General features: G+C 43.4%; 3 protein-coding genes and 1 pseudogene across 3 annotated transcripts in view; 1 reads left to right on the forward strand and 3 right to left on the reverse strand.

Annotated features, from left to right (window-relative positions):
* The window catches only part of RNASE6 (ribonuclease A family member k6), a 1,415-nt gene extending 528 nt beyond the window's left edge, over positions 1–887 (reverse strand). Inside the window, exons 1-2 of the mRNA XM_050796620.1 lie at positions 605–887; positions 1–241 (exon numbers count right to left, since the gene is read on the reverse strand). The exon at positions 1–241 is cut by the window's left edge and continues 528 nt beyond it. Of these exons, the coding sequence (XP_050652577.1) occupies positions 1–236 (236 nt within the window). The 5' untranslated portion in view covers positions 237–241; positions 605–887. The remainder of the gene's footprint in view (positions 242–604) is intronic.
* Positions 888–10,705: 9,818 nt separating this feature from the next.
* Positions 10,706–11,497, reverse strand: EDDM3B (epididymal protein 3B). The gene has a single exon (XM_050796628.1). The coding sequence runs from the start codon at positions 11,495–11,497 to the stop codon at positions 11,054–11,056; it is 444 nt and encodes a 147-aa protein (XP_050652585.1). The 3' UTR covers positions 10,706–11,053.
* A 16,487-nt stretch (positions 11,498–27,984) lies between these two features.
* On the reverse strand, positions 27,985–28,802 carry EDDM3A (epididymal protein 3A). Its single transcript, XM_050796627.1, has one exon. The coding sequence runs from the start codon at positions 28,779–28,781 to the stop codon at positions 28,338–28,340; it is 444 nt and encodes a 147-aa protein (XP_050652584.1). The 5' UTR covers positions 28,782–28,802; the 3' UTR covers positions 27,985–28,337.
* A 24,231-nt stretch (positions 28,803–53,033) lies between these two features.
* On the forward strand, positions 53,034–54,797 carry LOC126958275 (exportin-6-like; annotated as a pseudogene).
* Positions 54,798–62,721: the final 7,924 nt, after the last annotated feature.

Genomic DNA, 62,721 nt, shown 5'->3' on the forward strand with positions numbered 1-62,721 from the left:
TCACAGACAGCAGCCACATTCTGGAAAGAGTCATGCAGAAAGGTATTTTGATGCTTACAGTGCTGGGTGTAATTGTTGATGCCACTCATTGCCCTGTTGCATTGGAGAGGACTTGGCTGTATATGCTGAATTTCAAACCAATGAGCCCTGGTGAGATGCTTAGGCCAAGCATGAAGTAGACACACCGGTCCCCATAGAACCAGCAGCAATAAAAGAAGAGGAAAGCGTAGCACCATCTTTTCTGTGTAGAAAGAGAGAAGATAATTATAGTAGGAGAAACAATAAGAGCAAACATTTTAATCATAACTATTTAGATTTTTATTTTGCCTTTTGAGATGTTATAGCTCCCTTTTAAAAACCATCTTCTTTCTCACAGAGTCTCACAATTCTATAAAGAACCTGAAGCCCAGGAAACAGAAATATGACCTCTCCTTTGATTGACCTATCCCATTTTCTTTCACCTGTACTCATGCATTTGATGACTGTCATATCAGAAACAGTTTCTTCCGTCTTCCCTCCTGAAATATTTACCCTCTATCTGACCACTACCTCCCAGCCGTCTTTACTGCTCTTCTCGCTCCAGCCCTGAGGCCTTCTTTCTTACCTGCTCTCAGTGTTGGGGCTCCTACTGAGAACCGAGGCTGTGATTAGTTCAAAGCTCAGAAGCTGTTGTCTGCCTTTCTTCTCTAACCCTTCAAGTCCTGTGTGTGTAGGGAAGGGGAAGAAATATTCTGAGCTTTCAGAAAGAGAATCCTAGGGCTTGGCAGATTAACTTCTTGTGCAGAGTTTAGATTAAACTCTTAGACTTTCACGCCTATTCTTTAAAACAGTATCATTATCACGCGTATACAGGAAGGCTAAGCCGACTTAAAGAAACAACATGACTAAAAACTCACAGTTTTGAGGAACTGATCACTTCCTGATATGGGTTGAGCGCTTCCTGCCTCATCTGAGGCTTCAGTGTTTTTTTTTTTTGAAGCTTTATGATTTCTGTTTCTTAAGAGAAAATATGTCACATAAATATGATATAATACCTGCCACATACTTGGTAATATTGTAAGTTCCTACAACAGATGTGAATAAATTATTCATTTATGCAAATACTTATTGGGCCAGGTACTGGGCTACACAAATTCAGGAGCTCATGATTTAATGAAAGATATTAGAGACAGGCAGGTAAGTATATAGACAAGTAGATTATATTAATATAAGTAGCACTTACAGTGTGATGGAGGACACTACAGGAGGCTACAGGAAGATAGTAGAGGGGAAGGATTGTTGGAGGGCACAACACCTGAACTGAATTTTGAGGAATAATTACAAGTTAGGTGAAGAGAGTGTTAAGGGCCTCCCAAAGACGGAACTGTGTATGAAAAGACCTGTAAGCCTGAAGAAGGCGGCTGAATTTAGGATATTTTCCTCTTGAATCTGTTCTTACCTTTTCACTGGTACTGCAACACCCTTATCAGAAACTCATTGTCTCATGGAGGGCTCACATAAAAGCCTCCCACGTGGACTCCTTGCCTTGCTTTTTTCTCCTTCCAATCCATTCTACACATTACTTCCAGATTCGTCTTTTTTTGAGCAAGATATAATAGTACAACACTCATGCTTTTATGGCTCCAAATATCTGCAGAATAAACATAATGTCTGTTTATAGCAAGGTTGCAGGATACAAGGTTAATACACAAAAGTCAGTTGCTTTCTTATATACCAGCAATGAACAATTGCAATTTGAAATTTAAAACACAATACCATTTATATTGTACCAAAAAAAGTGAAATACTTAGGTATAAATCTAATACATTATGTAAAAATTGGCATGAGGAAAAATTTTAAACTCTAATGAAATAAATTGAGGAAGCATAGATACTCCATGTACATGAGTAGGAAGACTCAATATGTGAAGATGTCATTTCCTCTCAACTTGATCTCAATAGATTCAGCACAATCCCAATCAATGTCCCAGCACATTATTTTGTGGATAGTGACAAACTGACTCTGAAGTTTATATAAAGGTAAAAGATTCAGGTCAGGCGTGGTGGCTCACGCCTGTAATCCCAGCACTTTGGGAGGCTGAGGCAGGGGGATTATGAGGTCAGGAGATTGAGACCATCCTGGCTAACACAGTGAAACCCTGTCTCTACTAAAAATACTAAAAATACAAAAAATTAGCTGGGCGTGTTGGTGGCAGGCACCTGTAGTCCCAGCTACTTGGGAGGCTGAGACAGGAGAATGGCATGAACCCAGGAGGCGGAGCTTGCAGTGAGCCAAGATCCCACCACTGCATTCCAGCCTGGGAAACAAAGTGAGACTCTGTCTCAAAAAAAAAAAAAAAAGTTCAGAATAGTTAACACAATGCAGAAAAAGAAGAACAAAGTCAGAAGACTGACATAACCCAACTTCAAAACTTACTATAAACCTACAGTAATTAAGATAGTGTGGTATTGGTGAAAAATAGACAAATAGGTCAATGGAACCAAGTAGAAAGCCCAGAGGTAGACCTACACAAATATAGTGAACTAATCTGTGACAAAGGATCAATTTTCAATTGAGAAAACGTAGTCTTTTCAACAAATGGTAGAATTGAATGTCCACATGCAAAAAATAAATATTTTCATAGATTAGATTTCATACCTTTTCATAGACCTGGACTTTACACCTTTCACAATTTTTTTTTGAGATGGAGTTTCACTTTTGTTGCCTAGGCTGGAGTGCAATGGTATGATCTTAGTTCACCGCAACCTCCGCCTCCTGGGTTCAAGTGATTCTCATGCCTCAGCCTCCCTAGTAGTTGGGATTACAGGCATGTGCCACCACGCCCAGCTAATTTTGTATTTTTAGTAGAGACAGGGTTTCACTATATTGGTCAGGCTGGTCTCGAACTCCTGACCTCAGGTGATCCACCCACCTCGGCCTCCCAAAGTGCTGGGATTACAGGTGTGAGCCATCGTGCCTGGTCACACAAATGTTAATTCAAAATGGACCATAGACCTAATGCAAAATGCAAAACCATAAAAATTCTGGAAAATAATATAGGAGAAAATCTAGGCAACCTCAAGTTTGGCAATGATTTTTTAGATATAATAGCAAAAGCACAATCCGTGAAAGAAAAATATTGATAAGTGGAACTTAATTAAAATTAAAAACTTCTCCTCTGCAACAGATACTATTAAGAGAATAAAAAGACAAGCCAGAGACTAAGAGAAGATATTTGCAAAAGATACATCTGATAAAAGAACATTATCCAAAAAGAACTCAGAAAACCTCAACCATAAGAAAACCAACAACCTAGCTGAAAAATGGCGAAACATCTGAATGGTATGGGGCAAAAACAATTTTTCCTCTGCCTCTGAAGGTTCAAAACTTCTGAAAAGAACTGACAATAGACAGATTAATGGGAGAAAAAGGCATACAAATTTATTATTGTGCATAATCATGAGAACCATACAAATTATGAGACTCAAAAAAGACTAAATAGTTGAAATTCATATACCCTCTTCCTAGGGGAGGGGAACATGGGGAAAATGTAGGCAATTTTGAGGAGTTTTAAATGTTTTTGGGGCAATTGGCCCCAAAGAGCAGACAATAGTTTGTAAATGAGTCTCTTTGGAAGCTGAATGGAAGGGTGACGACTTACAGGAAGGTGAAGGGTGGAACTGCACTATGAACAAAGGTTGTCTCATTATACAGATAAAGTCTCTTAGGTACTCTTTTGGAACTGCTCTTGGAAGAATAGATGAAAGGTCTACCTGAGTGTAGTGTGAAGAGACTTTTAGTCTCTTCTCTTTTCAAGTGGCTAATATTTCCTGTTTATCTGATGAGATTTTTAGAAAGGGGGGTCTTAAGACAACTGCATTGCTTGGAAGAAGTTTTCCTTATCCAGACAAGGGAACTCCCAGAGAGAGCTCCTCTCTGCCTTTGAGAGCTAGGGAGAGGAAAAAGAGCAGATTAGAATATCTTTGGTCCTGAGGCAGCTTCTAAGAACTTTTGATTTCTTTAATTCTTTAATTCTAGGTAAATTTAATTCACTTTCTTTAATTCAAAAGTGTTCAGAATGCCAATGCATCATAGTTTGTAGTATGATTCTCTGCACCCCGACACTTCACCAAACAAGATACACAGACGGCAGATGAGCAGTGAAAAGATGTTCAGCGTCACATTATTTGCAGAGAAACTTTTCCTCTATCATTTTAGGTTTCAAAGGTGGTGGCAAAGGAGCTTGTGAATTAGAAAACGATTAACAGGAGAAAAATTCAAAGTTTATTTACACATGCACACAGGAGTATTACGTAATGAGTAACTTGCTGAATAGCCAGAGGTAAAGTTATATACCAACTTTTAAAAAGTGTTTCTGGCCAAGTGTAGTGGCTTATGCCTGTAATCCCAACATTTTGGGAGACTGAGGCAGGAGGATCACTTGAGGTATAGAGTTTGAAACCAGCAACATAGCAAGATTCCCATCTCTATTTTTAACAAAAAGATTTGGCCAGGTGCGGTGGCTCATGCCTGTGATCCCAGCACTTTGGGAGGCCAAGGTGGGCAGATCACCTGAGGTCAGGAGTTTGAAGCCAACCTGGCCAACATGGTGAAACCCCGTCTCTACTAAAAATACAAAATTTAGCCGGGCATGGTGTGGGCGCCTGTAATCCCAGCTACTCGGGAGGCTAAGGCAGGAGAATCTCTTGAACCCAGGAGGCGGAGATTGCAGTGAGACAACTCCTGGGCAACAAGAGTGAAAGTCTGTCTCTAAACTAAAATAAAAAATAAAAAAAGATTTTTGTTGGGGCTTCAAAAGGAAAATGTGGAAGGTTCTAGTAAGCTTTCTGATGCTAATAGAAATGGGTAGATTGGTTTCTTCCTGGCTGGAAGTTTCCTTGTATGGGGGTTTATGGCAGCAAATGTACACATCCCAGTGCTAAGAGGCTGTCTCCTTTCAAACAGGAAAATACCTTTGAAGGGGATCAATGGCAGCTGAATTTTCAGGAGGCTTCAGTTAAGTTTAGACAGTGTTTCTTTCTGCAGCTTCTGTCTTTTCAGACATTTTCAGTTTAAAATAATTTTCATGCCACTATAATAATAACAGATTTGTTACTTGATGCACAACAAATGGATATAGTAACACAACAGAGACTGAAAAAGAGAAAGAGTTTAATTTTCGTAGGGCAGCCAAATGAGTACATGGGAGGTAACCTAAAATTTGGTTTTGGGTTTAGGGATAGGGTTTTTAAGGAGTCTGGAAAAGGGCCAAAGTGTGGGGATTTCCGATTCATCAAGAAGTGAGGGGTGAAGTCGTGGGACAGGGACATGAAGAAATTCAGCATTCTTGTGCCAAGCCAGTTCCTTGGTAGAGGTCTTCAGACTGGTTAGCATTAGCTGTTGCACTGGAATTCAGGATCAGAAAAACACCTTAAGCAATTCTTAAGCAAAAAGGTCTCATGATTCTGGTATCAGAAATTCTACCTATAGGAACAATTGGGGAATAGGTGGTCAGCATGCTACTTGCAAAGTTAGAAGCTACAGGTAAGTGGGTTGAAGTGTACCAGCATGCTATGATTAATGTGCAATTCTGCCTAGAGCCTGGTTTGTAACACTCCATAACTCTGCAAGGGCAGTATTGCCATACTGGTGGGCTGTGAATCCCTTCAATCTATCATTAGAAAATTGCACATCAAAACAATGGGATAATACTACACACCTACATGAATGACTAAAATGCAGTGAAAGCTGACATCATCAAAGCTGGTAAGGATGCAGATCAGCAAAAATGCTGATTGACAGGACTTTGAACCTGGAGGCATATTTTGGGGTGACATATTCTTGCTTCCTATGAGAGTTCAGTTAGGCTAACTTGCATCTCACAACCATCCCTTGGCTCAATAGAGGGGACTGCAGACCTTAGTGGCCAGCCTCACTAATACTGCACACAAAAGAGGAAGGGTAGATACCTAAGGGGAGTCAATATGCAGCTATCCAAATAAGGGGTGGACCACCAGGAAAGCCAGAGAAACAACACAAAGCTATTACTAATTGCCCTTAAATCTACTTTCCTCCTGTACTATTTTGAACAACCATCTGCTAACCCTTTAATAAAAGCAAGTTTTAAAGAGTTACTTAAATGAGGTATTTGTGAGAACCTACTATAGGAGACCAGAATATGCCACCCCAAAATTTGCTTCTGTAGTATAAATACTATTTTGAACTGCTTATTTTGAGAAGCAGTATACACAAGACAAGCTCTGAAAATAGAGTGCACGTTGCCTTTTTGTAAGGAAATTTGCGTTTATAAGGGAAACCCTCATTTGTAAGGATGTCTCCCTCTCTGTACCAGAATGAGAAAGGTGACTCTAAATCAAAAGAAACCCTTATCAGTGGAGAAGGTACTGACTTAAATCTGCATGAGTAAGCTTTCCCTTGTGTACTATACTTTTCTTGGTCATCTCCCTGTAAGTTGCCCCCCGACACGCTTCTTCCTTTGCTTTAACTGAAGGCATTTAAGTCTAAGTTCTAGCCACCTCTCTGAGTTGCTTTCTGAGCTTCTCTCATGTATACATGAGATACACATGTTACTACATTTCTATTTTTCTCTTGTTAATCTGACTTTTGCTACAGTGGCCCCAGCCAAGAACCAAATGGGTAGAAGGAAAATATTTTTCCTTTTCTACATATATTTTGAAGAGCATTTGTCAACTGAGAAAAACAAACAGTATTGTTTCTTCTCATATGTATATTGATCCTACAGGCAGAGCTACTGGTTTAATACTAGTCTCTTCTGAGTTTGGTTGGTAGAGATTGTCATCCCCAGGTGTCTGCTCCTCCCCAGGTGCACTCAAAAATTGCAAAGTTGAGGAACTGCCTTTGGAACATGATGACCAATCTAGATACACTGACTACTCATTGAGACCAGAGTTATAGGAAAGTATGCAGTCACTTAATAAATAATGTGACACTTTGGCCTTTTTTTAAATTGTTTCAAGGCCAGAGTCATTCCACATTGTAGGAGTCTGAAGAACACAAGGTACTTTAACATTTAGCATTTTCCCTGCCCAAACTGCTCTAGGGAAAATTGTATGATGTAAACATTTCTTACTTTGCATCTCACTCCTGCAATTAGCAAACAGAATTTCTCATGGACTCAACTTGCTTGTGAACCCAACATTTTTGTTTTGTTTTGCTTTTGTTTTATTTGAGGCTGGCTGGAGTGCAGTGGCGCAATCTTGGTCCACTGCAATCTGCGCCTCTGGGTTCAAGCGATTCCCCTGCCTCAGCCTCCTGAATAGCTGGGACTACAAGTGCGTGCCACCACACCTGGCTAATTTTTTTTGTTGTTGTTGTTAGTAGAGAGGGGGTTGCACCATGTTGGCCGGGATGGTCTCAATCTCCTGACCTCGTGATCCACCTGCCTCAGCCTCCCAAAGTGCTGGAATTACAGGCATGAGCCACTGCACCTGGCCTTCCCAACACTTTTTTATCCCATTTATTTCCTCTTTTCTACACAAAATTTAAGTCTTAAGCTCCATTCTTGATCAATATTGCAGTTTAAAGTCTTTCAACCCCTGCCCTGTCTCTACCAAGTAAAAATGGTTATTTTCAGATAAAATTATTTGTGCTAATATATTCTACTTGACGTGTTGTCCTTAGGAAATGTAATGCTTTAGTCCATCTTTTTTTCGAGATAGAGTCTCACTTTGTCACCAGGGCTAGAGTACAGTGGCGTGATCTCAGCTTACTGTAACCTCTGCCTCCTCGGTTCAAGGGATTCTCGTGCCTCAGCCTCCCAAGTAGCTGGAATTACAAGCATGGGCCACCATGATTTTCTTATTTTTAGTAGAAATGGGGTATCACCATGTTGGCCAGGCTGGTCTCAAACTCCTGACCTCAAGTGATCTGCCTGCCTCAATCTCCCAATGTGCTGGGATTACAGGCATGAGCCACCTCATCTGGCCCTTAGAAACATTCTTTTTTGGGGTTTTTTTTTTTTTTTTTTGGAGACAGAGTCTCTCACTGTCACCCAGGCTGGAGTGCAATGGCACGATCTCAACTCACTGCAACCTCCACCTCCTAGGTTCAAGTGAGTCTCCTGCCTCAGCCTCCCAAGTAGCTGGGATTACAGGCACCTGCCACCATGACTGGCTAATTTTTTGTATTTTTAGTAGAGATGGGGTTTCACTATGTTGGCTAGGCTGGTCTCGAACTCCTGACTTCATGATCCTCCCACCTTGGCCTCCCAAAGTGCTGGGATTACAGGTATGAGCCACCACGCCCGGCAGAAACATTCGTAATGAATTGAGTCCAGTGGGGACATCTGTAGGTCTGTGGTTGATAAAAGAGGAGTTCCTTTTTTTTAAATCCTAGGAATGTATAGCTCCCATACAAATGTCAACAAAAAAAGTCAAACTCCATAAAACATTTAAAAAGGTTTACTATGAGCCAAATATGTGTGACCATGGCCCCGAGGCATAGTCTCAGGAGGACCTGAGAACATGTGCCCAAGGTGATTGGTTTACAGTTTGGTTGTGTAGCTTTTAGGGAGATATATCAGTCAATATAGGTGATATATACATTGGTTCAGTCCAGAAAGGCAGGACAACTTGAAGCAAGGGCTTACAGGAATTAGTTGAATTCAAAGATGTTTTGATAGGCAATTGCTTGAAATAATTGTTATCATTGAAAAACCTAGACTCAATAGATAGGAGTGTCTGGGTTAAAATAAAGGATGGTGGAGACCAAGGTTCTTATTATGTAGATGAAGTCTCATAGGTGGCTACCCTTAGAGACAATAGATGGCAAATGTTTCCTATTCAGACCTTTAAAAGGTGCTAGACTCTCAGTTAATCTCTTCAGGATTGGGAGGGCCTGGAAGGGGAAAGATCTGATTAGGTTAATAGAGATTCCTTACAGATGCAACTTTTCCCTACAGAAGATGGCTTTGCAGGGCCATTTTTCAAAATAAGGCAAAAAAATATTTTGGGATAAAATATTTTGATTTCTTTATCTGTCATGTGATGTTATGGCAGAGTCAGGTTGGAAAGTAAGCCACATTAAATTACTTATTTTCACACTAGTGATATGCTTTAGTTCCACTCAGATTTGGGGGTATTGGCAGAACTGACTGGGTATTAACATGAATTATATAGAGTTAAATAAAACCCACTTAATAATATTTTATGGTTTTCAGGGTGTGATTCTCCAAGGCCCTTAGATAGGAATTTGAGCAAGAGAGAAAAAAAAGGTCAGAATTCAGTCCTCACAGATGATGGCCTGCTGTATTTTTTGTTTGCTTATTTGTTTTTATTTTTTGAGATGCTTTGGTTCTGTCACCCAGGCTGGAGTGCAGTGGCACCATCTCAACTTACTGTAGCCTCCACCTCCCGGGTTCACGTGATTCTCTTGCCTCAGCCTCCTGAGTAGCTAAGATTACAGATATGTGCCACCACACTTGGCTCATTTTTTGTATTTTTAGTAGAGACAGGGTTTCACCATGTTGGTCAAGCTGTTCTCAAACTCCTGACGTCAAATGGCAAACTCTTGACCTCAAACGGCAAACTCTTGACCTCAAACTCCTGACCACCCGCCTCAGCCTCTCAAAGTGCTGGGATTACAGGTGTGAGCCAACATATCCAGCATGTATTTTTATTGTGTAAATCCCCATCTCTAGAGTTAGGGAGAGCAAATGATTGATGAGCACTTGTTATGTTTGTTTATCAAAGTCAAAATGAAAGTACTAAGCCAAAGAATGAGTTGAGAAACGAAGCAATTTTCACTGAGCACCTACTATAAGCAAGAAACCATGCTACGTGTTTTACACCCAGTGAGCTCTGCCAGTGCCCCAAAATCTGAATGGAACTAAAACATGTCACCACTGTGAAAATAAGTAATTTAACAACTCAGTTGTTGGAACTCTAAATTATTTTTAACCTTAAAGAAATGTGATTTTGGGGCCTCAGCCACATGCCAGGCCACTGTAACCAAGGCAGCTGTAACCGTGGTTTCTCTGTTTATAGATTAAACCTTCTTTCTTGCCTGCATTGTTTGGTGAAATGTTGTAATTTACCGAAGGGTACAGGAGAAGACTCCTTTCCTCTCCACTGTTGGTCTTCATTATAGAGTAACTTCCCTCTCCTCTTAGAAAGACTTCATCACTATCACATTAAGATGGAATGTTAAAAACACTCTTTTAAATTGAAAAGGAGGTGAAAACAAGCTATAAAGAAAAGAAAAGAAGACTTGAAGTCAGGGACAAACTGTAACGAATTAATTTGTTGTAACTCTTAAACCAGCTGGTATAGAAATTGTTGTAATTCTGTTGAATTCTTTTGTCTTTTTCCTACATAAGCAAGAACTTAATTTCCAGCTTTGGAGCACTGAACCCATTTCTGTGGAGTCTGTGTGTCACTGAATGGCCACTCCTAGCCTTTTGCTTGAATCAACTCTTTAAAACTGGATTCTGACACTTTTGATTATTTCAAATTGATGCTGCAATCAATGCCTACATCACAACTTGTATTGAACTAAGCACACAATCATTTACACCCTCATCATATACACAAACATATTACATACATTAGACATACACCCATAAAATATACCTTAAATCCCTTGCACAGCATCAATCACATGCATAGTCTAGATCACACACACCCATATCAATCACACAATACTTACTCCGTGCACATAACATATATGAATGTCACACACATTGGAACCATATGATTTATTTAGGGAAGGGAAGATTGTTCAGCTTGGGTATGTATCAAGAGAGGGAATATCAGGAAGTCTTGGGTTAGTCAAGAACAGACGCCATATGAGCTGAATGTTGACAAAAGTGCAAGAGTAAATTAGGTAAATGAAGACAGAAGTGTATTCCAGTCAGAGAAACAACACAGGCAAGGTTATGGTATCAAGAAATTATGCTATTCATAACTCTAAGTATTTGGAAAACATTGACAAATAAATGCAAGTGGGGAGTGGTAGGGGCTATTGATGGAGGCAGGGGCCGCTACTTAGAAAGCACTGAATACTCTACCAATACCTGAGGATGTGCATAGACTTTCTAGTTGCTGATAGGTTCTATCATCTTTAGGTCTTCTATCCTATCAACATACCCATCCATGTTACAATGGAATTCAATGTAGTTGAAGCTCCTGCTCTCTGTGTAGCTATTTTTGGAGTTCTCCTGGTGACACTTGAGTACTTTGAGAGGATTCTGGACCCATACATATGCATTTCGGAAGCGATCCATCCAGTTGTCACTAGTGCATATATGCTCGATTTTGTGCCACGAGATATAGATAAACATGTGAGAGCTCTTGTCTTTCAGAGCTTCATTTTCTCTCATGAGGACATCACATTTGTACTCTTTGAATTCTCTACTTGGACTTAAGTAGTGCAGTTTCATGAATTCTCTCCAAGAAACTTCCTTGCTCTGTACAAGCAGTGTGGATAGGATGCAAAGCAGGGCCAAGGGTGTGCCCCAGATCTTTAGAGACGATGCCATCTCAGTCACCAGGGCCACCTGTGTGTCCACAGAGAAGAGAAAGAAAAGCGTTATCCAGACAATGCCCAGAGAGCTGAGCTCCACCTTAAAATTCCTTCCCCACCAGGCAGGTACTTGGGTGCAATTTTACTATTTGGTTCCCCAGTGAGAAGATGATAATTCTCATTAGAGAATAGAGTTTCTAAGAACTAAAAACATGCTTCAGCCTGTGTGAGCAAATCACAAAATTAGAAAAAATAGATGAAGTTCATTTTGAGAATTCCAAGCATCTCCTGTCGTCCCTCTCTTACTCCCAACCTGAGGAGCCGATCACCCTCCAGCTGGCTCATTTTTGCCAGACCAACTCTCAGGAGATCATGTGTCCAAAAGAGATGACATTTTAAGGTTTATGTCCTTGAAGTGGAAAGGGTTGTCAGATTTTAGGGAAATGTAAAAGATGAGTAACTACTTGGGAGGTGGTTCCTAGGCAAGGCTTCGATTTCCTGAAATGATAGCCCAGCCTGCAATTACACTGACTCTGCAAAATGATGCTTCTCCAATTTTGACTTCCTTATAACACTTTCTCCAAAGCCTGAGTGGAACATACGTTCATTACTAACTACCCATATTCCTTCTCAGGGGTCATTCCCCTAATTATCACTATTACAAATGATCTTGGTTTGTCGGAGCTGCTCCTTGAAAATATCATCATAAAAGAACTCCAGTTTTGAGGTTTTTGTTTTTGTTTGTTTATTTTTGAGACAGAGTCTCACTGTATCACCCAGGTTGGAGTGCAGTGGCACAGTCTTGGCTCATTGCAACCTCTGCCTCCAGGGTTCAACAGATTTTCTGTCTCAGCTTCCCACGCAGCTGAGATTACAAGGTGCCCACCACCACACCCAGCTAATTTTTGTATTTTTTTAGTAAAGACAGTTTCACCATGTTGGCCAGGCTAGTCTCGAAATCCTGGCCTCAAGTGATCTACCTGCCTCGGTTTTTCAACCAGAATTCCAGATTTGAAATATTCCTGTAATCAATCAAGTACCAAAACTAAAAGGGCCCCCACAGTGGCTTCTCTGGTGATAGCATGGAGTGTGGGGGTCTTTTTGAAAGAGTCTGCCCTTTAAACCAGTGCTCTGTCCTCATTTATCATGAGAAGTGTTCCTGCCCTCACTGAGTCTCTAAGCTGATTCACAACTCTAAGCGTTGATGTCCTCAGATGGATTTAATAATAGCTCCCTACAGAGCTGCGAGAGTCTAATGAGACGCATGTATTTGAGAGCACTTCTAATGATGTCAAATGTCCACATCTGACACAGAACAAAGGGTCGGTACTTCCTATCTGTGGAACCCTGTCCTGATGATAAAGACCTGAAGAGGATAGAAGAGCAGAATGCAAGTGGTTTTAATGCATTGTGTTTGAGAAGACTGGGGGTGAAGGGAGGGAGGGGCAGGGAAAAGCTTGTATCAGTGGGACTGAGGCTGACCAGAATTCAGGCCTTTGTTTTCCATGATTTGGATCCTTCTCCATTTTTTGCTATCTAAAAGTTCAATCAGCCTCCTTCCAGTGCTCCTGGCTGTTTCCCGAGCACCCTCAGCAGAGCCCTTCTTACCCTACTCAGACTCCAAGTTCAGGTCACTGGTTGTAGTGGGGATCAGCGCGTGGATCTGAAAAGCAGAATCTGGGTCCTCCTCCTTTTCTCAGAGCCCTGGAAATCTGCAGCAGTGGAGAAAGAAATAGCATGGGGAGCTGCAGCGCTCCAGCTGATTGGTAGTGGAGGGGGTGATGGAGAACAGCCTTATTATGTAAACCTGTACCTGTATCTTCTCATCTGGAACATCTGAATTCATTCAGACAGTGGCCTCAAGCAAAGGCTGCAAACATCAAAGACTGACTCCGGGGCACAAAAGAAGTGCAAGACCCTAGAGTGAGGTGACCCCAGAAAGGGGTTATCTGGTGCTATCAGTAGACACCAAGAGACCTGGCTTCTGCTCTGAATTTTTGACAAAGTTCTGGGAAGTCCCTGGAGGGTTATGTTATGTTATGCAGAAACTTCTCTGAGGAAAGCCACTTATAACATTGTGAACTGTGGGACTTTCATTGAGAGGTGAAAGAGTATCTAGTGAAACTGATGGCCAGATAGTTATGATTAGGTAGCCAGTATCTGAAGTTTTACTAGGCAGTTTGTTATTGTTGATGAAAAGAATCGGCTGGGTGTGGTGGCTCACGCCTGTAATCCCAGCACTTTGGGAGGCCAAAGCAGGAGGATCACTTGAGGTCAGGAGTTCAAGACCAGCCTGGCTGACGTGGTGAAACCCCATCTCTACTAAAAATACAAAAATTAGCTGGGCGTGGTGGTGGGCACCTGAAATCCCAGCTACTTGGGAGGCTGAGGCAGGAGAATCGCTTGAACCTGGGAGGCAGAGGTTGCAGTGAGCCGAGATCACGCCATTGCACTCCAGCCTGGGCAACAGGAGCAAAACACTGTCTGAAAAAAACAAAACAAAAAAAAGAGTCAAACTCTGTAAAATATTTGAAGAAATTTATTCTGAGCCAAATATGAGTGACCATGGCCTATAACACAGTTCTCAGGAGGTCCTGAGAACACGTGCCAAGGTGGTTGGAGCGCAGCTGGTTTTATACATTTTAGAGAGGCGTGAAGCATCATATGCATTTAAGAAATACATTGGTTTGGTCCAGCAAGGCAGGACAACTCAAAGCTGGTGGGGAGTTGGGGGGGGGGTGCTTCAGGCTATAGGTGAATTTAAACATTTTCTGATTGACAACTAGTTTTGTCTAAAGACCTGGGATTGATAGAAAGGGAATGTTCAGGTTAAAATAAAGATTGTGGAGACCAATTCTTTTGAAGTCTTATAGTGGCTGCACTTAGAGACAATAGATGACAAATGTTTCCCTTTCAGATCTTAGTTAATCTCTTTAGGACTGGAAAGGTCTGGAAGAAAAAGATCTACCTATGTTAATAGAGATTCTTTACAGATGCAAATTTCCCCCCACAAAGAACAGCTTTGCAGGGCAATTTCAAAATGTGGCAAAGAAACATGTTTTGGGGCAAAATACTTTTTCTTTTTTGTCTGGTAATGTTATGCCCGAGTCAGGTTGTAACGTAAAACATGATATATAGGGTTAAATAAAACTCATCTGATGAGAATTTATGATTTGTAGGGCGTGACTCCCCAGACACATTAGATAGGAATTTGGGCAAGATAAAAAAATCAGAGTTTAGTCCTTATTAACAATAACCTTTGCTGACGCTATAGTGCTTACTACCTTAGTAAAATGTCAGGTAGCCTAGCCATAGTTTCTACAATGTTCCTACACATCACATCTGACTCTGAAGTATGGTTCACAAGGTGTTGACCTCGTTGTTTTTCAGGAACTCAAGACTCAGCCCTAAACTCAGCTCAAGCTGGTCAAGACCACCAGCCCTTAAACTGAGTTTGTGTGAGCATCCCATGGGTGACCCTTCCATATCACATCTGGAATTTCCACCATGTTTCATACCAACTCCCCCTAAATTGGTACGTGCAACCAATATTGTTTCAGTAACAGTAACCTATGGTGTAACTTATGGATAATGTAAGATACTTGAATATATTTTATTTATTTATTTATTTATTTATTTATTTATTCATTCATTTTGGAGACAGAATCTCCCTCTGTCACCCAGGCTGGAGTACAGTGGTGCCATCTTGGCTCACTGCAACCTTCATTTCCCAGGCTCAAGCAAGTCTCCTGCCTCAGCCTCCCAAGCAGCTGGGACTACAGGCGGGCACCCCCATGCCCAGCTAGTTTTTTGTATTTTTGGTAGAGGTGAGGTTTCATCATGTTGGCCAGGCTGGTCTCGAACTTCTGACCTTAAGTGATCCGCCCATCTCGGCCTCACAAACTGCTGGGATTACAGGCGTGAGCCATTCATTGCACCTGGCCTTGAATGTATTTTATATCAACATTCACAGGGCCACTCCTACCTGAGCCACCTTGGTTGAGTTTGTCACTGGACCACCTACTATTAGAATGTCAGAATATTCCGTTTATATCCAGAACTTTTCTTCAAACTTCAGCTCATGTCAAGCAATCATTGAATAATAGGGAATCATGTGCTGATAGATTCTGTGGGGCACGGGGGAGATTGTTCCTATGGAACTGAACTGGGGTCTGATCGTCCGGCACAGTAAGATCAAACATTCACACCAAGGTCTGTAGCAGGAGAAAGGAGGGAGTTTATTTGCAAGGCAACAAGCAAAGCGAAGCTTGTGGCTCACACCGAAGACCTGACCTCTCTGATGACTTCAGGTAAGGGTTTTTAAAGGCAGGAATAAATTTCAGGAAAGCAAAAGTTACAGGCAAAATAGTAAATTAGTATGTGGAGATTATACATTAGTTTGGCTGAGTAAGGCGAGATCTTGAAGCACGGGCTCACAGGTCATAGGTAGATTCAAAGATCATCTGATTTGCAATTGGTTAAGAAGATGAAAGTTTGTTTAAGAATAGGGCGTCAGCAGAACAGAACATAAGTTTTGGATCATGGGTATGACTTTCTCCAGGCCACTCGAAATAATTTAGAAGAACGGTGGTCAGAGTTTAGTCTTCAGTTTCCCCCTTATCTGAGGTCTACGGGCCAGCAGATCTCTTTGGTGGGGGTCTGAGTTTCTGAAGAACTCAGAGACATATGTTAAGATGTTATTTTTCGTTTCTATAGGGAACCAAACATCCCCTGATTCTAACATCCCTGGCTATTGTTTTAAGCTAGTATTACCTTCTTGCTTATCTAGTTCTTCCTCTTTTTTCTTTTCAAGGCTAGCTAAGAAATTGAAGATTTTTCTTTATTTCCATGCTGGGTCGGGGAGGGTGCCCTGCTAGCCTCTAAGATAGATCCCTGCTCTGTCTCATTGCCTCAGAGCAGGTTCTGTGCATCCTCCTGCTCTCTAGGTGTTTTGATGATAGGGAAGAGATAAAGGATAAAGGAAACAATTCTGGGCATCTGGATTTGGATGGCTTGAGAAGCGATTCTGAGGGAAAGTCAGCTATTTGTCGTGTGCCCACACATCCAGAGCTCTTTCCAACAAGTGTGCATTATCTATTGAAGACTTAAATTCAAGCAGTGACTCAAGAAATGTAGAGAGAGGTGGGAGAGAGAAGCCACCTGAGCCAATGTTTGAAGAAGCAAGCTAAGAAAGAGCTCTATAGCTTCTGAAGGCATCATATCTTATGATATATTCTAGGACATCAGTGAGTCATTTTGAGAAGTTTTAAAAGTAATGCATTTGAAAGTAGTTTTTAAACAATCAAATATAACAAAATGCAGGCTTGGCTGCTTGCGAAACCAATAACAAGGACAAGATGCCGTGAAAAGAAAGTAACTTTACTCCAGAGCTAGCACTGGGGAAGTGGCCCTGGCTTGTGCCTTAAAGGAACCATTTCAAACTTTAGCCTGGGGAGAGGGGCTTACAAAGGGAACTTATAGTGGGTGGCATGCAGGGAGTGGTGCTGGGTGCAGGTCTGCGCGTCTTGTTCTGGTGGCTATCTTGAGTCATGGTCCACCTGGAGCATGAGCTGGCATCATCGCCACAATGGCCAGGTTGTTGACTAGCTGCTTTGAGGTAATCTCTGGAATTTTGCAGCTGGGTTTTCATGCCTAGGTCTTAGTCCCTAGAACTTCTAAGTAAGCACATATTTAGATGCCAGCATACAGTCAGATAAATGTATGCGAAGTAAGGGAGTGTACAGTGGGAAAGGGGGGAGAAGCAAAGACTTAGTATGTTTCAAAGCTATGTATTAAGACTGAGGAGGGGAAAAAATTTCTGCAGTTTGCTTCAAGGTTATGTCTTGAGATTAAAAAAAGAGAGAAAAAAGAAAAAGGTTTTAAAATGCATTCTTCTTCTTCTTTTTTTTTTTTTTTTTTTGAGATGGAGTTTTTGCTCTGTTGCCCAGGTTGGAGTGCAGTGGCGTGATCTTGGCTCACTACAACCTCCACCTCCTGGATTCAAGTAATTCTCCTGCCTCAGCCTACCAAGTAGCTGGGATTATAGGTGCCCTGCCACCACACCCAGCTAATTTTTATACTTTTACTAGAGATGAGGCTTCACATGTTGGTCAGGCTGGTCTCAAACTCTTGATCTCAGGTGATCCACCTGCCTAGGCCTTTCAAAGTGCTAGGATTACAGGCCTGAGCACCGCGCCCGGCCTAAAATGCATTTTTGAAGTTAAGTTACTTGGTTACGGCTCCCCACTGTCAAATCCCATCCATTTCTATGGAAAGTGGTCAATGCAGTCAATCTGGCTACTTCCTGCTAAAAAGAGGCATAATTATGAGGTAGTAGGATGGAATCTGCATACCTGGAGTTGGAAATATTCTTGAATCCCAGATTGACAGTGGGAACTTGCTGGAGTATTTTGGTGTGGGGAACTAAGAGCTGCTGAGAACGTCTGTCTTGCATCCCCATACAGAGTGCACAACAGCAATAAAATCCACAGTAGCTGAAGAAGACACTGAGTAGAATGCCAATTATACTATAGATGAGTCTTCCACGCACTAGGGAGTTGACTAAAGCATGCTATCACAAGGCCTTGGGATGAGGCATCTATGGCGGAAATATAGTTATTTAAGGCCTTCATAGCTAGGGTTACACTGTGGGAATAATCTGGTGTATATGTGTGTGTATACACACACACACACACACACACACACACACACACACACACACACAAGACTCAGTCTTAGTTAATGCACATGTGCCGCCTTGGGCTGCAGGCAGGATATCTAAGGCCATGCAGTTCTTTTTTTTTTTTTTTTTTTTGAGATGGTGTCTGGCTCTGTTGCCCAGGCTGGAGTGCAGTGGCCGGATCTCAGCTCACTGCAAGCTCCACCTCCCGGGTTTACGCCATTCTCCTGCCTCAGCCTCCCGAGTAGCTGGGACTATAGGCGCCCACCACCTCGCCCGGCTAGTTTTTTGTATTTTTTAGTAGAGACGGGGTTTCACCGTGTTAGCCAGGATGGTCTCGATCTCCTAACCTCGTGATCCGCCCGTCTCGGCCTCCCAAAGTGCTGGGATTACAGGCTTGAGCCACCGCGCCCGGCGGCCATGCAGTTCTTTAAGACTCTGTCTAATCTGTAAGGTTTCTTGAGAGAGAAAGATGATGGCAGAGTGAGTGTTATTAAAGGCAGCAGCCATATGCTTAGCTACGGCCTCTACTTGTAATTTTACATCTATGGCCGCCTCCTGGAGGGTAAAACCACAAGTGTGTCCATTTCTGAAGACAATATCTGGCTTTTATGCTTTCCTGATTGGCAGGGAGAGGATCCAGATGGGACAGGATGTCCTGGTAAGTAAGGGTGCCCCCAGTTGCATCTCCTGGTTCCATTATAAGGTAAGTAAGGCAACCATGAGTGCCGCAGGCCCATAGCCAACCCCAGGTGGAGGGATGGGCCCCAGTATGAACGTGGGCATTATTCTGCTATCCTAGCCAGTTAACTGGAGAGATTGGCTACATTGAGGACGTAACCATCCCATATGGTGGGCTATGGTGTGCTTGACCCGTTACTTGTATTTGTACCGCAGTCAGACATCCCATGCCATCATGTACAGCAAATCCCAAGGTGGGGGTACTGTTAATCTATTCATAGAATAGGTAAATAAGGTGTCTCTGAGTTTCCTTATAGGAGGGGAACCCACTGTGAGAGGTGCTATGATCATAGAAGGGGAATGGGTATGAACTCTTACACCAGGTATAGAAATGGCTCCAACTGCTTAGGTGAGCAGCTTGTATGCACCATGGCAAGCACGCAGTGCAGGAAAGGAGTAGTTCCCACAGACCCAGCAGTCTGTTTTATTTTGAAGAGAAGCCACTGTTTGTACCCATTCAGCAAAAAGGTTAGTCTTAGCAAAGATCAAGAATGTACTTCGGATTATAAAATTCATTCAGAACTTCATGTTAACAGAAGAGTGGTATTACTCATCCATATGATTCTTGTATCAGTAACTTCAGATCTTCCTTTGGCTCACATGTCCAAGACAAGCAAGGCTGGTTGTCTGAGGTATCAGGTTGAGGAGGAGCTGCTTTCACCCAAGTGTGATGCATCCATAGCTCCATCCCAGCTAGTCTGACCGAGGAATGAATGTCCAGCAGCATTTCAGGGGATCCCGTCTACTTTTCAGCTAGCTGCTGAGCTGGTCCTCAGTTTTCCCAAGACTGTAGCAGCACCTTGTCTCCTGGGTGGAAAGGGTGAAGGGGCTTATCCGAGCAGTAAGCAGACCTGCAGAGAGCAAGCCGGTGCCCAGTTAGCAATGTTTGTCCTAACTGTTGTATGTATTGCTTCATTGCCGGCTCTTTTAAGAGATCCAAAGGTGGGACTCTTGGCAAGGGGCTCTGGAAAAGTCTCCCATAAACAAGTTCAGAAGGGCTTAATTCAACCCACTTCTGGGTACTACCTGATCTGGACCAAGGCAACAGACAAAACCCTATCCCAGCTAAGATTTGTTTCCTGACAGAGTCCGGCTATTGTCCTCTTTAAAGTAAGGTTCATCTTTTCCGTTTTCCTGTCAACTGTGTGTGCAGGTCCCCACAATAAGTGCAATTTCCATTTGATTTATGGTGCCTGACTTACCTTTCAAGTGACATCTGAAATAAAGGATCATTGTCGCTCTGTATGAAACATGAAATTCCCAGTCCAGATCTGGGAATTATTTCCTTTAATAATGGCTTGATTACTTCTGTGGCCCTTTAGACTACTAAGTGGGGTACACCTTGATGCACCCTGAAAGGTGTCCATGAACACCAGGAGGAGTCTGTAATTTCTGCTGGCCGTGGGCATCTGAGTGAAGTCTACCTGCCAGTCCTCAAAAGGGCGTAGTCCTTTGTATCACACCCCTCTAGTGGGAGGATTGCGTTCAGTCTTCCTGTTTTCATTGCATGAGACCCATCCTTGCGTAGTCTTTTGAATAGTCTTCCGGAGGTGTGGCCTCTGAAGATGCTACTGCACTAGGTCAGCGAGAGCCTCTCTCCCATAGTGTGTCCCTTCGTGCAGATGCTTAAAATTGGGTAAACTAAGGCCTCAGGGAGTAATATCATCCTGTAAGTGTTAGTTTCCCAGAGAGAATTAGAATCTGTTTTATAAAACCCCAGGCCCTGGTGCATTTTTTATGTTACTCAGTGTAATGAGGTTTGAAGTCTGATAAGTTCAAATGAGATATTAAGGCCTCCAATGTTTTTGCTTCCCAAGCAGCCTGTTTTGCAGTCTTATTGGCTGCCTGATGGCCTTTGGTTGTTTGCAATTTTTTTTTTTTTTAAGACAGTTTTACTCTTGTCACCCAGGCTGGAGTGCAATGGTTCGATCTTGGCTCACTGCAACCTCTGCCTCCCAGGTTCAAGCGATTCTCCTGCCTCAGCCTCCTGAGTAGTTGGGATTACAGGCACCTGCCACCATGCCTGGATAATTTTTTTGGTATTTTTTAGTAGAGATGGGGTTTTGCCATGTTAGCCAGGCTTGTCTCGAATTCCTGACCTCAGGTGATCCACTCACCTCAGTCTTCCAAAATACTGGGATTACAGGCATGAGCCACCCGCGCCTAGCCGGTTGTTTGCAGATTATCTTTCTGGTGTCTGGGGCAGCACATAACAGAGGTGTGGGCAGGCAAGGCAACTGCTTCTAATAGGGCCAGAATTTCCACTGGGTGCTTAACGTCCTTGTCTCCTGATGTCAAGAGGCCTCTTTCTTCTCAGATGGCTCCATGAGCATGTCCTTTCATGAAGGTGTAGCTGGAATCAGTGTAAATGTTTTCTTGCTTCCCCTGGGACAGTTTAAAGCTCTGGTAAGAGCAATTAACTCAGCCCTTTGTGTGGAGGTACCCGCAGGAAGGGCGTGGGCTTCTATTACCCTGTTGGTGGTCACCATGATGTACCCTGCTCTGTGTTGTCCATCTTCCATGAAACCATGAAACTGCTCCCCTAGTTACAGTTCTCAATCTGGAGCATCCAATGGCTGAACTGACAGGTCCTGCCTGCTAGAATAGACTGCATGAACAATTTCTAAAATGTCATACTCTAACCTGGAATCAGGTTCAGTAGCTGGGAGCAGTGAGGAAGAGTTTAGAGCCATGGAGGTTTGCAAGGTGATATTTGGGTCATCCAAGAGGATGGCTTGGTAGTTGCCCATTCACCCCACAGTGAGCCGATAATCTCCCTTTTGTTCTAGCAAAGTCAACACCTGATGGGGCACAAAGACAGTGACCTGCTGCCCCAGGGTAAACTTTTCTGCTTTCTGTAGGACTTCACAGGTGACTGCCAATGCTTGAAGGCAGGGATCCAACCTTTAATCGTTGGATTCAATTGTTTAGAAAAATAGACTATTGGCTGTGCGGTGTCTCCTGGCATCTGGATTAGCACACCTAGACTGACCTATGCCTTGTTTCTTATAAATGTAGAGTTTGAACGGCCTTTGGGAATCTGGCAGTGCCAACACTGGGGCTGATACTAATTTTTCCTTGGTGATATTAAATCTGTGTTGGCACTTGTCCGTCCAAGGCGGGGGCTCAGAGTCTAATCCCTTTAGAGTTTCATGAAGGGGCTTAGTCATCAGTCCAAAACTAGGACTCCAAATCCAACAGAAGTCAGCCATGCCTAAGAATCCTTGCAGTTGTCTACTATTTTCAGGAGTTTTAGTGACTCCTCTTGCCTTTCTTTAACCTGAATCTGAGATAAGTTTACTTTTTGTTTACAGATTTGTAAACAGACACTTTGTATCCACCCTGGGCCAGGTGGTTTAGAACTAGGATGGTGTTAGACAAACATTTTTCCTGCTTGAAGCTATCTATAAGTGAGTCATCTACATCGTATAGCAGGACTCCATCAAGTTTTGTTTTAAGATGGAGTCTCACTCTGTCCCAGGCTGGAGTGCAGTGGCGCAATCTCGGCTCACCGCAACCTCTGCCTCGTGGATTCAAGCGATTTTCTTGTCTCAGCCTCCCAAGTAGCTGGGATTACAGGCACACACCACCACTCCCGGCTTATTTTTGTATTTTTAGTAGAGACGGGTTTCACCATGTTGGCCAGGCTGGTCTTGAACTCCTGACTTCGAGTGATCTACCTGCCTTGGCCTCCTAAAGTGCTGGGATTACAGGTGTGAGGCACCATGCCTGGTCATTCTTGTTGTTTTTTGAGATAGGGTCTTGCTCTGTCACCCAGGCTGGAGTACAGTGGTGTGATCATGGGTCACTGCAGCTTCAAACTCCTGGGCTCACATGATCCTCCCATCCCATCTCCCAAGTAGTTGGGACTACAGGCATGTTCCACCATGCCAGGCTAATTTTTTGTTGTTGTTTTGAGACAGAGTTTCACTCTTGTTGCCCAGGCTGGAGTGTAATGGCACAATCTCGGCTCACTGCAACCTCTGCCTCCCAGGTTCAAGTGATTCTCCTGCCTGAGCCTCCCAAGTAGCTGGGATTACAAACATGTGCCACCACACCCAGCTAATTTTTAGTAGAGACGGGGTTTCTCCATATTGGTCAGGCTGGTCTCGAACTCCCAACCTCAGGTGATTTTCCTGCCTTGGCCTCCCAAAGTGCTGGGATTACAGGCATGAGCCACCGCTCCTGGCCCAAGGCTAATTTTTAAATTATTTGTAGAGATAGGGTCTCACTGTGTTGTCCAGTCAGGTCTTGAACTCCTGGGCTCAAGCAATCCTAGTGCTTCAGCCTCCCGAAGTGCTGGGATTATAGGCATAAACTGCTATGGCCATCAAGGAAGGTCACTTTGGTCTTTAGGTCATGCGATTCAAAAGTAAACAATTGTTGGGATGCAGAAAAATGCATCCTTTACATCCAACGCTGAAAACCATCTGTAGTTTCCAGGTATAGCAGTAAAATATATGGGTTAGGTACCGTTGGATGAATATCCTGGACTATTTCATTAATAGCTCTCAGGTCTTAAATCGATATTCATTGGAATGTGGCTTTCCTACAGGCAGGATGGGAGTGTTATATAGGAACCTATAAGGACAGGCCAGTCCATTTTTCAGAAATTTTTGTAAGATAGATTTTATCTCTTCTGAGGCTTCCTTTTTTAATGGGTAATGTTTTTTCCAGGGCACTCCAGCCCCCTCTTTTATCTCCATGTGCCCTGGCTGCATGTTTCTTGCTTTTCCTGAGACCCCCATCTGCCCAAATGCAATTATTCACTCTTTTGCAGACTTCTGGGGAAAGCTTTTCCTTTTTCATCTCAGGGTGAGTGGGTATCATCTATAGTCACAGTGCCTGTTCTGGTGGGACCTGCAGGTGTAGTTGCTGTTTTTCTAGGGAAAAAGTTACTTGAGCACTTAATTTGCATAGTATGTCTTGTCCTAGCAGGAGAATCAGCCATTCTGGCATATAGAGAAGGCTGTGCCTTAGTTCCAAGTTTTCCAGTTTGCATTCTGAAGGTTGTAAGAAAGCCTTTTGTTGCACTCCTTGTGCAACCCCTGCCACAGGCACAGTCATTTCGGTGCTCTTTGCCTCTAGGGTGTTAGGAACTGAGTAGGTCACTCCCTTTTTGACAATAAATTAATTAGTTTGTTCCCCACTGTCAACTGTACCCACGGTTTCTGTGAGGAAATTCCTCATTCTCTATCAGAGCTGTAGTCCTGGTTCCACCATCTGCTGGTGGGTCTTTTCCTTCGTACTTTCCCCCTTTTTGTGGTCCTTGGCTCCCTTCATTTTGGGGCAGTTAACCTTCCAGTGGCCCTCTTCCTTATGATAGGTGCGCTGGTTGTGGCCCAAAGGCTTACCCTGACTTTTCTGGCATGGAGCTTTCTCTGCTTGTTCCACATATATAGTGCCTGACTTTTATTTCTTTGCCATTGTACGCTGTGAAAGCAATGTCAACTAGCTGAGAAGGGGTAATTCCAGTGCAGCCTCTTTTCTTCTCTGCTGAATGAAAGTCAGGGGCACTCTGCTGAATGAAAGTCATATGTACCAACTTCGAATTCTCAGGGTCTTCTGGTTTTGTATCAGTATATCGGCAGAAAGGTTGGTAAATGCATTCTAAGAGTTCAGAGGGGTCCTTATCTGCCTTTTGAATGACTGGCTGAACTTTATTTAAGCTCTTTTGTTTTGGCGCCCCCTCCTGATTCTGACGCCCCCTCCTGATTCTGCCCTGAATGCATGTTTGGTAGTGTTCCAGATGGGTCATGTCCCCATCTCAGCTGGGGTCCCAATTAGGGTTTGTACCTGGAATTGCTCCTGCAGGATCGGGGATATTGTTTGTCTCATGGAGGTGATGGGCCTCTTCATTTGCCTTCTCTATTGCTAGCCTTCTTTCATCTGTGGTCAGAAGCATAATAAAAAAGACCAAACATCTGCCCAGGGAGGCTGGTGGCTAGCAAAGATGGATTCAAAGGGATTAGTCATTTTCTGGGGGTCTTCTCCATAAGGTGGTTTGGAGCTTTTCCAATTTAGCAAGTTGGATGTTGAAAATAGGCTGTAAGTCCAGTAATGTCCGACAGATTGCGCTTCTATGTGTGAACCACCCACAGGCATCTGACTAAGTGGGAATTGCCCTGCTCCAGGCACAGTATTGCCCTGTCCAAATAGAATGCCCTGTTGGGTCTTGGAGGGACAGACCATTCCAACTCCCTCATCATATTGAGGTGGGGCAGTAGCCCCTTCCTCCAAATTTGGAGCGTCATGTGGTGATGGTGAGGCAGCCAAGCAGCAGTGGAGAAGGTGGTGCAGCAGCCATGGTGGCAGGAGCTGCTGGGGCAGCTGGGTTTAAAGCATGTAAAAGAAATCTTTATCCCTTTGATGAAGGGGCCAGGTTGTATTACAAAAGTATTTTTTTCTTTTAATGGATTCTTAGGCAATGGATGCCCAATTTTGTGAAATGCAGCCTAACAGCCTGCCTGAGAGGACAAAATCAGCATTTTTCACATCAACCAAGATAAAACTACAATTAACATACAAAAAAGATGCAAACACCAGTTGTTCCACTCAATGTCTGAGTGCCTTTGATCCACTCCATCGGGGGAGGGATGACCTCTAGCCAGCAATGTAGTGAATGGCCACTGGTGAGGAAGAGGGAACAAATGGCCACCCTGAGCTAGGCCACCAAGATGCTGCATTGAAGCCCAAGTTCTAGCCATCCCTTTGAGTTACTCTCTGAGTTTCTCCTATGTGTATATGAGATATGCATGTTACCACATTTCTATTTGTTTTTCTCTTGTTAATCTGACTTTTCTTATGAGGCCCCTGCTAAGATCCTAAAAGGGTAGAAGTAAAATTTTTTTCCTCTCCTACACTATATTTTGAAGAGCATTTATCAAATAGGAAAAAATGGCATTTTTTTTCCCCATATGTAAATTGATCATTGATGAAGAGCTACTGGTTTAATACTAGCCTCTTCTGAGTTTGGTTGGTAGAGATTGTCATCCCCAGGTGTCTGCTCCTCCCCAGGTGCACTCAAAAGTTGCAAAGTTGAGGAACTGCCTTTGGAACATGATGACCAATCTAGATACACAGACTACTCATTGAGACCAGAGTTACAGGAAAGTGTGCAGTCACCTCATGAATAATGTTGATACTTCAGTCTTTTCCCTGATTGTTTCAAGGCCAGAGCCCTATGTCTCTGCGAAGCAAACATGTTTATTATCAGACAAAATCATTTGTGCTAATGTCTTCTACTTGATGTGTCATCCTTAGGAAATGTAATGCCTTAGCCCATTTAACATGCACTGACTTTCTTAGAAACATTCTTAAGGAATTAAGTCTAACAGAGACATCTGTAAGTGTGTGGTTGATGGAGGAGGTGTTCTTTTTCATCCTGGGTGTGTACAGCTTTTATATAGATGACAGTCTACTCTATTTTTGTATGAGAAATTCCCACCCCTAGGGTCAGGGACAGCAGATGATTGATGGGTACTTACAATGATTGTTTATCAAAATCGAAATTAAAGTACAAAACCAGTGGGTGAGATGGGAAAGGAAACAATTTTCACTGAGTACCTATTATAAGCCAGAAACCATGCCACGTGTTTTATACCCAGTCAGCTCTGCCTATACCCAGAAATCTGAGTGGAACTAAGCGTGTCACATCATTAAAATCTACAATTTCAAATCTAAGTTGTTGGAACTCTAAATTATTGGGAACCTTAAAAGAATGTAATTATGGTGCTTGAGTCATGTGCCAGGCAGCTGTAACTAAGGCAAGTGTATCTTGGTTTCTCTAGAGATTAAGCCTCGTTCTTACCTGCATTTGTGAAATGTTTTAAATGGCTGAAGGGGCCCAGGGAAGACTCATCCCCTCTCAACTGCTGATGTTCATTATGGATTAACTTCCCTCTTCCCTTTCTCATGCAAAGACTTCATCGCTTTCACATTGTCTTTTTGTTTTGTTGTTGTTGTTTTGTTTTTGTTTGTTTGTTTTCGCGACAGGGTATGGCTTTGTCACCCAGACTGGAGTGCAGTAGCACAATCTCGGCTCACTGCAGCTCTGTCTTCTGGGCTCAAGCCGTCCTCCCACCTCGGCCTTCTCAGTAGCTGGGACTAGAGGGACATGCCACCATGTCTGGCTAATTTTTGCTTTTCTTTTGTAGAGACGGAGTTTCACCATGTTGTCCAGGCTGGTCTCAAATCCCTGAGCTCAAGCGATCCGACGACTTCAGTCTCCCAGTTTCACATTGTCTTAAGATGGAATGTTAAATACACTCTTTTGAGTTGGAAAGGATTGAAAAACGACTATAAATAGAACAAGTCATGTGGTGGGGGCACAGAAGTGTAACCAATTAATTTGTTGTAACTCTTGAACCAGTCTGGTATAGAAAATGCAATTCTCTCTCACTTCTTTCTCTTTTTCCTACATAAAAAAGAACTTAACTTTTAACTTTGGAGTACTGACCCTATTTCTCTGGAGTCTGTGTGCCACAGAATGTCCATTCCCAGCCTTTCACTTTAGTAAATACTTTTTTATTTTTTTTGAGACGGAGTCTTGCTCTGTTGCCCAGGCTAGAGTGCAGTAGCGCAGTCTCGGCTCACTGCAACCTCTGCCTCCCAGGTTCAAGAGAGTCTCCTGCCTCAGTCTCCCATGCTAGAACTACAGGCATGCGCCACCAAGCGTGCAAATTTTTGTACTTTTAGTAGAGACAGGGCCTTACCATGTTGGCCAGGCTGGTCTCGATCTCCTGACCTCGGGTGATCTACCTGTCTTGACCTCCCAAAGTGCTGAAATTAGAGGCATGAGTCACAGTGCCCAGCCCGCTCTTAAAACTGGATTTTGACCTTTTTGATTATTTCAAATTGATACCATGATGAGTGCTTACATCACTACTTGTCTCCAGTTTAGCACACAATCATTTATATCCATATGATATACATAAATATATCACATACATTAGACCCAGATACATAAAGTGCACCCTAAACCCCTTGCACAGCCATAGGCAAAAATAGCCTAGATCACCCATACCCACACCAATCACACAATACATACTCTGCACACATAATATATATAAGTGTCGCATATATTAGAATAATATATTTTATTTAAGAAAAAGAAGGTTGTTCAGCTTGGGTAGGTATAAAGAGAGTCAATATCAGGAAAAATCTTAGGTTAGTCAAGGATAGATGCCATAGGAGCTGAATCTTGGAAAAAATGTGGGTGTAAATTAGGCAAATTAGGACAAAATTGTATTACAGATACAGACACCACACCAAGATTTGGTATCAAGAAATCGCGAGGTACATAAACTCTAAGTACTTGGAAAACACTGACACATAAATGTAAGTGGGGAGTGGCTGGGGCTATTGATGGAGGCAGGGCCCACCACTTTGGAAGCACTGAATACTCTACCAATATCTGAGGATGTGCATAGACTTTCTAGTTGTTGATAGGTTCTATAATCTTCAGGTCTTCTATGTTATCAACATATCCATCTATGCCACAGTGGAATTCAATGTAGCTGAAGCTTCTGCTCTCTATGTACCTCCTGTTGTACTTCTCCCAGTGACACTCGAGTACTTTAAGGGCACCTGGGGCCCATACATATGCATTTCTATATCGGTTGCTCCCCTTCTCATCGATGCATGTACGCTGAATTTTGAACCATAAGCTATAGATGAATATATGAGACCTTTTGCCTTTCAGAGCTTCTTTTTCTCTCATGAGGACATCACATTTGTACCCTTTGAATTCTCTACTTGGACTTAAGTAATGAAGTTTTATGAATTCTCTCCAGTAAACGTCTTTACTGTATACACACAGCCTGCAAAGGATGTAAAGCAGGGCCAAGAGCATGCCCCAGATCTTTAGAGAGGATGTCATCTCAGTCACCAGGGCCACCTGCGTGTCTACAGGGAAGAGAAAGAAAAACATTATCCTGACAATACTCAGAGAACTGAGCTCCACCTTAAAATTCCTTTCCCTGCCAAGCAGGCACTTGGGCACATATTATATTGTTATTTGTTTCCCTATTAGAAGATGATGATTCTCATTAAAGAATACAGTTTCTGGACCGGGCGCAGTGGCTCACACCTGTAATCCCTGCAGTTTGGGAGGCCGAGGCGGGTGGATCACCTGAGGTCAGGAGTTCGAGAAACACCCTGGCCAACATGGTGAAACTCCATCTCTACTAAAAATACAAAAAGTAACTGGGCGTAGTGGCTGTAGTCCCAGCTACTCGAGAGGCTGAGGCAGGAGAATCGCTTGAACCCGGGAGACAGAGGTTGCAGTGAGGTGAGATTGCGCCTCTGCACTCCAGCCTGGGCAACAGAGCAAAACTCCATCTTAAAAAAAAAAAAAAGAATACAGCTTTCTAAGAACTAAAAATATGCTTTAGCGTGTGAGAGCCAAACACAAATTTGAAAAATATAGATCATGTACCTTTTGAGAATTTCAAATATCTCCTGTCTACCCTGTCTTCTATCCAATTTGAGGAGCCAATCACTATCTAGCTCTCTTTTACCAAATAAACTATCAGGAGATCATGTGTCCAATAGAAAAATGACATTTTAAGCTTTTTGTCTGCAAAGTGGAAAAGATTGTTGCATTTTAAGGGAATGTAGAAGATGAGTAACTACTTGGGAGGTGGTTCCTAGGCAGAAGGCATTGGTTCTGGAAACCACAGCCCAGGTTGCACTTCTCTGAAAAATGATGTTTTTCCAACCTTGGCTTCCTTATAACACTTTCCCCAAAGCCTGGGTGAAACATGTGATCATTATTCACTATCCACATCCCTTCTCAGAGGCCATTTCCCTAATTATTGCTATTACAAATGATCTTCATTTGTTAGAGCTTATCGGCAATGCCATCATAAAAGGACATCAGTTTAGAACAGTTGCTGTAATCAATCAGGCACCAAGACTAAAACAGTCCCCCGCAGAGCTACTGTGGTCACAGCATAGGATGTATGGTCATTTGAAAAAGTTATCTCTTTACCAACTCTCTGCCCTCATTTCCCATGAGGAGTATTCCTGACCCTACTGAACCTCTAGCCTGATTCACAGCTCTGAGTATCGGTGTCCTCAGATAGGCCTAATAACAGCTCCCTACAGACCTGCGAGAGTCTAATGAGATGCAAGCATGTGAGAGCACTTCTAACCATGTCAAATGCCCACATCAGACACAGGGTTCCGCATCCACGGAACCCTGTCCTAGTGATAAAGGCCTACACAGGATAGAAGAGTAGGATGCAAGCAGCTTTAATGCATTGTGGTTAGGAGGACTGGCGGTGAAGGAAGGGAGGAGCAGGGAAAGCCTGTATCAGTGGGACTGGGGCTGACCAGAATTCAGGCCTTTGTTTTCCATGATTTGGATCCTTCTCCATTTTTTGCTATCTGAAAGCTCAGTCAGCCCCCTTCTAGTGCTCCTGGCTGTACCCCGAGCATCCTCAGCAGAGCCCTTCTTACCCTACTCAGACTCCGAGTTCAGGTCACTGGTTGTAGTGGGTATCAGCGTGTGGATCTGAAGAGCAGAGTCTGCGTCCTCCTCCTTTTCTCAGAGCCCTGGAAATCTGCAGCAGTGGAGAAAGGAAGAGCAGGGGGAGCTGCAGCGCTCCAGCTGATTGGTAGTGGAGGGGGCGATGGGGAACAGCCTTATTATGTGAACTTGTTCTTGTATCGTTTCATCTGGAACACTTGGGTTCACTCAAACAGTAGCCTCGAGCAAAGGCTACAAACATCAAAGGCTGAGCCCTGGGCACAAAATAATTGTAAGACCTAGGTGACCCCAGAAAGGGGTTATCTGGTGCTATCAGGAGACAACCAGAGACTTAGCATCTGCTCTCAATTCTAAGAAACTTCTGGGGAAGTCCCTGGAGGGTTATGACTTATGCCATGTTACACGGGAACTTCACTGAGGAAAGCCACTTTTTTTTTTTTTTTTTTTTTTTGAGACAGAGTGTTGCTCTGTCGCCCAGGCTGGAGTACAATGGCATGATCTCGGCTACTGCAGCCTCTGCCTCCTGGGTTCACACCATTATCCTGCCTCAGACTCCTAAGTAGCTGAGACTACAGGCACCCGCCACCACGCCCAGCTAATTTTTTGTATTTTTAGTAGAGATGGGGTTTCACCGTGTTAGCCAGGATGGTCTCGATCTCCTGACCTTGTGATGCACCCACTCGGCCTCCCAAAGTGCTGGGATTACAGGTGTGAGTCACCGTGCCCAGCCTTTCCTTCTTTCTTTTTTTTTTTTTTTTTTTTAGACAGAGTCTTGCTCTGTCACCCAGGCTGGAGTGCAGTCGCACAAACACTACTCCTTGCAGTCTCAACCTGCCAGGCTCAAGCAATCCTCCCACCTCAGCCTCTCGAGTAGCTGGGACTATAGGCGTGCAACACCATGCCTGGCTAGTTTTTTGTATTAATTTTTGTAGAGACAGGATTTCATCATGTTGCCGAGGTTGGTCTTGAACTCCTGAGTCCAGCTAATCCTCAACACGTTAGCCTCCGAAAATGCTGGGATTACAGGCATGAGCCACTTGGTCAGGCCAGAAAATCACTTTTAATGTTGTCAATTGTAAGACCTTCCTTGAGAGGTGAAAGAATATCTAGTAAAAACAGTGGCGAAATAGCTATGAATGATTAGGTAGCCAGTATCTGAAATTTCTTTACTCAGTTCTTTAATTATAACCTTTAGCTGTTTGGTGACACTGTACTGCTTGCTATTAAAATGTCACATAACCTAGCCATAGTTTCCACAATGCTACTATACATAACATCTGACTGTGAAGTACAGGTAACAAGGTGCTGGTTAAGTTGCTTTTCAGGACCTCAAGATTCAGTCCTGAACTCAGCTCAAACTGACAAGACCACGAACTCTTCAACTGAGTTTGTGCAAGTGTTCAATGGGTTACCTTTAACATCACAGCCTGATTTTTCCACCATATTTTTCATTCCAACTCCCTGCAAATTGGCAAATGTGATCAATACTGGTTCATCAACGCTAGTCAAAATTAAGATTTATGAATAAAGTAAGATTCTTGCAAATCTTTTCTATCAACACCTCTGAAGTCTGCTCCTAGCCAAACCACCTTAGTTGATTTTCTCACTGGGCCACCTTATTGTTGGAATCACAGAAGGTTCAGTTTATATCCAGAACTTATCTTCAAGCCCCCGCTCCTGTCAAGCAATCTTTGAGCAACAGGAAATCATGTGCTGACAGACTGGATGGACGGGAGATAGTCTCAGAGCAGGTTCTGTGCATCCTCTTACTCTCTAGGTCTTTGGGGGACAGGGGAGAGCAAAAAGGGAACAATTCTGGGCATCTGTATCTGGATGACTTGGGAGGTGATTCTGAGGGAAAGTCAGTTGTTTGTCGTGTGCCCACACATCCAGAGCTCTTTCCAACAAGTGTGCATTATCTATTGAAGACTTAAATTCAAGTAGTGACTCAATGAATGTAGAGAGAGGTGGGAGAGAGAAGCCACCTGAGCCAATGTATGAGCCAATATTTCTCAAACAATTGATATTCCACTTTTAATATGGAAAAAAAATATGGACTCCAAGCATACATCCATGAACTCTCCTATGAACTAAGCCCAAAGTCCTAAAGCTTTTTGGATATAAAACCAATTAGGAAGCAATCTAAACTAAACTGGAGAAAAGTATATTGTTATATTTACAGAAATTAGCCACTACCAATGCAGCCCAGGAAGGTAACCCAACCAGTATTTCTGGAAACCACTTAATGGGTCTACTTCCTAGAGTTGTCTGCCAGCTTCTGTAACAGAAGCTCCTTGGGCAGTGACTTTTGATTTCAGTTCTTAAGGAGGTATTCCCCTTTAAATATAAATTTTAAATCACTTGAAAATTATGTTCACCCTTTAAATATTGTCGTTGATTTTAAGTATTTTCTGTTAATTCCTTGATATGTCCTGTTATTATTGTTATTATTATTATTAGTTGGAACAGAGTTTCACTCTTGTCGCCCAGGCATGATCCCAGCTCATTGGAACCTCTGCCTCCTGGGTTCGAGCAATTCTCTTGCCTCAGCCTCCTGAGTAGCTGGGATTACAGGCGCCCACCAACACATCTGGGTAATTTTTGTATTTTTAGTAGAGACGAGATTTCACCATGTTGGCCAGACTGGTCTCAAACTCCTGACCTCAGGTGATCCACCCACCCGGCCTCTCAAAGTGCTGGGATTAAAGGCATGAGCCACCACACCAAGCCAATATTTCTTTTGTTAGCCACTATTCAATTCTTAAATGTTTGTGAACTACTGTTTCACAAAACCATAAAAGTGACTTAGGTTCCTTATTCAGGGGATGACAATGTCTGTAGGTGTCTTAATCTGTGATCCACGGGCTTCCAAGGGTTCCATGGACAGAATTCATAGCATCAATGCAGTAGTGCAGTGCAGAAAATTACATCTCTATTTTCACTCACCCCTATTGAAATGTAGGGGCTGGGCATAGTGGCTCACACCTGTAATCCCAACGCTTTAGAAGGTCAAAGTGACCCCGTCTCTACTAAAAAATACAAAAAACTAGCCGGGCGAGGTGGCGGGCGCCTATAGTCCCAGCTACTCGGGAGGCTGAGGCAGGAGAATGGCGTGAACCCGGGAGGCGGAGCTTGCAGTGAGCTGAGATCCGGCCACCGCACTCCAGCCTGGGTGACAGAGCGAGACTCCGTCTCAAAAAAAAAAAAAAAAAAAAAAAAAAGAAGGTCAAAGTGGGAGGACCACTTAAGCTCAGGAGTTTGAGATCAGCCTGGGCAACATAGGGAGAAATCTTATCTCTACAGAAAATTAAAGCAATTAGTTGGGTGTGGTGGCACATGCCTGTAGCCCCGGCTACTTCGGAGGCTGAGGTGGGAGGATCACTTGAGGCCAGGAGTTGAAAACAAGCCTGGGCAACATAGTGATAACCTGACTTTACCAAAAAAAAAAATTTTAAGGCCAGTAGTGGTAGCACGTGCCTGTAACCTCAGCTACTTGGGAAACGAAGGCAGGAAGATTGCTTGAGCTTAGAAGTTTAAGGTTGGAGTGAGCTATGATAGCACCAGCCTGGGTGACTGAGAGAGACCCTGTCTCTCAAAAACAAAACAAAACAAACAAAACAAAAACTAAAAAAAAAAAACCCAAAACCCTAGCCCCATACTCCTTGACACACAGATGAGAAGATGAATATAGGCATCAGGCCACACACCTATCATGGTTACATGAGGATTCCCTTGGAGAGAGATAATGGTGGCTGTATTTTCAAAATGCTCTGCTTTAGTCAGTTGAGACAAGTCCAGATAAGATTTCTTACATGAGGACCAGCAAGGTCTATTGAGTACAAAGACTGGAGGAAATCAGACAACAAAGACTGAACACCTCCTCATACCTCTTCTCTCAGGTGGTATTGTTTAAGACTCAGCAGTGTGGTTCCTTCACATACTTTGGTACTGGGACTGCAGACTTAGTACTCTCTGGTTTCCCATCTGCCCAGGCATCAGTACCCACCTCTTCTAGGAATTCTTCAGGGATTAGAGAGAGATTCTGAGCCTGTTGCTGCAACAATGCAGCTTGCAAGGTATAGGCTTGATCTGTGGACACTGTAATATTCACCTATCCTGGAGAAAAGGTAACGTTTGCATTCAGTTCAGTCAAGAGATGATGTCCCAAGAAATAGATAGGGTATTCAGGCATACATAAGAAGCAATGCTTTAGGCAGGTCTGTCACAGTTGGAAATCTCGGGGTTGCAGGAATGGTTCTTTTAGGGTCTTCTCTAAAACTGCCATCACTTTCATAGTTTCAGAAGACAATTTGAACAGGTGTGTGTTTAATACTGAGTAGGTGGCACTAGTATCTACTAGAAAGGCTAAACGTTGATTTCTCAGCATCATAATGACCCAGGGCTCGTCATGGGAAATATGGAGGATACTAGCTGGGTCAGAGCCTGCCCTCGGACCCCATCATTTTTGATCCTTATTACAGAAGTTCTCAGCCCCAGATCCCTCAGGTATTTCAGGCATTTGGTGAATTGGAAGTTGATTTTTTCATTATTGGCCCCTTTGTGGTTTGGTCAATCTTTTTTCCAACGGCCTTCTTGTCTGCAGTTGGCACATGGAATTCAATAAGTAGAGTGTTCCTACTTACAGGGAGCCTGGGTCCCAGGGGGTCCTAACTTAAATGGGGCTCCTGTGGTGGGTCTGTGTCATGGTCCAAAGGTTCCTTGAGCAGTTGCTAGCAAGGTGGCTTGCTGCTAAATGTTTTATAGTTCTCTCTGTTTCTGACCAGGTCTCTGCCAGTGAACACCTTTGTTTCTACCATTTGAGACAAAGATATGTCCAGTGCCCCTTCAACTTATTGCAAATTTCACTGGATGTCAAGAACACTCTGGCTAATAAATATCATGTTTATCATCTTTAAATATTCTAAGGCCTTTGGACCAATATCAGTGTATTCCTTGAACACTTCAAAATGCAGCCCAGAAAACTTGAAGGGCTTTCATTAGGCTTATGCCTTACTTCTTGAACTTTCTTAAGGCTCCTCTGCTTTGGTACGCCCTTTCAGAGTCCAGGTTTGAACACTGGCCAAAGTAGGATTATGGGATATAAGATATAGAAGAAAACGTTATGGAAGAGAATAAATTTTCCATTGGCTTTGGATCATCTCGATAGGTGGCAATACTATTTTTCAAATTTAATAAATCAGAAATAGAGAATGGAGAGTGTGCTCGAATGAGCCCCATGGGTTGCCCTATGTCAGCGTCAATGCTTCCTATAGGTAATTGTTGAAGGGAAAATTGTCCTGCTGGAGCTAAAGTGGTTCCCTGGCCAAATTAGGTCCTCTGACAGGTGTGAGAAGAGGAAGCCATTCCTGCATCTCATCATTCCTAGTCTCTTGGTCAAGTGCTGGTGGCCTGGCCCTAGCTCCTTCACCAGGTGAAGGAGGGAGAGCCAACAGCAGTGAGCCGAGATTGTACCACTGCATTCCAGCCTCAATGACAGAGCGAGACTCTGTTTACAAAACAAACAAAACAAAACAAAACAAACAGATTTCAGAACTGAAACCATAGAGCCCAGGAATAGTTCCACTGTACAGTGCCCTTGTGCTCCTTCCAATTGGTAAAAATGTCCTTGAGCAGGGCCCTTTATGAAGGAGGGACAACAGGGCCTCCAAAGAGGTGACAGGACCTCTAAGAAGGCCAGCAGATCAGGAGAAGGAAAAGAGGATGTTGGAACACTCACCAGAGATGCTTTCCCATTCTGGCAACCGTTTCTCCCTTGCAGGTGAGCCTGAGCTGAAGGTTGGCAGTGCCATGCTGGCAAGAAAGACTCCAGATACTTCGGTGAATCTCCAGTTTTGCCACAGCAGCAAGAGAGTACCGAACCATGGACAAATGCCCATGAGGAGCCTCCAGGCTAGCTCTCCACTAAACTGTAACCATAATAGATTCATTGCCTCATGCCCAGTAAGTCAACATACTGAGATAATGGTGATAGCAGCAGAGAAATAGTGTCATATTTTTACGACAGTCAGACAAGGAGATGGGAGGAAAAGTCAAATCCACCTCCCCAAGAGGTGTAAGGTAGGGTTTGTGAGGGATCTGGAGAGCAGCTGAAACGTAGGGATTTTTGATTCATTGAGAAGTGAGCAGTGCAGTCTTGGGACAGGGAGATGCCAAAGGTGCATTCTTCTGAGCCTGTTGCATGGTGGGGTCTTTAGACTGGTTGGTGTCAGCCTCTCCACTAGAGTTCAGAATCTGAAATGCCTGAAGCAATTCTTGAGCAAAAAAGACCCACAATTCTTGTTTGTGAGTTTCTACCTATAGAAACAATGGGGGAGCATGTGGTCAGCATGCTACGTGACTCTTGGTTAGTTAGCAGCTGCAGGGAAGCTGCTCCAAGTGGACCACCATGCTATGATTAATGTGTAATTATAATTCTTCCTACTTTGATGAGCTGTTAATCCTTTCATTGTATCATTATCATTAGAGAATTACAAATTAACACAATAGATGTGATAATGCTACACATCTATTTCAATGGCTGAAATGCAGTACAAACTGACATCACCAAAGCTGGTGAGGATGCAGAGCTACACAAACACTAATTGACAGGACTTTGTATCGAGGCATATTTTAGGGTGCCATATATGTATTTCCTACAAAAGAAAGTTCAGTTAGCCTAGCTCGGATCTCATGGCAATTGCTTGACTTAGCAGAGGGGACTGCAAACCTTAGTGGACAGCCTTACCAATAAGGTCCACAAAAGAGGAAGATAGGTCCCTAAGGAAATTAATATGCTACTATCCAAATAAGGGATGGAAATCAGGAAAGCTAGAGCTTATAAAGCTCTGATATTTATCCCTGATTTGGAGAGCTGCATATTCATTCATTTCTGTATCAGTTTCACGTTCCACTGATATACAACCCTAATATACTAATTGCCCTTAAATGCACTTTCCTCCTATACTGTTTTGAATTACCATCTGCTTACCCTTTAGTAAAAGCAACTTTTAAAGAGCTACTTACATGAGAAATTTGTGAGAATCTACTATAGCAGATCAGAATATGCCACCACAAGGTATGCTCTGTAACGTAAAGATTATTTTGAAGTGCTTATTTTGAAAAACAGTATACACAAGACAAGCTCTGAAAATAGAGTATGCATTGGCCTTTTGTAAGGGTAATGCGCATTCATAAGGGAAACCTCCATTCTTATGGATGTCTCCTTCTCGTGCCAGATAGAGAAAGGTGACTCTAAATCACAAAAGACCCTTCTCAGTGGAGAAGATACTTACTTAAATCTGCGTGACCAAACTTTCCCTCATTTACTATACTTTTCCTGGTCATCTCCCTATGACTTGTTCCCCACATGCATTTTCCTTTGCTTTAGCTGAAGACGGCATTTAAGCCCAAGTTCTAGCTACCTCTTTGAGTTACTGTCTGAGCTTCTCCCATGTATACATGAGATACACATGTTACCACATTTCTGTTTGTTTTTCTCTTGTTAATCTGACTTTTCTTTTAGGGGCCCCAGCTAAGATCCTAAAAGGGTAGAAGGCAAATGTTTTCCTCTCTTACACTATATTTTAAAGAACATTTATCAAACAAGAAAAATAATTAGTATTTTTCCCCATGTGTAAATTGACCATTGAGGAGGAGCTACTGGTTTTCTTTTTTCTTTTTTGAGACAGAGTCTCACTCTGTCGCCAGACTGGAGTGCAATGGCACAATCTCGACTCACTGCAATCTCCGCCTCCTGAGTTCAAAAAATTCTTCTGCCTCAGCCTCCTGAGTAGCTGGGACTACAGATGCGTGCCACCACATCCAACTAATTTTTGTATTTTTGTAGAGATGGGGTTTCACCATGTTGGCCAGGATGGTCTCAAACTCTTGACTCCGTGATCCACCTGCCTCGGCCTCCTAAAGTGCTAGGATTACAGGCGTGAGCCACCACACCCGGCCTTGCTACTGGTTTGATACTAATCTCTTCTGAGTTTGGTTAGTAGAGATTGTCATCCCCAGGTGTCCGCTCCTCCTCAGGTGCACTTAAAAATTGCAAAGCTGAGGAACTGCAATAGGAACATGATGACCGATGTAGATATACTGACTCCTCATCGAGACCAGAGTTCTAAAAAAAGGTGCAGTCACCTCATAAATAATGTTGATACTTCGGTCTTTTCTCTAATTGTTTCAAGGCCAGAGCCATTCAACATTGCAGGAGACTGAAGAACACAAGATACTTTAATGTTTAGCACTTTTCCTCCCCATAGTGGACCTAGGCAAAATTACATGAAGCAAGCATTTCATACTTTGTATCTCTCTCCTACAGTTAGCAAACAGAATTTCACATGGTTCCTACCTGCCTGTGAACCCAACATTTCTTTCTATCTCCTTTCTCATTCATTCCATGAACAAAATTTAGGTCTTAAGTCCACTGTTGAGAACCATTGTATTTTAAAGTCCTCCAACCTCCACCCTATGTTTCTGCCAAGCGAACGTGTTTATTATCAGATAAAATCATTTGTGCTAATATCTTCTACTTGATGTGTCATCCTTAGGAAATGTAATGCCTTAGCCCATCTAACATGCATTGAACTTCTTAGAAACATTCTTAAGGAATTGAGTCTAGTAGAGACATCTGAGTGTGTGGTTGATAGAGGAGATGTTCTTTCTCATCCTGCGTGTGTATAGCTTCCATACAGATGACAGCCTGCTCTCGTTTTGCATTAGAAATCCCCGGCATGTACGAGGTCCCCAGTTCACTCTCCCGCACCTCCACCAGTTTTGGGCTGGGTTTGGTGTCTCACACCTATAACCCCAGGACTTTGGGAGGCTGACGCGGACAGATCACTTGAGGTCAGGAGTTCGAGACCAGCCTGGCCAACATGGCGAAACTCCATCTCTACTAAAAATACAAAAAAATCAGTGGGGGGTGGTGGTGTGCACCTGTAATCCTGAGTTACTCAGAGGCTAAGGTCGGAGAATCGCTTGAACCCGGGAGGCAGAAGTTGCAGTGAGCTGAGATTGCACCATTGCACTCCAGCCTGGGCAATAAGGGCTAAACTCTGTCTCAAAAAAAAAAAAAAAAAAAGAAAGAAAAGAAAAGAAAGAAATTCCCATCTCTAGGCCAGGCATGGTGGCTCGCGCCTATAATCCTAGCACTTTGTGAGGCCAAGGCAGGCAGATTCCCTGAGCTCAGGAGTTTGAAATCAGTCTTGGCAACATGACAAAACCTCGTCTCTACTAAAAATACCAAAAATTAGCCAGGCATGGTGGCTCACGCCTATAATCCCAGCTACCGGAGAGGCTGAAGCAGGAGAATCACTTGAACCCAGCAGGCGGAGGTTGCAGTGAGGTGAAATTGCGCCACTGCACTCCAGCCTGGGTGACAGAGTGAGACTCTCTCAAAAAAATTTTAAAAATAAAAAATAAAAGAAATCCCCATCTCGAGAGTCAGGGACAGAAATGGTTGATGGGCACTTGTTATATTTGTTTATTGAAGTCAAAATTAAAGTAGAAAACCAAAGAGTAATATGAGAAAGGAAAGAATTTTTACTGAGCAACTACCATAAGCCAGGAACTATGCCACGTGTTTTATACCCAGTCAGCTCTGCCTTTACCCAAGAATCTGAGTGGAACTAAGTATGTTACCACCATGAAAGTAAGTAATTCAAAAATCTAAGCTGTTGGAACTCTGTATTATTTTGAAACTTAAAAAGAAGTGATGATGGGCCAAGCGTGGTGGCTCACGCCTGTAAATCCCAGCACTTTGGGAGGCTGAGGCGGGCAGATCACCTGAGGTTGGGAGTCCGAGACCAGCCTGGCCAATGTGGTGAAACCCAGTTTCCACTAAAACCCAGTTTCCACTAAAAATACAAAAATTAGCCGGGTGTGGTGACGTGCTCCTGTAATTCCAGCTACTCGGGAAGCTGAGGCAGGAGAATCACTTGAACCCCGGAGGCGGAGGTTGCAGTGAGCCTAGATCTGGCCACTGCACTCCAGCCTGGGCAACAGAATGAGACTCTGTCTCAAAGAAATAAAAAAGTGATGATGGGACCTGAGTCACGTACTAGGCAGCTGTAACCAAGGCAGGTGTACCTTGGTTTCTCTGATTAGAGACCCTTTCTTGCCTGCACTGTTGTGTGAAATGTAAAATGACTGAAGGGGGCCAGGGAACACTTGTTTGCACTCCGCTGGCTGATCTTCATTGGATGGATGCCCTCTTCTGTTTTTTATGGAAAGACTTCATTGCTATCACATTGTCTTGGGATGGAATGTTAAATACGCTCTTTTAAAATTGGAACAGAAATGAAGCACAGCTACGAATAAACGAAAACAAGTCATGGGGTTGGGGACAAATCTGTAACTAATTAATTTGTTGTAACTCTTGAACCAGCCTGGTACAGAAAATATTGAATTCCTTTTTAATTTCTTTGTCTTTTTCCTACATAAGCAAAAACTGAAACTTCTCTGGAGTCTGTATGTCACAGAGTGGCCTTCCTCTCTTTTCACTTTAATAAAATCATTAAAACTGGATTATGACCTTTTTGATTATATCAACTCAGGATTACAGGTGCACACCACCACCCCCCACTGATTTTTTTGTATTTTTAGTAGAGATGGAGTTTCGCCATGTTGGCCAGGCTGGTCTCGAACTCCTGACCTCAAGTGATCTGTTAGCCTCAGCCTCCCAAAGTCCTGGGGTTACAGGTGTGAGCCACCAAACCCAGCCCAAAACTGGTGTCTGCATCACAATTTGTCTCCAGCTTAGCCTATAATCATTTACATCCTCATGATACACACAAACGTATCACATGCAGAGACACAGCCACATAAAATATGCCTTAAACTCCTTGCACAGCCTAAGTCATAGGCAAACATAGCCTAGATCTCACACACCCATACCAATTACACAACAATTACTTTACATATATCATATGTAGAATGTCACACATATTGGATAATACAATTTATTTAGGGAAGGGAAGATCATTCACCCTGGGTAGGTTTAGAGTGAATATCAGGAAAAATCTTGGTTATCAAACATCAGATGCATTACAAGCTGAAGCTTGACAAATGTGTAGGAATAAACTAGGTAAATGAAGACAAAAGTGTATTCCAGGCAGAGAAACAACACAGGCAAGGTTATGGTATCAAGAAGTCATGCGACTCATAATTCTAAGTTTTGGAAAACACTGACACATAAGTGCAATGTCAGGGGCTATTGATGGAGGCAGTGGCCACCACTTGGGAAGCACTGAATACCAATTCCTGAGGATATGCACAGATCTTCTAGTTGTTGACAGGCTCCACCATCCTCAGGTCTCCTATGCTATCAACATACCCATCCTTGCAACAGTGGAATTCAATGTAGTTGAAGCTCTCTGTGTAGCTATTGTTGTACTTCTCCCACTGACACTCGAGTACTTTGATGGCACCCTGGGCCCATACATAGGCATTTCTACATCAGTTATTCCCACTTCAATAATGCATATATACTCCATTTTGTGCCATAAGCTATAGATGGACATATAAGAGCTCTTGTCTTTCAGAACCGCTTTTTCTCTCATGAGGGCATCACATTTGCAGTCTTCAAAATCTTGGCTTGGATCTAAGTAGTGCAGTGTCATGAATTCTTTCCAGGAAACGTCCTTGCTATGTACAAGCAGCCTGCAAAGAATGCAAAGCAGGGCCAAGGGACTGCCCCAGATCTTCAGAGAGGATGCCATTTCAGTCATCAGTGACACCTGTGTGTCCACAGAGAAGAGAAAGAAAAGCATCATGTAGACAATGTCCAGAGAGCTGACATTTATCTTAAAATTCTGTTTCCTGTCAATGCAAGCACTCAGCATAATTTTACTATTTGGTTCCCTGATTAGAAGATAATTCTCGTAAGAGAATAAAGTTTCTAAGAACTAAAAATATGCTTCAGCTTATGTGAGCCAAACACAAAGTTGGAAAAAAATAGATGACGTTAATTTTGAGAATTTCAAACATCTCCTGTCTACTCTGTCATCCACCCAACCTGCAGTGGGTAGAATCACCCAATCACCCTCCAGCTGGCTTCTTTTCACCAGACCAACTCTCAGGAAGTCATGCGTCCACTAGAAAATGGCATTTTAAGCTTTTTGTCTGCAAAGTGGAAAGGGCTGTAACTTTTTTTTTTTGCACATTAAATATTAAAGTTTACTAAAAATTGCTCACATTGAAAAACAAAGACAACAATTACACCCACCCCCACCAACACACACCACATACACAATCCAGACACAATTATGTTACTGGTGTCAGCTCAAAATCGTTAAGCAAATATTGAAATGCAGATAATTTCCAGAAAATAGCAAGCAGAGGCTAGAAAAATATTTATAAAGCTCTTAGTTGTCATGGCAACAGATAAACCCTGGTATCTGAAATTGTAGAAATCAGAAGTTGAACATTTGTGTGACATTGTTTTTCTATGGTTTTTCAAGGGATAAGAGGGAAACTTTTCCAATTAAGTTGTTCCAGGGCCTTCTTGAATGTAACAGATGGCTGCTACAAAGACATTAATTGAGGTTGTAGGACAAAGGCTCAGTGGATATCTCCATTCTCAAAAGAAGTGAGCAGGTCTAAAGGCAGAGACTGACTTCCAGGTTAGGCAGCCTGCGAGCTAGTGTTAATCCATCCTCCTCTATCATGCTCCCCATGAGAGCCATAAACACATGGATGCTGAAGGCAATGCTGTTTTATGATTCTTGTTTTCATGCATTGCTCACAAGCTGCAGATGCATGCCATGGGCACTGTTGCCTGCCCTGCCCCTCTCCTTGCCCTCCAGGGCTGTGCCTTTGCTAATGTACCAGTCAGGATGCTTTTTCTTTTTCTTTTTTTTTTATAACCAACTTTTTTTTATTAGAGCAGATACAGTTGTGAAAACTGTACATTACACATTTTGGTTTCAAGAATTATAAATAAAGGAACTCACAGGTAGGGAGTTCTTTTTCACAGCAAGAAACTTTAAATAAACAAAGTCATGTTTTATGAAGTACATTGGCAGACTTCATGTGCTGTCCAAAATGTTGAGTACAGTATAACAACCCATTAGAAAGAGCCTTCATGTAAAATACAGCTGTGCACATTTTAGAAAAATACCAACAATTTGAGCTTTGTTTTAAAAAAGCTTATAAATCATACATATATTTATAAATAGGACCAACGTGCTCACTTTATAAACATAGAGGACGCTTTTTCTTCCTTTCTTCCCGTCTAGGTTTTCCTCAGCATCTTCTGAGTAATGAGGCTGCTGCTGGGCGGCTCCAGAGACTCCACTTCGGTTCCATCTGGCTGGGGAGGTCTCACAATCATGGCAGATGGCAAAGAGGAGAAAGTTACATCTTATGTGGATGACAGCAGGCAAAAAGAGCAGGGCAGTCACATTTTAGAGGAGTGTAGAAGAGTGACTACTAGGCAGGTGGTTCTTAGGCAGGAAGGCTTTAATTCTCCGAAATCACAGACCAGGTTACAATTACACTGACTCTGCAAAATGATGCTTCTCCAATATCTTGACTTCCTTTTAACACTTCCCCCAAAGCCTGGGTGGAACACATGATTACTACTAACTACCCATATTCCTTCTCAGGGACGTTCCCCTAATTATCACTATTACAAATGATCTTCTGACGATGCCATCATCAAAGGACACCAGTTTAGAAATATAACTGTAATCAATTAGGCAAAAAGACTAAAACAGTCCCCACCAGAGCTACTGTGGTCACAGCATAGGATGTATGGTCATTTGAAAAAGTTACCTCTTTAAACTAGCTCTCTGTCCTCATTTGCCATGAGGAGTGTTCCTAGCCCTACTGAACCTCTAACCTGATTCGCAGCTCTGAGCATCGGTATCCTCACTGATGTAGGGCCTAATAACAGCTCCCTACAGACCTGTGAGAGTCTAATGAGATGCATGTATGTGAGAGCACTTCTAACCATATCAAATGCCCACATCAGACACAGAACAAAGGATGGGTACTTCCTATCTGTGGAGCCCTGTCCTGGTGATAAAGACCTACACAGGATAGGACAGTAGGATGCAAGCAGCTTTAATGCATTGTGGGGGTGCATTAAAGGGAGGGGGTGAAGGAAGGGAGGGGTAGGGAAAAGCTTGTATCAGTGGGAGCGAGGCTGACTGGAATTCAGGCCTTAGTTTTCCATGATTTCGTTCCTTCTCCATTCTTTGCTATCTAAAAGCTCAATCAGACCAGCCACAGTGGCTCACACCTGTAATCCCTGCACTTTGGGAGGCTGAGGCAGGTGGATCACTTGAGGTCAGGAGCTCGAGATCAGCTTGGCCAACACAGCGAAACCCCATGTCTACTAAAAATACAAAAAAATTAGCCAGGCAGGGTGGCGTGTGCCTGTAACCTTAGCTACTCAGCAGGCTGAGGCAGGAGAGTCGCTTGAACTTGGGAGGCAAAGGTTGCAGTGAGCCAAGATAGCGCCACTGCACTCCAGCCTGGGTGACAAAGCAAGACTCCATCTCAAAAAATTAACACTAATAAATAAAAATTAAAGTTCAATCAGCCTCCTTCCAGTGCTCCTGGTCATCCCCCGAGAGTCCTCAGCAGAGCAGTTCTTACCCTACTCAGACTCAAGTCACTACTCAGAGTTCAGGTCACTGGTTATAGTGGGGTTCAATGTGTGGATCTGAATAGCAGAGTCTGCATCCTCCTCCTTTTCTCAGAGCCCAGGAAATCTGCAGCAGTGGAGAAAGGAATAGCAGGGGGAGATTCAGCTCCTGAACTGATTGGTAGCAGAGGTGGTGATGGGGAACAGCCTTATTATGTGAGCCTTTTCCTGTATCGTTTCATCTGGAACACTTGGGTTCACTCAGACAGTGGTTTGAGCAAAGGCTACAAACATCAAAGACGGACTCCAGGCACAAAAGAACTGAAAGACCCTAGGTGACCCCGGAAATGGGTTATCAAGTACTATCAGGAGACAACACGAGACCTGGCTCCTGCATTTAATTTCTGACAAACTTCTGGGAAGTCTCTGGATGACTAGAATACATTATATGGGAACTTCACTGAGGAAAACCACATTTAACATTGTGAACTTAGGGCCCTCATTGAGAGGTGAAAGAATATCTAATGAAACCAATAGCCTGATAGCTACGAATGATTAGGTAGCCAGTATCTTAAGTTTTTCTGGTCAGCTTATAACTGTGACCCTTAGCTGTCTGCTGATGCTGCAGTGCTTACCATTAAAATGTCACGTAGCCTAGCCATAGTTTCCACAATGTTCCTATATACAACGTCTGACTGTGAAGTGTGGGTCACAAGGTGCTGGCTAAGTTGTTATTCAGGAACTCAAGATTCAGTCCTGAACTCAGCTCAAACCAGACAAGACCACCAGCCCATGAGAGCGTCCAAGGGGTGACCCTTCCACATCACAGCCCGGATTTTTCACCGTAGGTTTCATAACAACTACCCCAGAATTGGCAAATGTGACCAACAGTGGTTCATTAAAACTAGTCAAAGGTGCAATTTATGAATAAAGTAAGATACTTGCATATGTTTTCTATCAGCACCTCCAAGGGCTGCTCCTAGTCAAGTCATCTTGGTTGATTTTCTCACTGGACCACCTCGTTGTTGGAATGTCAGAATGTTTACAACCAGAACTTATCTTCAAAGTGCAGCTCTCAAGCACTCCTTGAATAATAGGGAATCGTGTGCTGACAGACTGGATGGAAGGAGGATAGTCTTAGAGCCGGTTCTGTGCATCCTTCTACTCTCTACGTCTTTGGGGGACAGGGGAGAGCAAAAAGGGAACAATCCTGGGCATCTGAATTTGGATGACTTGAGCGGCGATTCTGTGGGAAAATCAGTTGTTTGTCTTGTGCCCACACATCCAGAGCTCTTTCCAACAAGTATGCACTATTTATTGAAGGCTTAAAATCAAGTAATGACTCAATGAATGTAGAGAGAGGTAGGGAGGTAGGAGAGAGAAGCCACCTGAGCCAATGTGTGAAGAAGCAAGCTAAGTAGGAGATCTATGTGAAAGTAGTTTTTAAGCAATATAGCATTGTGCTGATCTCTATTGTTGACAACATTACACGGTTGTACTACCTCAGACGTGTCAACTAGTTAATCTAGTGTTTCTCAAATAAGTGATATTCTGCTTTCTCACTTTTCTTTTTTTTTTTTTTTTTTTTTTTTTGACAAGGTCCAGGGTCTCCCTCTCTAATCCAGGCTGGAGTGCAGTACAGTGGCTCACTGCAGTCTCTACCTCCTGGGCTCAAGCAATTCTCCCACCTCAACCTCCCAAGTAGCTGGGACCACAAGTGTGCGCCATCATACCCAGCTAATTTTTTAATTTTTTGTAAAGATGAGGTTTTGCCCAGGTTCATCTCGAACTCCTGAACTCAAGCAATCCAGCCACCTCAGACTCCCAAAGTGTTAGGATTACAGGAGTGAGTCACTTTACCTGGCCAGATATTCTACTTTCAATGTGGAAAAAAGTTTATTGTGGACTCCAAGGATACATCCATAAACTCTCCTATGAGCTAAACCCAAAGTCCTAAAGCTTTTTGGATATAAAACCAATTAGGAATTAAGCTAAACTATGCTGAGGGGAACAGCATTCTATTATATTTGCAGAAATTAGCCACTACCAATGCAGCCCAGAAAGATAGGTTAGCCAGTATTTCTGGAAATGGCTTAATGGGTCTACTTCCTAGAGCTGTCTACCAGTTTCTACAACAGGAGTTCCTTGGGTAATGACTTCTGATTTGCGTTATTAAGGAGATATTTCTCTTTGAGTATAAATTTCAAATTACTTGCTAATCATATTTGTTCTTTAAACATTGTTTTTTATTTGAACTGCTTTCTATTAATTCCTTGGCATTTTATTTTGTTAACAGCTATTCAATTCTTAAATTTAGGTGTGCTACTGTTTCACAAAACCATAATAGTGACTCAGATTTCTTTGTGCAGAGGATGAACATGGCTACGGGTGTTTTAACCCGTAATCCATGAGATTTGAAAGGCTCTATGGGTAGAATTCATAGGATCCATGCAGTGGTGCAGTGCAGAAAATTACATCTTTTCATTCACCCATATTGAAATGTAGCAATTCCTTTACTAATGAAAGTAGAAAAAAATAGAAATCATAGACTTTTTATATCCATTTATATTTGTTGCCAATATCTCAAAATATTATTTCACATTGATCACTGCCTCAAAATTATAGTAGTAATTAGACCTGAATTTAAGTCTTAGTACTTAATGCATTAATAAACACATACAATACTATATCATACACTTTAAATGTTTGATATTTGATTTCCTTTGAAATCCCATGTATTTTTTTTTTTTTGCATTTAATGATATTTTTCAGAGAACAAGTATTACTGTTCTCTTTTTCTCAATTGTTATTGTTCTCAACTGTGGCTTCATCAGAATGCGGAAGGGGTGCATGACACAGAAAAGGTGAACACCTTTCTCCTGGGGGATGGCAGAGTAACACAATGAAAGAAGTCTGATTCCTAAATAACTTGCACTGCTTACAGAGGAGCTCTCAAGTGAGAGGAAAATAAAATATTTTGCTTTTAAACTACTGAGCTGTTTTTGCAGCTCAGCCTTATCCTAAGTAACCCCATTGTGATTATCTTGATAGATGTGTTAAATGTTTTCTTTTACTATTAATGATGTTATAATTCAACTTTGTCTTAACTATGTTAACCAGAAATGGAATATAAATATTTCAAAGAAAAAAAAGACAACACACTAGTTTGTTTTTGTTAGGCTTTGGGTGAATTTCTAAAGTACCAGTAAAGCTGCATTCAGGCAGAAATGCACTTATACCCTCATAATTCTCTAACTCCCAAGGCCAGATCTAATATTGTCTCCCTGTCTTTCTCTCTCTCTCTCTTTCTCTCTCATTCTCAATCTCTCTCCCTTGCTCCGTTTCTCACTCTTGCTCTCAGGAGGTCAAGCAATTTGGAGGAACTTAAGGAAAGGACATGACCACTGACCTTCTCTGTAAGTTAGATATTGACAGAATACCAAAAATGATCATGATAGAACAATAGGGAACAGCAAAGCTCATCTGATTGGGTCAGGTGTATTAAACACATACGTATCTGATCTCACAGGTTAAGAGCTGAGTCCCATAAGATGCCTCCTACTTTAGATGCCACTGGCAAGTCTGGGCCTCCAGTACTTCTGACCAACCAGCTATAAATTGGGGGTTCCAACCACTCCTTCCTTAGATTTGATAATTTGCTACAATGGCTCATAGAACTCAGCAAATCACTTTATTTATATTTATCAGTTTAGTATCATAAGCACAACTCACGAATACCTCCATGTATTCAGCAATCTGGAAACTCCTCAGATTGTATGTCTGAGAGTTTTTATGGAGCTTGATCTCCAGTCCCTGCCCCCTTTCTGAATGTCAGTGGGTTGGTTGAAAGTTTTAACCTTCTAATCCCTGGTCTTTCTGGTGCCAGCCCTATCCTGAGGTCATGTAGGGGCCCCACCTTAAGTTACCTCATTAGCATAATCTCAGGCATGATCCAAAGGGGCTCATTATGAAAAACAAGACACTCCTACTTAAGCTGAAATAGCCTGCTTCAAAGATGAATAGCCTCACCCTTTGCTTTGTTCAATATTTAACCATATACTTGCTTAAGAGATCCAGGGGGCAATCTTGAAATAAACCAAGTATTAAATTGAGATTGTAGAATCCTCCCTTCTCAGAAAAACCACTGAGTAGTTAATCCATAACCTGGTTGCATTCATGGTGATGCCAGCCAGACCTCCAGGTGGTTCATCACTGAAGATAGTCATCAGAATGAGACACGCAGTCCTGCGTCCTGCACCACTCCTGCTCATAGTTTCCATGCCTCCTTTTCCTTTAAAATCCCTTTGGCTACCTTAAAAATTTGACATAGTCTTTGAGGCACTAGTCCACCATCTCCTCAGGTTGCCATCTCTTGAATAAACCTGCTTTTCCTTCCACCAGCCCTTGTCTCTTGAGTTTTGCTTTCAAGAGGTGAGCAGCTAAACCTGAGTTTTGTAGGAGACAGTAAATTCCTCTTCAAAGTTTAGCCTGTTGGCCGGGCGCGGTGGCTCATGCCTGTAATCCCAGCACTTTGGGAGGCCGAGGCAGGTGGATCACAAGGTCAGGAGATCGAGACCACGGTGAAACCCCGTCTCTACTAAAAATACAAAAAATTAGCCAGGCGCGGTAGTGGGCGCCTGTAGTCCCAGCTATGCAGGAGGCTGAGGCAGGAGAATGGCGTGAACCCGGGAGGCGAAGCTTGCAGTGAGCCGAGATCGCGCCACTGTACTCCAGCCTGGGGGACACAGCAAGACTCTGTCTCAAAAAAAAGCAAAAAAACAAAAAAAAAACAAAGTTTAGCCTGTTAACGACTTCCTTTAAAATTCAAGAGGGAGAACAATTGTTAAGTACAATGAGCTCTGAGTTCCTCTTCAAAGAACCAATATGTCAGTATGTTCAGCTTCCCTGTTCTTTGTTCTCCATTTTAAAGAACAAGCTTAACTTCCTTGTTCTTTACACCTCCTTGCCCCTAGTTTCAGTAACCAACCCCTTCCTAGCCTCTATCACCTATTCTGTCCTTAGGTATCCTTAGTCACCTGTTCTGTAACTGTCCTTCCCTCCAGAACTACTCACCCCACCACTCCGGCTGGTACCCTCTCTTTAAAATAGCCAATTGGAATTAGCTTGGACTGTGTGGTCCAACCCTAGCCAACAGGGGAAAGACACAGCAGTAGGGACTAGCTGCGTTAGGAGTAAGACCCTCTTCCCCTCCCTTGTCCGGTGTGCTCTCACCTTTGCTCCATCCGTGAGATACACCCTTCTATAGAAGTAAATTGGCTTGCTGTGAAAACTTTTGCCTGAGTGCTATTTTCACCCTATGGCACCGAGCATTTACTTCCAACAAATTTGGGGGCCTTCCCAGGATCCCATTCTTCTCTGCTTCTCTGGGGAAAAGTCTCTGATCACCTCTCATGAGGAGATGCGTCCCGCTCCCTCATTGCTGCGGCCTCGGGGTAAGGAATCGAGACCTACCCTGTATGACGAATAAATCCGGACTCTCAGCAAAGCAGGAAGAAAAGACCTACAAATAAATACCACAGCAACCAGGTAACTCTGTGCACTGACCAAGATAAGAAAAGCTGTGGGGGCAGTGAAGTATTTCCTTGGTGGTCAGGACATCCTGAAGGTTGAAAGTGTGTGACTGAGACACACAACTGAGTGTAGAGAGAGTGCAGAGTCCAGATCTGGTTCTGCGTTCACCTCATACAGCTTAAAGGCGGCTTGCCCATCATGGGGTTTATACCGACCTGCTCTAGTAAGAGAGATTGAGCCCCGCAGACTGGCTGGGGTGCAAGAAATCTCTAGTAAGAGAGACTGAGCCCTGCAGACTCAGCGAAAAACACTTTCTCCAGGATGGTAAATATAGCAGGTAAGACAAAAGATAGGAAAGATCATCATCATGATAATATGCCCTGTGATAGTCCCCTAGGCCTAATGTTAGAATAGTGGAAGGGCAATGGAAGGACCCAACATCAAGAAAAAGAAGCAAATGATAAAATACTGCTGTTTTATTTGGACTAAAGTACCTTCCTCTCCCCCAACGAGCTGCCACCCCAGACTCTTCCCTTAACCTAAAAAAGGAGCTTAAACCACTCTTAGATGATCCTTATGGAGTGGCAGATCAAATTGATCAGTTTTAGGACCCCAGTTATATACTTGGGCTGAGTTACTGTCTATCTTAGGCATCTTATTCTCAGGAGAAAAAAGGAGCATGATATGCAGGGCTGCTATGACCGTTTGGGAACATGAACACCCTCCGGGTCAGAATGTCCCAGCGGCTGAACAAAATTCCCAGCCCAGGATCCTTAATGGGGTAACAACAATACGGCCCATCAAGGAAACATGAAAGACTTTAGGGAGATGGTAATAAAAGGAATTCAAGAACTGGTGCCCTGCACCCAAAATCTTACCAAGACCTTTAATAGAAAACAGGGAAAGATGAGGGACCAATAGAATTTTTAGAAAGGCTTAAAGACCAAATGAGAAAATATGCCGGCCTAGAATCAGAAGACCCTCTTGGGCAGGGAATGTTTTTTTTGTTTTTTTTGTTGTTGTTGTTGTTGTTGTTGAGACGGAGTCTTGCTCTGTCGCCCAGGCTGGAGTGCTGTGGCTGGATCTCAGCTCACTGCAAGCTCCGCCTCCCGGGTTCACGCCATTCTCCTGCCTCAGCCTCCCAAGTAGCTGGGACTACAGGCGCCGCCACCTCGGCCGGCTAGTTTTTTGTATTTTTTTTTAGTAGAGACAGGGTTTCACTGTGTTCGCCAGGATGGTCTCGATCTCGGGCAGGGAATGTTTAGAACTTCATTTCGTCACTAAGAGTTGGCCAGATATTAACAAGAAATTACAAAACATAGAGAACTGGAAAGATAGACCTATAGAAGAGCTTCTGAGAGAAGCCCAAAAAGTATATGTAAGAAGAGATGAAGAAAAACAAAAGCAGAAGGCGAAAATTCTGCTGTCTGCCATACAACAAAGTACTCAAGGGGCCAGAACCTATAAAGAACCTAGACCCCCACTCTCCAGGCAATATAAAGGGTACAAAAGAGTAAAGCCAGGAGACTCAAAGGGAGAGAGAGAAAAAAAAAAAATCTTAGAGACAGAAGTGACATATAAAAAACAATAAGCTAGTATCAAATTTTTGTTAATTCTGGAAACAGGGACAAATCTATTAGGAAGAGATGTAATGCTAAAATTAGGCGTAGGCCTCCAAATCAATCATGGAAAATTCCTCCCCTCCCTAAACTTGCTCACCACCACAGACAAAGAACACATTCATCCCGAGGTATGGTCAAAAGACGGAAATTGAAAGTTACAGATTCCTCCGATTCATGTTAAATTAAAAAGCCCTGGGAAAGTAGTAAAGAGAAAGCCATACCCCATTCCTTTAAAAGCCAGGGCAAATTTAAAACCTCTAATTGAAGGTCTTCTCCATGATGAGCTTCTTGAACCTTGTATGTCTCCCTATTACACTCCAATACTGCCTGTAAAGAAGGCAGATGGGTCATACCGGTTAGTGCAAGACCTTAGAGCTATTAACCAGATAGTCCAAACTACACACCCTGTTGTTCCCAATCCTAATACTATTATCAGTAGGATCCCATACAGCCACCAGTGGTTTACAGTAGCAGATTTAAAAGATGCCGTGGTCGGGGGCTGCCGCGCAGTAGGAGCGAGCGGCTCCAGGGCGGGCGCGCACAGGGATGCTCTGCGGGGCGGCTGCAGCCACCGTGTGGGCTGAGGAGGCTAGGACAGCGCGGGCCCCCGGGCTTCTCCTCTGAGCCGGCTGCCCCGGCAGCGCAGCCAAGGCTCCATCAGCCTCCGCCCCTTCAGCCTCGGGGCCGAGTCCGCTGCCACCTCTGCCCGCGGAGGCCCGGGGAGCCCCTGCCTGGGCCGCAGCTTCCCCCGTGGGCGTCGGGCCCGGGCGGGGATCCCGAGCCGCTGCCCTCCTCGCCGGCATGCGAGCCCCATTTCCTACTTTTTCAGTTTCCTTGGGAAGGGGCGGGTGGGTCTGGATGAATCGTCTCGGGGGCCCCCACGAGGCGACTCAGGCGGCCCTGCCCTTTTTAGAGGGTCCCCTCGGGGCCCAGTGGGGAAGGGGTTGGCTTTGCATGGGTGGGGGACTTCCCTAGTCTGCCGGGACCATGACCTGAACTGTGTGAGTGGGACGTGTCCAAAGCCCAAGAACCAGCTCATCTGAGCCGCCCCCTCCCCGGCCAGCATGGCACCTGAAGAAGCCTCTCTCAGGGCATTGGAAGTCTGCTGACAGGAGTTTTTCACAACTGTACAACCGATGAAAGAAAACATGAGATAGAGGAACTTCTTAATAACTTTGCCTAACAAATAGGAGCCTGGAGATTCTGCCAGTACTTTCTCTCCAGCACTAGGAATGACTATGTAATGATGTACAGTTTAACAGTTTTTGAGAATCTGATCAATAAAATGTGGCTTGGGGTCCCATCTCAGGATGAGATGGAAATCCATAGCTGCCTGCCCAAACTCCTTGTGGCTCCCCATAAAACCTTACCTTCTTTTATCATGAACAAGCTCTGCAAAGTTATTGTTGATATTGGACGTCAGGATTGGCCCATGCTCTACCATGACTTTTTTACTAACATTTTGCAGTTGAACCAGTCCCCTGTGACAACCCCCTTGGGCCGATCATGTTGAAGACAACTCCAGAAGAGCTGGCTTGTCCCCGTGAGGACCTCACTGTGGCTGGGAAGGAGGAGTTGCGGAGGTGGCTACTGGACCAGGTGCAGACAGTGCTTGGGCTACTGACAGGTATCTTGGAGACTGTCTGGGACAAACAGTGTTACTGCTGCCACTCCACCACCATCCCCAACCTCAGGAGACTTGCTGAGTAACCTGTTGCAGACTCCTAGTTCAGCGGAACTGTGGAATAAGCCAATTCCCATCCTTGATGTGGTGAGTGAGTATATCTGTTCCCTGGCCTTGGAGTGCCTGGCCCATCTCTTCAGTTGGATTCCTCTGTCTGCCAGCATCACCCCATCCCTCCTTACCATCATCTTCCACTTTGTGCGATTTGGCTACGACATCCGGGCCAGAAACATGGTGTCAGTTAACGGCAGCAGCCAGAACTGTGTCTGGGTTCAGGAGTGGAGCCGGCTGGGGGTCCTGGCCATGTCCTGCATCAAGGAACTCATGTCCAAGAACTGTGTGCCTATGGAGTTCGAGGAGTATTTACTGTGTATGTTCCAGCAGACTTTCTACTTCCTGCAGAAAATCACCAAGGATAACAATGCCCACACGGTGAAGAGCAGGCTAGAAGAGCTCGATGAGAGCTATATCGAGAAGTTTAACGACTTTCTTCAGCTCTTTGTGAGTGTTCACCTAAGAAGAATCGAGTCTTACTCCCAGTTCCCTGTGGTGGGGTTTTTGACACTTTTGTTCAAGTACACATTTCATCAGCCTACTCATAAAGGTGAATTCTCTTGTTTGGATGTCTGGACGCTCTTTTTGGACTATCTGACAAATAAAATTAAAAGTCTTCTTGGAGACAAGAAAGCAGTTCTCAACAGGTATGAAAACGCCCTAGGCCGGGCGCGGTGGCTCAAGCCTGTAATCCCAGCACTTTGGGAGGCCGAGACGGGTGGATCACGAGGTCAGGAGATCGAGACCATCCTGGTGAACATGGTGAAACCCCGTCTCTACTAAAAAATACAAAAAAAAAAAACTAGCCGGGCGAGGTGGCGGCGCCTGTAGTCCCAGCTACTCGGGAGGCTGAGGCAGGAGAATGGCGTGAACCCGGGAGGCGGAGCTTGCAGTGAGCTGAGATCCGGCCACTGCAACTCCAGCCCGGGAGACAGAGCGAGACTCCGTCTCAAAAAAAAAAAAAAAAAAAAAAAACGCCCTGGTGATCCTCCTTACAGAGGTGTTGAATCAAATCCAGTTCAGATACAACCAGGTCCAGCTGGAGGAGTTGGATGACGAGACTCTGGATGACTATCAGCAGACAGAGTGACAGTGCTGCTTACAGCAGAGCTTGGAGGTAGTGGACAAAGTGATGGAGCTTCTGCCCATGCACGCCTTCTCCACACCGTTCCCAGTTCTTCAGGATAATTTGAAGTTTATTTGAGATTACAGTAATTTATAGTTACTTCAGGGTCAGGAGACGGGTTGAACAATACCGTGGAGAAAGACTGCCGATGGCTGCACTGCTCCCTGAGAGACTTGAGCTCCCTACTGCAGGCCGTGGGCGACCTGGCAGAGTACTTTATCAGGGATGTGTTTGCTGCACGGTTCAATCATGTCCTCACATTCGTGGAGAGATTGGTCAAAGTTACTCTGTATGGATCTCAGATAAAATTGTACAACATTGAGCCGGGCGCAGTGGCTCAAGCCTGTAATCCCAGCACTTTGGGAGGCCAAGGCAGGTGGATCACAAGAGACCATCCTGGCTAACATGGTGAAACCCCGTCTCTACTAAAAATACAAAACATTAGCTGTGCGCGGTGGCACATGCCTGTAGTACCAGCTACTCAGGAGGCTGAGGCAGGAGAATCACTTCAACCCGGGAGGCAGAGGTTGCAGTGAGCCAAGAACGTGCCACTGCACTCCAGCCTGGGCAAGAGAGCGAGACTCCATCTCAAAAAAAAAAAAAAAAAAAAACACACAAAAAATTGTACAACATTGAAACTGCTGTACCATCAGTATTGAAATCAACCTCATTGATGTGCGTGCTCAGTCCCTGGCTGCGCTGCAGGCTTACTCTCACTGGTTAGCACAGTATTGCAGTGAAGCTCACCGGCAGAACACGCAGCAGTTTGTGACATTCATCCCTACTATCATGAATGCAATCACACCTCTAATCAGCACCAAGGCCTCGAAGCAGCAAAGCCTACACCTTTTATCTAACTCTGTCTCTCCTTCTGTTCCTATACCCATTTACTAGAAAATCTAAATATGACACAGAGTTAGATCCATAAATCTGTCCACTGTTATATAACTGTGTTATTTCACGTTCCTTTTTAGTTGTAGCCCACATGCATTCAAATACAACTTAACTTTTTTTTTTTTTGAGATGGAGTCTTGCTCTGTCACCCAGGCTGGAGTGCAGTGGCATGATCTCGGCTCATTGCAAGCTCCGCCTCCCGAGTGCACGCCATTCTCCTGCCTCAGCCTCCAGAGTAACTGGGGCTACAGGCGCCCACCACCATGCCCGGCTAATTTTTTGTATTTTTAGTAGAGACAGGGTTTCACCACGTTAGCCAGGATGGTCTGGATCTCCTGACCTCATGATCTGCCTGCCTCAGCCTCCCAACGTGCTGGGATTACAGGCGTGAGCCACCGCGCCCGGCCACAACTTTACTTTTTCAGTTGTCTAAGCTCCCCATGAATACATGGGGAAAAAATAAAATATCATTCAGATTTCCAGACTAAAAAGTTATGATACCTTTGAAACATTTTCCTTCGTGTGGTAAGCACAGTTGGGCATTGGTTGTGCAGGTACACCTCGTTTTGTTGCGCTTCCCTTTATTGCACTTGCAGATACTGTGTTTTTTACAAGTTGAAGGCTTATGGCAACCCTGCATCAAGCAAATCTGTCAGCGCCATTTTTCCAACAGCATTTGGTGCTTCTGTGTGTCACATGTTGGTAATTGTTAGACTATTTCAAACTTTTTCCATGACTATATCTGACAGTGATTTGTGATCAGTGATCTTTGATGTTACTATTATAATTATTTTGGGGTGCCGCAAACTGAAGATGGCAAACTCGATTGATAAATGTGTGTGTTCTGACTGCTCCACTGACTGGAGCCTTCCCCATATTCCTGTCTTTAGGCCTCCCTATTCCCTGAGCCATTTAGTTACCTTACAATGACCTCTACATGTTCAAGTGAAAGGAAGAGTCACATGTGTCTTACTTTAAAAATCTAGAAATGATCAAGCTTAGTGAGGAAGGCATGTCAAAAGCCAGGATAGGCCATAGGCTCTTGAGCCAGTTAGTCAAGTTGCAAATGCAAAGGAAAAGTTCTTGAAGGAGATTAAAAGTTCCGCTCTAGGCCGGGCGCGGTGGCTCAAGCCTGTAATCCTAGCACTTTGGGAGGCCGAGACGGGCGGATCACAAGGTCAGGAGATCGAGACCATCCTGGCTAACACGGTGAAACCCCGTCTCTACTAAAAATACAAGAAAATTAGCCGGGCGAGGTGGCAGGCGCCTGTAGTCCCAGCTACTCGGGAGGCTGAGGCAGGAGAATGGCGTGAACCCCAGGGGGCGGAGCTTGCAGTGAGCCGAGATCGCGCCACTGCACTCCAGCCTGGGGCACAGAGCAAGACTCCGTCTCAAAAAAAAAAAAAAAAAAAAAAAAAGTTCCGCTCTAGTGAACACACGAGTGATGAGAAAGCGGAACAGCCTTATTGTTGTTGATATGGAGAAAATTTCAGTTGTTTGGATAGACCAAACCATCCACAACATTCCCTTACGCCAAAGCCAAATCCAGATAAGGCCTTTTAATTCTGTGAAAGCTGAGAGAAGTGAGGAAGCTACAGAAGAAAAGTTGTAAGCCAACACAAGTTGCTTCATGAGGTTTAAGGAAAGAAGTCATCTCCATAACATAAAAGTGAAGGATGAAGCAGCAAGTGCTCAGCAGAAGCTGCAGCAAGTTCTCCAGAAGCTCTAGATAAGATCATTGATGAAGGTGGCCACACTAAACAACAGATTTTCAGTGTAGATGAGACAGCTTTATACTGGAAGAAGGTGCCATCTGGGACTCCCATAGATAAAGAGGAGGAGTCAGTGCCTGGCTTCAGAGCTTCAGAGGACAGGCCAACTCTCTTGTTAGGGGACAACTGCCACTGGAGACTTCAGGTTGAAGCCAGTGCTCATGTATCATTTGAAAATCCTAGGGCACTTAGGAATTATGCTGAATCTACTTTGCCTGTCTATAAATGGAACAACAAAGCCCCAATGATAGCACATCTGTTTACATCATGGTTTACTGAATATTTTAAGTTCATTATTGAGACCTGCTCAGAAAAAAACGATTCCTTTCAAAATACTACTGCTGATTGGCAATGTACCTGGCTACCTAAGGCCTCTGATGGAGATGTTCAAAGATATTAGTTTCCATAGTTTCCATGCCTGCTTACACACGTCCATTCTGCAGTTCTGCAGCCCGTGGATCAAGGAGTAATTTTGTTTTCAAGTCTTATTACTTCAGAAATACATTTCATAAGACTATAGCTGCCATAGAGAGTGGTTCCTCCAATGGATCTGGGTAAATAAATTGAAAATATTAATTCAAATAATGGAACCCATTTCACTGCACATATCGTTAAGAAATTAGCCCAAGCACTAGACATAATGTGGGAATACCATACTCCTTGGCACTCACCCTCATCAGGAAGAGTAGAAAGAATAAATCAAACTCTGAAGAGTCACTTAACCAAATTAGTCTTAGAGACTCAGTTGCCGTGGACTAAATGCCTTCCCATTGCCTTGTTAGGAATCTGAACCACCCCTCAAAAAGATGTTGGCCTATCCCCATATGAGATGCTCTATGGGTTGCCCTATTTACACTCCTGCTGACATTTCCACGTTCGAAACAAAAGATCGGTTTCTCAGACATTATGTACTTGGTTTATCTTCCACTTTCTCTTCCCTTAGAACTAAAGGTCTTTTAGCACAGGCACCATCCCTGGAGTTCCCAGTACATCAACATTAGCCTGGGGATCATGTCCTCATCAAAAACTGGAAGGAGGAAAAGCTTGAACTGGCCTGGGAAGGACCTTACCTAGTGCTCCTAACAACTGAAACCGCAGTCCAGACAGCAGAAAAAGGATGGACCTATCACACCCAAGTCAAGAAAGCGCTCCCCGCTCCAGAGTCGTGGGCCATAGTCCCAGGGGAAAACCCTACCAAACTAAAGCTAAAAATTTTTGTTTGTTTGTTTGTTTGTTTTGAGACAGAATCTTGCTCTGTCGCCCAGGCTGGACTGCAGTGATGCGATCTTCACTCACTGTAACCTCCACCTCCCGGGTTCAAGCAATTCTCCTGCCTCAGCCTCCCTAGTAGCTGGGATTACAGGTGTGTACCACCACGCCTGTGTAATTTTTGTATTTTTAGTAGAGACGACTTTTTATTTAACGACTCATTCATCTGTTAAGCTGGCTGGAGTCAAACCCATGCATACATCACACTTGGGTAAAAATCACCCCTCCCCAACCTGACACAGCAGACAATCAACCTGGTTGGACTTGTGAGCCAACTGGAGAACTGAAGCTACTGCTTAAGAAAAATCTTTTTGTACTATAAGATGAAGTTTCTGTTAGTCCTTATCATAATGAGTAAACTTTTTTGACATCTGCTAAAACTAGTCTATTTCTACAGTGGGTACAACATTATGCAGATAGTCTACACTAAGATGCTTGCTGGGTATGTGGATTGCTACCTATCTCTAGCACTTCTGGGCTACTTTAGTGAGTATCACCCCTGCAGGGAACTGATGAGATACATTTACAAACCTATATGAAAAATTGTTCATGGGAAAATCAGGACCTTGGTACCTTAAGGTATTATTTTTTAAAAATGGCCTGGCATTAATATAACACCTCAGAACCCAGATCCTGGAAAACCCTTTGTTATAACCGGACTATCCAAAGGGCCTCTGAGTATGCAATCCCTCTCTTAAAGGAGTTTCCCTAGATGGCCCCTAAGATTTTGGCTACTAATAACCATTACACGGTAGGTGAGTTTTTGTCAAATTTGGGACAATTACCTCTGGATGATCTCCACGATTAGTCACTTAACCCAAATTGCCCCTTTATGTTGGGAATAAAAGAATCACTCTTAGGATCATTGGCCAAATGTTACTAATAATGTGGATTGGATGCCTCTACATCAATATGAACATTCTTTAGTGGTATATTAGACACACTTGTTTACCACTGACTGGACACAAACCCAAAATTTGGTGGCTGGTCCCCAGCAGAACTCAATAGTTACGTGAAACTCATCTTTGGCCATGTCTACCCGATGGATGGATAGGGCAGTGCACATTAGGACTACCATGGGTCCAGGACTGATAAACAAAAACCACCAGGCAGCCTGAACACTTTCCAAATGTGTTTTCCCTTGGTAAGACAATCTTCTGTCCCTTTTTTTCCTCCAAGCAGGCTTAGAAAGCAACATCTGGCATATTGAGGCACTGACAAATTATAGCAAGTGCTGAAAGACACATTTAAGGGCATCTCATTAGTAACCTCTGAAATGACTACGATGAGAAAAGTAGTCTTGCAAAACCACATGGCCCTTGATGTACTCACAGCTGCTGGGAGGGACCTTGAATCATAATTGAAACTAAACATTTTGTGTATATCCTAGATAATTTGCAAAACATCTAGTCAGCCCTTCAAGACATGCACAGACAAATCAATACTATGTCTGACCCCATGATGTCCCTAAAACAGTGGTTATCTTCATGGTTTGGATCAGGACCTACTTGGTGGAAAAAACTGCTGGTAATTCCAGCTATGATTATAGGAATGGGTATACTTCTCTGCTATGGGTTATACTCTTGTTGCACCATATGTGTGATATTGCAAGATTGCATTTCCCCTGAATGGAAAGGCCCCTAACTCCCAGGTCAATGATGCTGTAAAAAAAAAAATCACTTCCATAAGTCGAGGAATGCGTGAATACTTCCAACCCGTGGTAAATAAATTCCATTATTCAGCTCCCTAGTGATGCCCCCATTCAGCAGGGAGTAGCTAGAAAGAAACTGACACCTGATCTCCCATAGAAATGAAACAGGAATTGGCAATGGGGAGTTTGTAATTGGAATAATCAGCCTGCTTCAAGAATGAATAGCCTCACCCTTTGCTTTATTTAATATCTAGCCATATCCTTGCTTAAGAAACCCAGGGGCTAATCTTGAAATAAACCAGGCATGAATTTGAGATTGTGGAATCCTACATTCTCAGAAAAATCACTGACGGGGGTTAATCCATAAGCTAGTTGCAGTCATGGTGATGCCAGCCAGACCTCCAGGTGATCCATTACTGAAGATAGCCCTCAGAATAAGGCATGCAAACCTGCACCCTGCACCACTCCTGCTCATAGCTTCCATGCCTCCTACTTCTTAAAATCCCTTTAGCTAGCCTAAAAATTTGAAATAGTCTTTGAGGCGCTAGTCCACCATCTCCTGAGGTTTCTGGCTCTTGCATAAGCCTGCTTTTCCTTCCACCAACTCTTGTCTCACAAGTCCTCCTTTTGAGCAGTGAGCAGTGATTGGCTGACCCTTAGTTTGGTTACACTATCACTCAGGAAATTTCAAGGGTTTTAGGAGCTCTGTGGCAGGAACCAGGAACTAAGTTCAAATTTATTTTATATTAACCACAGGTCCCAACTCCCATGACTATCTGGATGGTGACAAGGACAGAATTCTCTTCTCATCGTTCTCTCTCACTGTAAATATACACAGACATGCTATTAGGAGGGAAAACTTGCCCTCTACCAACTTTGGTTCAGTGGATGGGAGCCTGTGAATTAACTATAGACAGGATAGCAGGGGGAAAGAAAATAAGTGTATTCATAACTTGTGGAAGCATTAAGATGAAGAGGCTTGATGAAGAGCTAGAGATAAAAGTTTATTTATCAACTCATAGGGGAAAAGAAGGAGGGAGAAATGGCTTCTATAGGAAAACAAATGACTCTTGGGAAAGATAAATAGAAGCTTTGGATGAAGTTTCACACAATTTTCTTGGAATATCTCCTGTCTGGGTGAAACCATCTTCACACGGTTAACAAGAATCCTGGACAGAGATATAATTATAAGTAAGCATTAATCAGGCTACTCTTCGATCCACTTCCTTGTAACCAGAAGTCAGGAACATGAGATACTGATCATTTGCATTCTCATTGTTCCCATTGATAAGATCTTTGACATTAGAATCATAAGGCTTTTGTTTAGGAATTGTTTATGCAGATCCTGAATTCCAGCAGAACAGCTGACACCACTCACTTTAAAGAGCCCCGCAGATGAACTGATCAGCATGAGAATACTGTTTTTTAATCTCTCTGTACTATGACTTCAGTCTGCATTCTTCAGCCAATTAGTGATCTCTCACTTCCACCTACTCCAAAACCCTTAAAAACTCCAGCCTCAAACTCTTTGAGGAAATGGATTTGAGGTTTCCTTCCATCTTTTGGTTTGGCAGCCCTGCAATGAAACCTCTCCCTCTGCTGCAACCCAGTGTCTTGGCATATTGACATGCTGTGCACATCAAGGCAAAAGACTTATTACCATTACATGAGGACTCCTCTGGAGGAAGATAATGGTAGGGGCATTTCTGGGAGGTTCTGCTTTAGTCAGGCAAAAGAAGTTCAGGTAAGATTTCTTTCTGTATCTGCTGTAATTCAAATGTTTTCAGTTTTGTCCTTACACATGCACACACACACACACTCACACTTCCCTTCTTAAGCAGCTAGCATCTTCATGTATCTTTGTTCCTGTCACATGCGTATGGTGTGAAGAGACCACCAAACAGGCTTTGCGTGAGCAATAAATCTTTTTAATCACCTGGGTGCAGGTGGACTGTCTGAAAAAGGAGTCAGCAAAGGGAAATGGGGTGGGGCAGTTTTATAAGATTTGGGTAGGTAGTGGAAAATTACAATCAAAGTGGGTTATTCTCTTGCGGGCAAGGGCAGGGGTTACAAGGTGCTCAGTGGGGAGGTTCTGAGACTCATTGTCTAGGAGAAGGAATGTC

This window comes from Macaca thibetana, chromosome 7 (genome assembly GCF_024542745.1).
Source record: "Macaca thibetana thibetana isolate TM-01 chromosome 7, ASM2454274v1, whole genome shotgun sequence".
Lineage (NCBI taxonomy): Eukaryota > Metazoa > Chordata > Mammalia > Primates > Cercopithecidae > Macaca > Macaca thibetana.

Bases quoted from the DNA above. Each gene is read 5' to 3' on its own strand.
- EDDM3B (XM_050796628.1), bottom strand. From the start codon at position 11,497: ATGGCATCGTCTCTAAAGATCTGGGGCACACCCTTGGCCCTGCTTTGC.
- EDDM3A (XM_050796627.1), bottom strand. From the start codon at position 28,781: ATGACATCCTCTCTAAAGATCTGGGGCATGCTCTTGGCCCTGCTTTAC.